We start from the raw sequence: 72089 nt of genomic DNA, 5'->3' as shown, positions 1-72089 counted from the left end.
CTGGGAAAGTCACTTAACCCCAATTGCCTCACTTAAAAAAAAAAAAACAGAATGGACAGCTAGGTGGCACAGTAGATAAAGCACTGGCCCTGGATTCAGAAGGACCTGAGTTCGAATCTGGCTTCAGGTACTTCACACCCACTAGCTATGTGACCCTGGGCAAATCACTTAACCTTCATTGCCCTACAAAAAAAAATACCAAAACAGAATGACTGAGAAAACATGAATTACTATTGATGTATATGATTAATCTCCCATCCATTCAACATCTTCATGAGAATCATCTATACACAAACCAAGACCATCCTCATTTCATGTATTAGAAGGGAACAAGCAGGTTTACACAAATAGTACCTAATATTTAACATACCATATTTTTACCATTTCATAATCAACTGAAATATATAGAGAATATAAGATCCCATTGAAATTATTGTGTACTGAGGACAGCTAGGTAGCATAGTGGATAAAGCACCGGCCCTGGATTCAGGAGGACCTGAGTTCAAATCTGGCCTCAGACACTTGACACCCACTAGCTATCTGATCCTGGGCAAGTCACTTAATCCTCATTGCCCCACCAAAAATATGTGTGTGTGTGTGTGTGTGTGTGTGTGTGTGTGTGTAGATGATTCTCATTGAATGGATAGGCGATTAGGCATATATATCAATGGTAACTCATGTTTTCTCAATCATTCTGTTTTGGTATATATGTGTGTGTGTGTGTGTGTGTGTGTGTGTGTGTGTGTGTGTGTGTATGTATGTATCCATATATTACTAATTATTGGGAAAAACTGTTTCCAAAATGATCTTTTGTAAAATGGTGTCTCCTAGCCATATATCAAAGGTATCCAATATGCTTTGGAAGATATTTTTTAAACCCTAATTAGTAACACTGATAATAAACTCCAGGCAAGGCATAAAACAGTAGTATGTATGCTCACCAAAGGTATTTGTCCCTGTTATGGGGCATCTCCAGCACAGATTCCAAGTTAGACTCCCTGTGAATGATGAAGTCCTCCAAATGCTGCTCTTTACAGATAATGTGGTGCATCAAGCCCTCCAAAAAGCTGCAGATCCTACTGGAAAGAAATTTGTGTGTGATTAAAGGAGTTTAGACTGTCTATCCGCAGTGGAAAGACCAAATGCATGAATAATGTCTATTGCCAATATTTCAATAAGCACTTGGTTGGACATGCTATAATTAATTGTCTTTCATTGTGTTCCTCTGGGACAGCAAGACTTGTTCTAAGTAGACAAAAATCAAGTTGAGTATCAGAGTTGAATAGGAGGAAAAGGGCAGATTGGATTGTCTTTAGCAAATGGCAAAGCTTTATATTGGACCCAAACTTTTCAGGACAGCAAAGAATTTTCTTTTCCATACTAGCATTCCTCTTGTGTGGCTATATGGAAGTGGGGCAGTTAGGTGGTTCAGTGGAGAGTGCCAGGTCTGGAGTCAGGAAGACTCATCTTCCTAAGTTCAAACGTGGCCTCAGACACTTGTTGGACAAGTTAACCCTGTTTTCCTCAATTTCCTTATCTATAAAATGAGCTGGAGAAGGTAATGGCAAACCACTCCAGTATCTTTGCCAAGAAAAACAGAAATAGGGTCACAAAGAGTCAGACAAACCGAAATGACTGAACAAAAACAACACAGAATAAGACTCTACTAAAAACTAAAAATAGCTACCACAGAGGGTGCAATGGCAAGGCAAAAAGTAGATGTGAGCTAGCTACAACATGTAACCAACACAGAAATCCAAAGAGCAGTAGAAAAGTATATCAAGGAATTGTGTGACAGGAAGAAATTTTTGACAGGTCACATGGAAGAGCAAGGGATGACAAAGTTAACTTCCAGAGAACTATACCATGCACAGTACTATGCTTAATGTCAAGAGAAAGCAAAAAAGGTCTTCAGCACATTAGGTAGATCCCCCTGGAGCAATCTTATGTGATAACATGACCATAATTCAGACATCATGGGAAGGAATGGATAAGTTTTAATCTATATCACTAGAAGGAAATCATGAAGGGATAAGATAGCAAATCCATTTTACACTGAGCAAGCATTTATTAATGGGGAAAAAATGATTTCATTTTCAAAATAAATTTTGCTAACTCTATTTTTTGTTGTTGTTGAGTCATTTAAGTTTCGTCTGATTCTCTGTGAGTCCATTTGGGGTTTTCTTGGCAAAGATACTGGAGTGGTTTGTCATTTCCAGCTCATTTTACAGATAAGGCTAGGTGTGCTAGGTGCCACAGATTCAAGATAAAATTGGAACAAAACCAGCCTAAGAAGAATTTACAATCTATCAGGAGAAACAACATTTATATGTCTAAATAGATGCAAAATATAAAGTGAATACCACATAAATACAAGGTAATTTCAATGGGAACAGAGTAAAGGGAGTCACTGTGAGCTGATTGAATCAGTAACGGCTTTATATATATGAGGGGGTAGCTAGAGAGGAGATTTTACTGATCCTGGGAATTCTAAAAGTTGGGTGAATACATTACAGGGATGGGGGACAGCATGTGAAAATATGGAGATGGGAAATATAGTAGAATTTGTGAGGAACAGAAAAAAGGCCAGTTTGGCTGGAATTCAGAGCACATGAAGGGGAGAGTAAGGGTAGTGTCTGAAAAGCAGTAGACTGGAGCCATATTTTAAAGGCTCTGAATGCCAAGAAGAGGAGTTTGTATTTTATCCTAGGGGCAATAGAGAGCTACTGGAATTTCATATAGATGACAGACATAATCAGACCTATGTTTTAGTAGTCCCACTTTGGCAGTTGTGTGAGGATGTATTGGAGAGGGGAGAGACTAGCTTCAAAGAGACCAATAAGGACTCTCATAATAGTACCAGGAAGAAGTATTAAGATATTGAAATGGTGGGATGGGATGGATGTCCACGAAAGCAGAGAGAAGAAAGTTGATACACTGGTTGGTCATGCTCAGACCCTCTTCAATTGAGCCCTTATTTTTTTTAAAAAAAAGGTTCTTGCATTCAAAAAAAGAGAACATTGTTCTCTTCTCTCTATTGTTAATAAATGCCTATTTCATATTGATAGATGCTTGTATTCTTTTAATGGAGTGATTCTGAGAGCATTAATAGATGAATGGATGGATGGATGAATGGGGGGGGAAAGTATATAAGATGGTAGTGGAGCCAAAACAAATTCTTAAGGGTAGATGGAATTTTGTGGTGTAATGATTTTAGAAAACTTTATAACAAAAATGAAATTAACCAGCATCCTAAGAAGTATTACATATACATGTGCATGGGCACCTTGTTAAGAGATAATTGTCTGGTACAGAAGAGTTCCAGGCAACTCATGATAGAAGAAGATCTCCAAATCCAAGTAAAAAAAGAACTGGAGCACAGATGCTGAATGAACCATACTATTTCTCTTGTTTTTGGTGCTGTTGTTTTTCCTATTTTGAGGTTTTTCATCATTGCTCTGATTCTTCTCTTATAACATGACTAATGCAGAAATAGGATTAATGTTATTATGTATATATATATATATATATATATATATATATATATATATATATATATATATATATATATATATGTAACCTATATCAGATTGCCTGCTGTCTGGGGGAGGGAGGAGGGAGAAATCTGAAATTGGAAAGCCTATATAAACAAAAGTTGAGAACTATCTTTACATGTACCGGGAGAAAAATAAAATACTTTATTAATTAAAAAAAAGAGAGATACTTGTCAACTTCTAATGAATCTCCCATGACTGAAGTCTTCACTGGTTTCCAATTACTGAGACTGTCACCAATAAGATAGTATAGCTAGGACTCAAGAGTCTGGATTTTGAGTTACTAGGCAATGGGATTCTAGAATATAGTCTTCTAACCAGAAAAGTAAGATTTCCTGGACAGCACCAGCCTTTGGGGTTGCCTTAGAGATAAATTCAAGTTAAGGTTCCCAAGTCTGGCCTTCTAGCAAGAGAGAAGAGGATTTCCAGAACAGTGTTCTTCTTGGGAAAAGAAGAGGATTGCCCACATAGACCCCATGAATGGAGAAGCAATAAAAAGACTTGTTCCTGAGGGAAACAAGATATTTGTCAGCGTCTGTTATTTCAGTGAGTCATTCAAAAAGCACAGGTCCAAAGGGAAGAAGGGTACCTGGGGGCAAAGTCATCCCAAAATGACCCTGATCTAGCTCACAGCTTCCTTAGATACATTAGCCCAGCTGGTATTGTAGGAGGAGTGTGGAAAGAGGGAGTATGAACTGACCTAGTTGCTCATAGGAATTATATCCACATAAACAGAACCATTAGCATTAACTTTACTTAGAGAATATGATCCTTTGATTTTGATTTTAGCTCTCTTAAAGTACATCTCTAGATGTTTCCCAATCATATCTCCTGGTGCCATGCATCTGTGTAGGCTATTTACCATGTCCAAACCTTTTCTCAGCCTGTTGAAATCTTTCTGTTCCTTTAAATCCCCGCTCAGTTGTCATCTTCATGAAGTCCTCCCTGATTCCCCTGCACTGAAAGCACTTTCTTGAGAAATCTCTTTCAGCCTTATCACATTCTACTGTGGATAATACTCATTTGTACGTGTCTCTCATTGCCTCTTTTCATTGTACTGGAGAGCAGAAACCATATGAATTTTTTAAAAATATTTTTCATCTTTAGATCTCCAGACAAGTACAGTGCCTTGCATGTAGTATGAGGCATTTAACAAACAACTGGATTGAATTAAATTGCTTTTTTATCAGACATAATGGACTTTTTAAGTCTCTACCAAGCTGCTTCTGTCAGGACAGCCGAAGGAGGTAATAGTAACAGCCAAGTCCTCACTACCAGATTCCCCAAGAGTTGAGACTCTGTTCCACAGTTCCCTATAGTTGCTTACATGACAGTAAGTACAGGAAGTTTTCTTCCAGGCCAATATATCTTCCTCTCTCAATCTTGTTCACATTGTGCCTTACCAGTGTCCCAATAATTAAAGAAACCTCAATACTTCTCACCCTAGGACACTTCATACTCTGACATGTTATTTGTTCGGGGTTTTTGTTTGTTTTGTCTGTCTGTTTGATGTGAACCTGTCATTTCAACACTGTGGGGAATTCTAGTTTAAGAAATATCTCCATTGATGTCAATTGGTATAACTCATCAGTACCATGGTGGAGCTGTTCTCTGATGAACAGGGAGATTAAAAAGGGCAAGTTGTCCCTTTCCTTTTCTTAGCTTGCCCTGCCCTCCATACTATCTGAGGTCTTTTCTCTCCTATCCTGTGCATTTTATGGGTTATTTCAGGGTCCTATTTTAGGAAAATTACATATTATCAGAAGTAATGTTTTGTTATAAGGAATTATATGCAGAAAAGTGTGTTTTCTGCAATCTCTAGCAAAAGATTACAGTTTGGGGTGGTCATGGGAAGAACTGGTGGGAGGGCACTCATCCTACCATCTCATTTACCTATAAACTAAGCCACATTTTCATTTTTTTCAGTGACCAAATCCCTGTTTCCCATGCCTTCAACATATCAACATATGTAGTTTCTACTTTTATGCTGTTTTCTAGGGATGTTACCCACACAAAAGTTGAGGACTGACTGTATCCAGATGAAAGATAAAAAGAAGCAGGATACCCACATGTATGGAGATAAGAAAATCAATAAGAGATATATCATGTAGAATGGTCAAAACTCTGCAACTGATTGCATGTAGGAGTTGAAAAAGAAGGAAGAAGGGCAGCTAGGTGACACAGTGGATAAAGCATAGGCCCTGGATTCAGGAGGACCTGAGTTCAAATCCGGCCTCAGACACTTGACACTTGCTAGCTGTGTGACCCAGGGCAAGTCACATAACCCTAATTGCCTCACCAAAAAAAAAAAAAAAAGAAGAAGGAAGAATCAAAGATGACCATGAAGTCATGAACCTGAGTCATTGTGAAAATTGTGATATCCTCAAAAGAAGAGGAAAAGGGAGTGTTTAGAGAAGGTTGGGGGGGGGGAGCGAGGTGGCACAGTGGATAAAGCACCAGCCCTAGATTCAGGAGGACCTCAGTTCAAATCTGGACTCAGACACTTGACACTTACTAGCTGTGTGACCCTGGTCAAGTCACTTAACCCTCATTGCCCCACAAAAAAAAAAGAAAGAAAGAAAGAATAAAGAGAAGGTTAGATTTAGGTGAGTGGATGAGCTCAGGTTGGAACTATTATGATATACATATGTATATATACACACACATGCATATAGATACATACATACACACACCAACATCTATATCTCATTGGTCTTTTATAAGCACAATGCATCAACAACGTCTATGTAGCAACACTGAATATATGTGGATTTAATTCAAAATCATCTCATTTGTTTTATTTTCTTAGAATTATATGTCTCATTTTGGTGAGACTATTGCCCACTTATTCCTTTAGCTGTTTTGAGAGTAACCTATTCTGTACAAGCAGTAATCCCTGACACCACTGTGCACAGTAGAAAGTGCACTAAACTCAAAGCCCTATATTTGGGGTAAAGGAGCCCAAGTTTGAGTGCTAGCTCCTCTTCCTGTGGACTATGTTACCTTGAGCATTATTTAACCTCCCTGGTCAGTTTTGTCCCCCTGTAAAAGGATGGGGAGGTGGGCTATCTGATCTCCAAGACCCCTTCCTATGATGTTCTTATGGAGGCTGCTGGTTTATTGGTCCTTGATACATAACTTCTTAGAGATCTTCACTGACACAGAATGATTGTCTCATACCTTTATATGGTTTTGAGTTAATTTTGCTGATTTACTAACTTCTTTATGGGGGGGAAATGATTTCACACCAGCAATAAAGGAAAATTTTCATAAAATGCTAATTGAGTTGAAGAAAACAAATGCAAGGGGGAGGTGACTCAGACCTATTTAATAATTATTGGCTAATGAAATCCTAATAATGGGTTTACTGGATTAAACTCAGCTGCCAGATGTCAGATCAACTCCAATCTAATTCAATGTGAGGTCACCTACCCTGTGAGTCTTTTGTATCATTTTGTTTGCTTTATCAGTATATAGAATCATTATATTACACATAAGAAAACAGAAGTAGGAAGAAAAAATCAATAACTGAATGAGAATTCCACATTATTCCCCCTTCCCTATACTCTACAATCCAGCTAAAGTATCCTTTTCTCTGTTGTTCACACCTGCTACTCCATCTCCCATCTCCATCCATACCTTTCCACTGGTTATATCCCATACCTGGAATATACTGCCTTCAGCCTTATAGAACCCCTCTCTTCTTCTGAGATGCATCTCATGAGCTACCTTCTACACAAAGCCTTTCTATTGTGTCCTTCATTCCTAACTCACTGGCATTTATCTATTTTGTATGTATTTATATTTATTCTCTTTATGCTTGTTATAATGTACATGTAAATATATACATATATGCAAATATGTATACACATACAAATATATTGTATATGTATGTGTGTACATACACATACATATTTATATACACTTATTATTTCTTCCATAAGAATTAAGCTCCTTGAAAAGAGGGATTATTCCATTCTATGTATTTATACCTTCTGTATAGTGCCTGGCAGACAGCAGGCACATAATAAATGCCTGTTTAATTGATGAAAATCAAATCATGGTCATGTAGCATTAATTAGATAAGGAGCTTGTAACTGATTTATTAGGTGAAACGAGCTCAATTTCTTGTATAAAGAGTAAGAGTTAATACTCACTTCAGCAGCATATATTGGAATGATGCAGAGATTAGCATAGTGCCTGCACAAGGAGCAAATGCAAATTTGTGAAATGTGTCCCTTTTTTAATGAGCAAAGCTTACTCTACTCTTTTACAATTCTAGAATGACTGCAAGATCACAAGCAGAAATTATAGTTGCTTTCTTTTAGCCCAAGAACTATTGTCATAGGCCTCACATATTATTATAATGTCTCATTGAAAAACCAATGTGTGTAGAGGACTGAGGGTTGGTTTCCCTTCCCAATTTCTCAGGAAAAATTTGCCTCCTGCTTCCTGTAGACTATCTCTTGTATATGTAGAAAAGCATCTTGTCTATATACATTTACCTTTCACAAAACTCATTGAGTTTAAAAACAGATTTGGGGAGGGGATGATGGAACAGAGGCTGAAGGCAGGAGCAAGCAGCAATATGGCATGGTGATTTTAAGTCAAAATTAAAATCCTACCTCTAGTATCTGTGTGACTTTCGATAAGTTACTTCACCTAAATGGGCTCCAATTTCCTCATCTGTAGAATGAGGAGATTTAACTAGACGTCCTCCCAAGTCCATTCCATTTCTAAATCTATGGTTATCTGAATGATGAATTAAAATGTGTCCTACCAGTGGTTTGCCAAAGACAGAATCTAGAACTTACCAAAAATACAGTATATGTTAAATAAATGTGCTGGCAAAAAAAAAGAATGTCACCAGAAAAATATGTGTTTGTGTATGTGTGGACATGTGTGTATATACACATATATGTTTGTGTTTGTGTAAACATACATATGTGTATACACACATACATATATGTGCTTGTGTGTGTTCAACCCCCTTATATGTACATTGAGTGATTCACCAAACTTCACACTTACTGAAGGCTTCCAACATTTGGCCAAAGCTATAAGTTCTTGGAACACCTGACCTAAATGAATATTGTCCTCTAGAATGATATCCTAAATTCAGAACCCATTGCCCTCCAGATGAAGCTGTGATGTCATTCTCTGAGGTAAACCTCCAGCCTCCAAAAGAAGATATAGAGTTCCTTCAGCTCAGTTCCTACATGAGCTCTTTTCTGATCCCTCCACCCTCACCCCTTCTAGTAGTTATTTGCATTCTTTGTCCTGTTTATAATTAACCTCTGTATGTATTGTGTCCCCCTAATAAAATGTAAGCTCCTGGAGAGCAGGCATTTTTTCCTTTGTAACTCCAATATCTAGAACAATGTCTTTCATGCAATAAGCATTTGATAACATTTAATAAATGTTTGAATTGAATGAAACCCAAAAAACCTTAAGGCTTCATCAATCCGTAAGATTATTTGGGTAAATGTAAGACAAAAACCTAAAGAGAACCCCTGGCTTAAAAATGCAAGATTGCCTATCAACTGCCTTGGATGATTACTCACTTTTGCATTTGCAGTCCAACTGCTGACAAACCAGGCTTTTTTCAATGGTTGTATGGGATATTTAGATTGTTCCCATAGTTCTATTTATAATGAGCCAGCTGGCTATTCAAGGCTTCCAAGCATTAAAAAAATGGGGATTGGCTGTCCATGCTTGCCAAACTGGCAAGGTAATTCCTTATTCCACTTAAATAAGCAGTATATTCTGGCTGAATTGAAGATTAGAAATCAAGATGGAGGGAGAAAAATAATATAAATGGAATGTAAATAAAACTTGGGGGAAAATAAGAATTTTTCCTGGTTCCTGAAGTTTATATTAAACCACCCTCCTATTTGTTCTTCTCCCTCCCCTCCCCCCCCATTGTTCATCCCTTTCTCATTAACAAAAATAATTTGATTCTTTCTAGTACCCATAAGATACATACATCATCCAGTACAAGAAATTCGTACCTTTCTCTCTTTCTCCCCACAACCTTCTTCATTTTCTCTTTGCTCTCACCCTCTTGACCATAGTAAATAAACAATGGGATAAAGTAGATGCAGACATAGGCAAGCTCTGCTATCACCATAGCTATAGTTATACATTCATCTTTACTCAGTGGTCATAGCTTCATTATTTGAAAATGAGACAGAGCACAGGTATGAAACATTCTAAATCAGAAACTAGACAACTATGACTCCAAATGCATAAAATTACCCCAAGGCCAATCAAACAGACAGATAGATATTAATGTTAGATAGAGATAGAGATAGATATATAGAGAGAAAGAGAGATATGACATGTGTGTATGTATATATACTTGCACACATACATATGTGTGTATATGTATGTATATAAATTTATGACCAAATACATTTTATATATGCATGTGCATGTGTATATGTACATATACACATATATATGACCCAAAACCATTCTCCAGTAGGCAAGTGGTCAAAAATATCAACAAATAGTTCTCAAAAGAACTGAAAATTGATTAAATGCCAACCATCCCGTCATTTGAGGCTCTTCATAATTCCATTTTGCCTATCCATTTTATTTTTCATTAACCCTCCAATGCTAACCTATTCTATTGTGTAATTTAAGATTCTAAATGTGGATTCTAATCTGTTCCCCCAGTTTTGGGGGAAACTGACTAAAATCACTGATAAAACGAGTTTAGGTTTTTAAGGGTTTATTGGAAAATAGAAAGAAAAAGATTGAGAACAGAATTCCAACAGCCTGGCATTCCTATCTTTCCTCAAATTTCCTGTGAAGTCCTCTGCCGCCACCACCACCACCATCAAGTCAGGAACCCAAAAGCGTGAGAGTTCTCCGCACAGGCTCCCTCTCCTCCTTCCTGTCTCCTCCCAGAAAATAGGAGGCTCCTCAAGTTGATTGGCTGGTAGCCTTGATAGACAGCACCCATGAGTAAACGTCATTTCCTGCCGCCAAGGAAAAGCCACAATGCCTCTGAGGCATTTTCCTCATGGCGGAGCTTTCCCACAGCAAGTCTCCAGTAGGTGGCATCATTCCAATCATTACACTATTCAGGCTACATGGAAGTTGTAAAAGGGCAGATTCCACCTCATTATATGGGAAATTTTCCTAACAAATATAACTTTCCAAAATTAGAATTTGCCACTTCAAGAGATAGTAGGTCACCTCTTCTGGGAGGTCTCTAAGCATATTCTGGATGAGTACTTGTCAGAACTGTTATCGTGGGGATTCTTTTGAGATATGAATTGGACTAGATGACCACTGAGATCTCTTCAAGCTCTAAAGTTCTATGATGAATATCCATACAATGCAATGCTGACTACTGATAGATGATTGCTATCTCCATGGTTTTGTTCATGCTGTTTTTATAGCTTCAAATACTCTCCCTTCCTGGTCAAAACAAATTCTATCCATTTCTAACTCTCTTCTCCTCCATGAAGCCTTCCATGATTCCTCCGTTTTATTTCCTCAGAACTCCTGTAGCACTTACAATCTGTATCACACAATTAAATACTTGATTACATAGTTTGGGGCACTGTCCATTAGTTGTTTCTTGTGAGAATACCCTTTCTTCTTAACAATTTTGTCAGCTTCTCAAGGGTAGAATTCATGATTTCTGTTTCCTTTGTATCCTTCACAGTTTTCTGTCCATAGTAAGTAGTTGATGCTATTAGGGTTGCAGTATCCCAGAGGACAATCAGCCAGCAAGGAATACAATACCACATGAATAATGAAAAAATTATTAAATAGTATTATGTGCCAGGGATTGTGCTAAGTGTTGGAGAAATAAAAACAAACAAGCAAACAAAGAACTTATATTGTAATGAGGGATAACAACATAAGGGGAAGCAAGATGAAGACTAGGAGGAGATGCATACTGTGCCATGATTTGGAAATAACCAAGAAGAGACTTGAAGCCCTAGTTTCTGGCAAGGTAAGGTAAAAACTAACCTACCTAAGAAAGCCCAGGTTCACAAAGGCAGAGTCCAGCTGCCAGTGGAAGATGGTATATGAACCTCTGATTTCATTACTATGTTCTCCCAGATGTGTATACTCCATCAGTGTAGGTCAGCACCTTTTCTGTAATACATTGCCTAGAACAGAGGTTATATCACACTCACAATAGATGGTAATTTGGGGGTTAAGGGACTAATAGTTGAAGGAGTTTGGAGAAGGTTCATATAGAAGTTGGCATTTGAGCTAAGTTTTGAAGCAAAGAAAAGATACTAAGAGCAAAGGTGAAGAAGGGAGAGAATCCCAGGTGTTGTGTGGGAGTGGGGTAGCCAATGCAAAAACATGGAGATATGAGATGGAGGGTATTGTGTAAGGACAAGCAAGAAGGTTCGTCTGGCTGGACTTTTTTTCCTGTATATTCCTAGTATCTAGTATACTACTTAGCATAGAGCAAATGCTATATACATGATTGTAGAGTTATAGTTGATTATGCTGGTAACATAAGGCTGAGTGCTGGGAATACAAAAAGAAGCAAACAAGATGATCTCTGTCCTAAAGAGCCTGCATTCTTACTTTACCCACTTACCACTGAATGTTAAAAAATAAATAAACAAATAAGCAATTATACTCAGAGCAGGAGGAAACAAAGCTCAAGAGAGTGACTATATTTATACATCAGAATGATAAGCCAGTTCGGGAGGGAACACTCATTTGAACTCAACATTTTGGCAGTCTTTGTTCACGGAATAGGCCATCTGTGGTCTGGCTGAAATGTTCTCTTTTCAACCTGTTCTGTAGGTCTCATCCAAACACAAGCCAAGAACTTTGGATATGTTTTCTCTTATACGTAGCCATGGTCCTGCACTTCTACTTTGACATAATAGAGTATTATATTTAAAAAAGATAAACAAATAAATAGATAAATGAATGAATAGATAGGGAGGGAGAAGGGAGGGAGGGAGGGAGATGGACAGACAATGTCCTGGGACTAAGAAGTGATGAAAGTGTAACTGACTAACTCTGGAAAGTTTGACTGTATTACTACTAAATCATTTGAATGTGGTTACTATGCTTGCACATTTATAAGTACACAAGGTCCCCTAGAACTGTTCTTTAGCATGCCTCATCATTTCCATCCCTGGGAACCTGAGGCCCTTTGTAATTGTTGCCACTGCTGCTACTACCTTTGAGACCCTTAAACTTCCATGAACAACAAAGAACTACTGTATTGTGTGACAATTTCTAAGAGAAGGATCACTTAACAATCCTCAGCTTTCAGAAACTCAGGGAAAATCCAGTAGTGGAACATCTTTCTGTCTCTACTTCCAAAAAAGATAACTTCATCAAGCTAGATTCCATTTCTAAACTACTCTGAGAAAGAACAGCCTTCCTCTTCTAAATCTTCATTATTTCATTCCTTCCTCATATGTCAGGAGAAATAAATAATGACAAGTTATGTAATCAGTTTCCATCACCAAACATAATAAACAAAAGATTGGTTTCTTTCCCAGCAGTTGTCAAATTCTCTTCCCCCTCCTTGTCTTAGGCACCAATGTTATGTATTATCGATAGAAAATTATTCAAAAGAAGAAAAGATTTTTTTAAAAAAAATATGAGTTCTAGCCAATTCCTGGTTTCAGTCTCCAGAGAGAAAATAAGCAAGAACAAGACCCACTACATACACCCAGTTAAACCAAAATAAAAGTCACAAGAGTGAACAACTTATTAGAAAGGGAAATATGGGGCCAAAGGAGTGTTTGTTTTGAGAGCAGCTGGAGAGAGTTGGAAAAAAATCAGAAGTAAGTTAATCAAGTGACCACAGGATCATAGAAGTCGATCTAAAAGGGATCATAGAGGCCTCTAGGACAATTCACTCATTTTAAAAATGGGGAAATTGAGACCTAGAGACATTCAAGGATTCTTCCAAGGTCACATGAGAAGAAGGAATTAAGACCAGGTCCCTTGAATATTCTAGTCAATATTCTTTCTATCGTACATGTTGGTGCTAAGAGTCTGATCTGATTTTATTTTTAAAGCAAGAGAAATATATGTGTTTACATGTGTACATGCATTTTTTAAACTAAAGCACAACTCCAATGCTTCTTTGTAGTGTGAAGATGACCTATCAAAGGTTATGCCAGACATTAATCAATATACTTTGGGAACAGAAATTCAACCACATCTGAATCTGGCCAACTGTTTTATCATCTAGTCCACATCTCTCCACGTTATCCAGTTAGATAGCTTGGATTGGACTTTCTCAAATGCTGTGCTGAAATCTAACTAAATTATATCCATAGCATTCTCCTGCTCTGCGCATTTAGTAACTGTCAAAAAAGGAAACAAGATTTTTCTGATATGACCTGTTCTTAATGAACCCATGGTATACTTTTCTAGATGTCCACTATTCAGCTCTTTGGTAATCAGGTCTAGGATTTTTGGCAGGAATAATGTTCAGATCACTGGTCTATAAATGCAAATTCCATTCTCTTCTCTTTTGTTGAAAATTGGGACATTTGCTTTTTTCCACTCATCATGTCATTTTTCTTGTTCTTGACAGTCTTTCAAAAACTTTTGGCCATGACTTGGCAATTACATCTGTCAGTTGGACCTTTTGGTATCTAGGAATATCACTCATATGTTTCAAGTTCACCTGGGTCAGGGGACCTGAACTCTCCTAAGCAACTCAATGCTTTCTTATTACCTTCTTACATATCTTGGCTATATCAACTTAACCACTTTTGTTCAGTCCTTTACAGTTCAATAATAGCTATCTTTACCAGAAGAAAACAAATGAAATAAGAATTTATCAATTCTGCATGTATTTTGTCCCATCCACCCTCAAAGTAGTGCCTTCCAACGATCCTTTCTTGACCAGCATAGTTTAATTTGTTTGTTTTCCTCTTCAGCCTCAGCTGACTTTGAGCTTTAGCATTCCTGATACTTTTTTTTTTAGTTTAGAAAGAATTTTGTTAGACCCTTTGGTAGAGAAGAAAAACCAGAAGAAGGCTCCTTCCCCAGCAATTATATGAGGTTTCAGAGAAGATGGATGGAAATTTAAAACTGTGCTCTTAGAGCACAGCATAATTGCAGTTAGCACAAAGGAAACATAAGATGAGCAAATCTAGACACATCTCCATCCCAAATATTCAAACAGACTATTTGTGCTCAGAAGAGTAGAGCCTTCTGAGCTTGTATTGGAAACTGATCAGCCAAGTCAAATGTACTCCACGTATCTTGACCCCAACATCATGATGACAGTAACTTGAGTAGGAAGGAAGAACAGCCAGTAGGCAAATCCCACTATGCCATTAAACTATTTTGTAGAGGGTAGTTTTTAGGAAAGGTGCATTGAGATGTATCTCGGTAAACATAAACATTCAAATTAAAGTTGATTGAGATGTAAGAATAAACACAAATCTAAGGAACTAAAAACACATTCATTGAGTGTACCCAAGAGTTGAGTGGGGTACATATACATATATTACGAATGCGGCAAAAATTTGGGGGGGTAAAGATTAATATTTCCATTTTTAGCTAACTCATGTGAGAAGGGCCACACCTGACCCACCCCAAGGTTACAAAGGCAGCTTTTTGAAGTACCTCCCCTTTTGGGGGAGGGGAGATTGAACACTCCTGGAAAGGAGGTGGGCTACTTCCCATACCAAGCTCGCTCTGGTTCTTTCTGCTGGGGCCCTTGACGTGGCACGTGCTGGTTCTTGGTCTGGGGGGCTGTTCAGGCTTGGGTGAGTTAATGATGGAAAACCCTAAATTCCTTTAAACTAGCTTAATTGGAAATCAGTCTGGGGTTGCATAGGTTAAGTTTAAAGTTAATAATATTCATCTGTATTTCCATTTTCCTATTTCCTTATCTTTGATTTTTATTAGTTTCACCTTTGTTGTTTAATTAATTCCCAAGTAATAAAATCTGATCCTTTTGTGAACTAAAGCTTAGAGGCTCCTTTCTTATTGGCCTGGAAGAAATATCTAAAAAAGGGCTGTTCAGAGGGGAGGGTTAAACCTTAAAGGTATCTCATATTTCTGGGACCGCAATATTAAGTCAAGTCACCCAAATAATGCTCAGTATATCAAATTTTGGCCCTCACACCATCCAGCTTCCCTAGGAACTCTAAGATTGGCCAATTTCATGATAGGTTCAAGCAACATTAAAAAATAAGGTTTTCCAAACAATATAATAAAATATTTGCTATAATACCCTATTTGGGGTATTCTCATAAGCAGAAAGCATAATTTTAGAAGCAGAAAGTTGGATTTATGGTTTCAAAGAAAGTTCACTAAAATAAATTTACTGAATGGTGTCTTCGTCGCTACCTATCTATCTCCCTTAGAGCTTAATAGGATTCCTTTAAGGAGTCAGGGACCAGATTGGTGACAAACTTTTCCCAATGTCTTCTCCCAAAGGTATCAATTTGAGTAAATCTCAAGGGCAGTAAATCAGGTGATTGTAACGATTGGAATGACACTACCTGCTGGAGACTTACTGTAGAAGAGTTAAGGGAAGGTCTTTCAGGGCAAGACCAGGAGTCTTTTCTTTGGCATCAGGAAGTGATGTTGGCTAGTGGGAGGAAGAAGGAAGAGACTAGCGCTCTGTCTCGCTCTCTTTCCTGAAGACTCCGGCGGAGAAGGGAGCTAGAAATGCGCTCTCCCTTTAATAGATAGGAATGTAGGCCTTTTCTTCTCTCTTTACCAAATTCTTATTCTCCTTAATAAATGCTTAAAAGTCTAACTCTTGCTAAAGCTTATAATTTATTGGCAACCACTCAGATATTTTAGACAGACTAGCTAGAATTTTAGCCCTTAACAGGATTAAACTTAAAACAGGAAAAAAAGTGTATGGTGGCCATGTCTATCACAAAAATCATAATCCCATGCTTCCCTTAACATAATATAATTTGAACAAAGTTAAGCAAAGGAGACAAATCTCCTTAAACAGACTCTACAGGTGAACTAAATCAGGTTACAGATTAAACCACAGTTAGAGGGTTTACAAAGCATTGATTTAGGGGAGATTAACATATCACCAAGGTAATCCAGGAAATCCCTTGTCAAAGAAGAAATTCCTTGTCAAGGAAGAAATTCCTTATGCAGTTAACTATCTAGCCAAATTAGCTAAAGGAGTTGACAAATAATTAAATCATTTTAGGAAGCTCAAATTTCCCTTTGGCTTTTACCTGAGGAATGTCCTGACACTTTTCTCATAGGGGTTGTACCACACTTGTGTATTTATGTTTTTCTGCTCTTGATTCCATTTCTTTTCTCTTGACACCCCTTCAGTGATCTCGTCCATCCCTTTAGGTTTAATTATCATGAACTATTCAGGTAACTTCCAAAACTCTATATGCAGCCTTATTCTTTCTACAGAGCCCTTAATCACTAAATTCAAATGAGCTAGGCATGATGGACAGATAGTCAAACCCTCCAAAAAAATTGATCTATTATGTCAGGATTCTAATCAATCAACAAGCATTTATTAAATACTAATTATGTGCTAGGGGCAGGTAGGTGATACTGTGGATAGAGTGCTGAACTTGAAGTCCTGAGTTCAAATCTGGTTTCAGACACTTACTTGTTGTGTTACTCTCGGCAAATCACTTAACCTTGTTTGCCTCAGTTTCCTCATCTGGAAAATGAGCTGGAGAAGGATGTGGCAAACTACTCCAGTATCTTTGCCAAGAAAACCCCAAAAGGGGTCAAAAAGAGTCAGTCATGCCTGAAAAATGACTAAGCAACATTATGTGCAAGGCACTGTGCTAGATTTTGAGCATATAAATATAAAGAATGAAATAATCTCTACATTCAAGGAGCTTATGTTCTCATGGAGGCAACACTATGTGTATATGGATATGGATATGGATATGGATATGGAGACAAATATATGCACACATATATGTGTATACATACATTTATATAAACATATATACCTCTATCCATGATCTATGTGTCTATGTATATGTATATACATACATGTATACACAAAGATAATTTAAAATAAACATGAAATAGTAAAATGCATGATCCTAAGATAGATACTAGCAATTGAGAGGATCAGAAAAGCTTCATGCAGTATATGGTACTTGAGCTGCATCTTAAAGGAAAAGAACTCTATGAAGAGGTAACAAGGAGGTCATATATTCCAGGAATGGAAGGTGACCAACACAAAAGTACAGAGACCAAAGATGGAGTGTCATGCATGAGATAAAGAGAGAAGGACAATTCAACTGGATTACAGAATAAAGGAGAACGAATAATCCCCAATGGAACCGGAAAGATTGGTTGGAGCCATGTTGTGAAGGGTTTTTAAAGCTAAACAGAGGAGTTTGTATTTGATCATGGGGCAATAAAGAGGCAATGAAGTTGAAAGAATAGGGACCATTCCTGTACTTTAAGTAAAATCAGAAGGACTTGGCCTATTTACCATGGTCCCTTGCACTTGATTAAATTAATGAACCTACTAATTGGAAATTTCAGGCTTAATGGGTATTTTAAAAGTCAATGAACTCCTGAAAGAACCCCTCAGGAACATCCAATAGGTAGTTATTTTGTGTGATTTAGGTTAGTGGCCCAGAAGGCAACATACCCTATTAGGCAAAACACAACAAAGGAATTCCTGAAAGTTTGAATTACTTGAACAATTTGCATTGGGCAGTTAATCTTTGTAGGTGCTCTTTGCCTGATGAAAGAGTATGAAAGACTCAGAGTGCTACTGTTAGGCAGAACAATTGACTTCAACAGCTACCAGAGACAGGAATTTACTTCCTAAAAAGTTACAATTGCCCCCTAAGAAGATAGTTGTTTCCTTTGAGAGTGAAAAATTAGAAGAGACAGGGGAAGCTAGGTGGTGCAGTGGATAAGACACTGGCCCTGGATTCAAGAGGACCTGAGTTCAAATGTGGCTTCAGACACTTGACACTTACTAGCTGTGTGACCCTGGGTCACTTAACCCTCATTGCCCCACCCTAAAAAAATTAGAAGAGATAGAGATCCAACAAAAGGAGGCAAATTTAATCTCATAGGAATCCCTGGGGGCAGCTAGGTAGCACAGTGACTAGAATGCCAGGCTTAGAGTCAGGAAGACTCATCTTCCTGAGTTCAAATTTGGTCTCAGACAGTTGCTAGCTGTGTGACTATGGGCAACTCACAATCCTGGTTGCCTCTGTTTCCTCATCTGTAAAATGAGCTGGAGAAGGAAATGACAAACCACTCCAAAATCTTTGCCAAGAAAACCCCAAATGGGGACATGAAGAGTCAGACACAACTGAAATGACTACAAAACAACAAGGAATCACTGATAGTATGAGTATCATCTCTGGAAAGTGACTGTGGAATCATACACCTTACTGAAAACAAAGATAAATGTATTTTATTGGAGATGATGGTGATAGAGAAGTGTTGTTATTTAAATACACAGATTATATACATATGTGTTCACACATATCTATGTATATATGTCAATGTGAGGAAATCCAAGAATTAGAGAGGAAATGAACAGTAAAGAACATTTGGGAAAAGATAAAGGAAAAATTTTAAAAAGAAATAAAGAAAGAAATTATATTGTCATTGGATTAGAGGACAGATCACCTGGACAGAAACAGTGAGGTGGCACAATGTATGAAGTGTTGACCTTGGATTCATAAAGGCCAGACTTAAAGTTTGAGCTCAGCCACTTACTAGCTATATGACCATGGAAAAGTCACTTAACCTGTTATGCCTAAGTTTCCTCATGGGTAAAATGGGAATAATTATAGCAACTCCCTCCTAGGGTTAATGTAAGAATAAAATGAGACAACATTTAAAATTTATCATTTGCAAACATTTAAGTTTTACATGAATCTATGCTACCATTATATTGAGGAAGAGGGGAAAGAGGAGTTTGGGAAACTAACTTGTTACAATAGCTATAGTAGTGATGAGGGACTTCAATTAGCCAGATATCAAAAGCATTTTCTCCTCCAAACATAAAAGCAAATACTGTAGAATCACCATCCCTGAAAGCCTTCAAGCAAAGGTTAGACAGTCATTTGTCAAGTACATTGTAGAGATGATTCTCATTCAGAACCACTCATTGGTTAGATGAGATGACAATCCCATCTCCCTTGCATTCAAAACTTCCCTAGAAGTTAATATTACTGGTGCTATGTGGGTCCTGCTGTCTTGCCCACTCAGCCTGGACTTAGCCATTCTCAGTTGGGCTCTACCTCAGTCACAGACCAGAGCCTGGCTCAGTTCACTTCTCAATTCACACAATCATAATCTTTTAGAGTTTCAAGGGATTTTATAATCCATCTAGTCCAACCCCCTCACTCTACAGGTGAGGAATGTGAGGTTCATGATGAGGAAAGAATTTGCCCACAGTAATCAAAGTAGAGGAGTCAAGACAAGAACCCAGTTCTCCCATCTCTAAATTCAGGCTCTTTCTTCTACTGTTTGGAGGCACCATACTGGTGACAGTCCAAGGAAAAATGGCTAGGATGGTTATGGGCTTTGAGATTATACAATATAAAGATGAACTGAAGTTATTAGGATGTTAAAACTGGGGAGGAAAAAATATTTCAGAAGGGGAGCAGCATAATAGCTCTCTCTTCAAGCATTTGAGTGACTAATGATATGGAAAAGTATTAGATGCTCTGTTTAGCCCCAGAGGGTAGAACCAGAAACCATGAGAAGTTGTAGGAATTTAGGTTTTGGCTCAACTTAAGGAAAGATTCCTGACAATTAGAACTATACATAAGTAGAATGGACTTCCTTGGCAGACAGCTCCCCCTCACAAGAAATCTTCAAAAAGAAGCTGAATAACAATTTGTTGGAGCAGGGAGGGGGAGTTATTGCTGAAGGCATTCGTAGTCAGTCATGTATTTGTGTTAGGTGGTTTCTTAGATCCCTTCCAACTCTGAGATTCTCTGATTCTGTGAATGGTGATGCCACACTTAGAAACTCAGGCATTGGAAGGAGGAACAGACTTAGAAGAAAATACAATAAACTTGGTTTTCAACATGTTGAGTTTGAGGCAGTGATAGGAAAGTAAGATATAAATGTTCAAAAAGCACTTGCAGCTATAGAGCTGGACAGAGCTCATAAGACAAGTCAATATTGAAAATTCACATTTGGAACTCATTTACATATAAGTAGTAATTGATGTTAAAATTGAAATGATGAATGAGATTGACAAGAGAGAGATAGAAAGGGAAGAGAAGAAGCCAAGTTCCCTTCGCCATGTTCTAGTGTTCCTTTCTGCAACAGGCTCACTGCAATCCCAAACTAGACTTCCCCTCTCAACTACAACTATTGCCTGCCTTTGTTAATTATGTTGGGCCAGGAAAAATGCATCATCCAAAGTCTTCTGGACTCATGAAGAAAAAGGGATGCATCCAATATCTCATGGACTTACACAGATATGAGCCTGAGGAGAGGACATGAGAGCTGGCTTTCAAAATGCACACCTCCAAACAGGTAAAGGCTTCCACCAATATTATCTGACCAAAAGAAGGTTTCAAGATCTGAGGGAACACTCTAGAAGTAAACAGAGTATTTATACCCAAAGTCTCATTAATGTGTCTGAATCATGAGGGTACATAGCACACTCAATCTATGACAATAACAATTCATCAGGGCAGAATGAGAGTGGAGAAAATTCTATCACTGCTCTAAAAGTCTAAAACTATGGGGAGGCCATTTATTTATATCAGGTAATAAATTATCTTGCTGACTCTCTTGGTAGCATGCCTCCTTATTCTTGGCATATCTCTCTTGATTGAAAGCTTTCTTTTGGACCCTGGTTTCCTGGTTCATTCTCATCCTCTTCAATTTCAGCTTTCTAGGGAAAAAACCTGGTTCCTAATCTGGTCTGGCTTTTAGTCTACCCTTACATGGATGCTGACATACTTTTCATCTTTCTCCAGGAAAGAAAGTATTTCCCTCAACTCCTCAATCCCACTGTGGGAGATTCAACCTATTATACTCCACCCCACCCCCCAAAAAAGACACACAGAGAGGATGATGTAACAGGCAGAGACCAAACTTGGAGCCAGAGAATATATGCTAAACTTGTATCCCTTATACATGCTTACTGTGTGGTAATGAGCAAGTAAATATCGGAGTGATATTTTCAATACATATCTTACAGAATTATTGTGAGAAAAGTGTTTCACAAACTTTAATGCCACATATAAGTGTGAGTTATTAATAACAAATCAAATTAATTTTTTTGTGGGGCAATGAGGGCCAAGTGACTTGCCCAGAGTCACATAGCTAGTAAGTGTCAAGTGTCTGAACCTAGATTTGAACTCAGGTCCTTCTGAATCCAGGGCCAGTGCTTTATCCACTGTACCACCTAGCTGCCTCCAAAGCAAATTTATTTTAAGGAAGGAAAAAAAATGAAAGAAGGAGAGGAGGGAGGAAAGAAGGAAGGAAGGAAAGAAGGAAGGAAGGAAGGAAGGAAGGAAGGAAGGAAGGAAGGAAGGAAGGAAGGAAGGAAGGAAGGAAGGAAGGAAGGAAGGAAGGAAGGAAGGAAGGAAGGAAGGAAGGAAGGAAGGATTATGGGAATGGAAGAAGACCCCTTAAATGTAGGCTGACACTGCCTTAAATGTGTATGTATGAGGATCACAAATTCCATCACCCCTTCCTGGTTTTACCATCTTCACCTTGGCCCTTATTGGGGTGTGATGTCAAGAAAAAAGCGAGCTCAGTGAAAAATTCCTAGCTTATGGGATCTTAGTTCACTGCATAAACCAGAAGAAATAACCTGTAGCTATCTCACAGTTGTTGATCTTTTTACTGCTACTCCTAAAATCTTTCATAGTAGAATAGTTTAAAATTGGGAATTATTTGTAATGTGTAAAAGTTGCAAAGAAAAAAAAAATATATATATATATATATAAGTCTAACCATTGAACTGTGCAGAATTAAGCTTTGATCTAATCATTTAACTCTGTTAAAGCAGGCTATGGTCTATCTTGCAATAAGGTTAGCTGGCCCCCACTGAAGAAAAGGCGATGGAAAAAAAGCAGCTACTCTTTAACTCCTCCTTATCTGATAAATTTTTGAGGTATGGGCAGAAAGTTTTTGTGTGGAGTAAAACACATTTGACTGAATTGGAAACACCTGATTGATAACTGATTGGTTTTGTTTCAAGTCTTGATAATTCCTCATATTGTTTTAAAGTATTATGTTTCTAAATTTTCTTATAATGTATAAATTGGTGAACAATTATATCAACTATAGAGGAAAAGCAATTTCTCTTACATCTGGATGATAGTGAAATGCAGATATAGACATTCTAATATAAGAATCTGGCTTTGTCATCTGTCTGCTATTAGTTATGCATTTTAAAACTCAATCAGAAATACCTCAAGTACAACTTATTTGACACGTACTCTTGTCACCTTAAGTCCTTTTTGATTTTTGTTCCCCCTGGTCTCTTAAATTATTGTTAAAGTCTGTTCCATCTAGGCTCAAGGCTTCAACCTCATGGCAGCTACAGCCGGTGCCTATACATCTCATCCCACCCACTGGACCTCACATCTCCTTGAACTCTCCTGACCAGGCCTTCCCCACTTTCCCCCTCCCCCTTGATTTCTTCAACCACACTCAGAATGAAGCAGATAGAAGAATCTTCACCCCTTTTCCTTATATAGAGAGAAATATGGAATGTTCTGAACATAGCATACCCCAGAAGTTTTCTGAGGTAAATCAAAAGAACCTTCTCCTTGAGAAACTAAACCAAAGGACAGACACACCTAACCAGTCTCCCCCACCCCTCATAGAGATGGGATTGGGTGTGGCTGCTGTCTTTCTGGCATGAGGGGGAGAGAGATGGCTTAAGAGATCCAGAGCCACCCCTCACCCAACTTCCCCCAGCCACCACAAGTGGGGGATGGTCCTCCACCAATAAGGGAACTTTCCACAGTCAGATGATCACCCCCATCAGTTCTCTATAAAAGGATTTCTCTGTGTTCTGCTGGAAAAGATAGGTATCTCAAATGGCCTCTGTGCTATGCCTTCTCCCCATGAAAAGTCCAAAGATTTCTCTCTTGGTTTCCTTTCTCAAGAACCCCAATAAACTATTATTTTATTCTAATTGGATTTGTGCACAAAAAGGTATAATTCTTTAAAGAGAAATTCCTAAGAACCCCTACCCCCAAACCCCCATCTATTTCCCTATAACATAAAGAAGGAAGGAAGGAAGGAAGGAAGGAAGGAAGGAAGGAAGGAAGGAAGGAAGGAAGGAAGGAAGGAAGGAAGGAAGGAAAGAAATTAAAGAAGAAAAAAAGAAATGGAGGGAGGAAAGGAGGAAGGGTGAAATGCAATAAAAGACTAAAGGAGGGAGGGAGGAAGGAAAGGAGGTAAAAATTCATTTATACAGTGCCAGGGTTGTGCTAAGGATTAGGGGATACCAAAAGAGCAAGCAAGATAGTCCCTTGCCTTCAAGGAGTTTACATTCTAATAAGAAAAGATTTTAAGCACAGAAAGGGGAGCTAGAGGTGAAAAGGAGGGAGAGGGATGAACACAGCAGCATGACTTGGGAGTGGCTAGGAAGTACATAATGGGTCACAGAACAAGCTAGATATGGAGAAGGTTTACCAAACAGAGTCCAAAATCCTGTAGTCTGAGATCTGAGTTCCAACTGGAGGAGAAAACCAAAGTGCAGGCAGCACAGTTTATAGAGAGCTGGAAATGTGTGTTTAGATAGCATGGAATTTTGTTTCTACTCTGGATTTGATCTTGGGCTAGTTGTAGATTTTCAGCCATGAAAGCTGACATATAGCATGATAGGCCGCAATGAATACTGAACTCAGACATAGTAGAGACTTGGGTTTTAACACTAACTCTGACACATGTTAATTGTGTGATCTTGGAAAAGTCCCTTAGCTTCTTGGAGTTCGCATTTCCTGATCTACAAAATGGTAGGATTTTTGTTCTACCAATTGTATTCAGTTGTTGTAAGGAAAAGAGTTTGTAAAAAACCTTTAAGAGCAATAGAAATGTGAGTTATTTATATAAAAATACTAGTTATTATTTCCTTAAATTTAAAAACTTGGATAGCTTACTGAGCAATTTAAAGAGTTTGTAATCACACTTATACTTGCTAGGAAGTAATACCTCAGTTTCACAACATGGGAGCAATAGAATTGTTGATGTTCATTACTCTTTGTGTTTCCAAGGGCCTGCTGGATCCCTATGACCCCCATTTTTTCCACCAGCAAACCCCAAAACTTGGCTCCCTGGTACCCCCTACTAGGGTTGCCAGCTGGCTGGTATTTGACTGGCCTGGCCAATATTTTATCACGAAGCTGCACTGGAATCCTCTTACTAATATGTCATGTTATGGCCAATTGTAGTTTCTTTTTGGTTTTGACTCTGGTAACTCTACCCCCTACTGGTTTCCTTCTTTCTCCACCTTTCTCTCCTCTTGGCCTGGGTTATTCACCACCCAGCTTTGCATGAAAGAGAGGACAAAGCTTTTTCCTTCTCTGCTAATGTACTCCCCCAAAACAATTCACCCTCTTTTTTAGAATCAGTTAGAAATTACTACCAAACACTACAGAGGGGGGAAAGGGTATGAGGGGCCCAAATCAACAAAGAAAATCATTTTATCCTCATGTACAAACATGTGAGAAGTTAGCCTTAATCTTTCTTATTTCCATTCCTTTGTGATGAATCCTTTTCTTCCAGATCTTGTCTCCAGATGAAAGAGCACTGAATTTGGCATCAGAGGATTTAGGGTCTAATCCCAATTTTACTACCTGTATAATTTTAGGCAAGTCACTCTGCACCTCAGTTTTCTTATCTGTAAAATGAGGGAGATGTCCCATTTGATCAATAAAGGACCTTTCTAGTTATAAATCTATGATTTCATACAATTCTGCTCAACATTTATACCTCCTGATCTTTACAGATTTATTGCACATTGATCCCCATATACCACTCTGCAATCCTGCCAAATTGTCCTACTTTCTGGTCCTCATGTGAGATAGTCTATCTCCTATCTACATGACTTAGAAAAGGCTGGCCCCCACTCACCTCCACCTCCTAGAATCACTAGCTTCTTCTGAAGCCACCTCCAACAGGAAGCCCTTCCTGATCCCCACCTCCTTCTAGTACCTACTTCCCACCATTCAGTTACCTTGTATTTTCTTTGGGTGGCTTTGTCTTTTCTTAAATGTATACTTGGTTTTTCCTCCAATAGGACAGAAGCATCTGGAGAATAAGAAATTTTTCTTTTTTGTCTCTGGATCTCCAGGGCTGAGGGACAAGCCTAGTACATAAGAGGCACACTATCAAATGTCTAATTGGATGAATATCTCTGTGTCCTCCTTCCATTCAGGCCTTACAGAAGGAAGAAGACTTTGCATCCTTCTCCAAGCCTCAGCCCCTCAAGTAACCAGCAAACTGAGTTCATGTAGTGCATATAAAGTAAGGGGTAGAGTTAGGATCTCTCTATACCCACAGAGTTTATTTATATCTCATTTTCAAATTGCCGGCTCCATGTTCATCTTTCCTTGAATTGTAAAGGAAGGTTATCTTGGGTCTTTCATCATAGAGAGATTTCCTCTTCCACTTAAAAAAAAAATCTGTTTTCAGATCATAACACTGTGATGTTACTTGCAATGGGCTACAGGTCAACATAATATCAGTTTATAATGTAAAATCATTGTTGGCATTGGCATACCACAAACAATTTATGCCTTTTGAGCTGGCATTCATTCATTAATATACATTTGTATATGTTTTCCACATTGGAACTGAATGTTTTTTAATGTTTTGTTTTTTTTTCACTATGAGATTAATCTCTCTCCATAGGAGAAACAATAGCTCAGTGGGAACCACAGTGGCCTGACTCCAAGGAGACTGTGATAAACCAATCAAAAGATGAGAAGATAGATTTTTTTTAACCATCCTCTTCACTACATAAAAGCATCTAGGTGGTACAGTGGAGTCAGAAGATCTGAGTTCAAATCTATCCTCAGAAACTTACTAGCTTTGTAACCCTGGGCAAGTTTCTTAACCCTGTTTGCCTAAGTTAATTCCTCTGTACAATGAGTCAGAGAAGGAAATGGCAAGTCACTCTAGTATCTTTGCCAAGAAAACACCAAATGGGGTCAACTAGGTGGCACAGTGGATAAAGCACTGGCCCTGGATTCAGGAGGACCTGAGTTCAAATCCAGCCTCAGACACTTGACACTTACTAGCTGTGTGACCCTGGCCAAGTCACTTAACCCTCATTGTCCTGCAAAAAAACAAACAAACAAAAGAAAATACCAAATGGAGAGCCATAGAGAGTTGGACAGTACTTAAATAAATGAACAAGAACAAACTCTACCTAGGCATTGGCAGCTTTGTGAGCAAAATTCCCTGCCCCTGTTCTCACTGTTCTCACACCTGGTTCTCCAGGTTACCCTATGTTTGACAGCTGTCGAAGGCTGCCCCATCCTGTAGACTCTGCTCTTCAGGATAGTGCCCATAGAGTAATATTCCACATACACTTGGAATTTATTTTTTTGCCTGAGAGAGTGAGTAGGCATGAGTGGGCTGCATTACAGATCTCATCATATTATCTTTCCTCAAAAACTTTTTCCTTTTCTGAACTTCCCTATTTTTGTCAAGGATATGTAACTATTGGAGTGACGCCACCTGCTGGAGAGTTACTGCAGGAAAGCTCCACCATGAGAAGGCGTCTGAGGGCAAGCCATGTGGTCAGGTCCTTGGCATCAGGAAGTGACATTTGCTCATGGGTACTGTCTATCAAAGCTACCAACCAATTAGCTTGGAGTTGTGTGTGTGAGTGGATGGGATGTTCCCAGTTTCACAGGAAGTTTGTGGGATGAAGGTGTGGTTTGCTCTCTTTTGTCTGGACTCTTGTGGAGAGTGGAGCTAAAATGCACTCTCCCTTTGATAGATAGATGAATCTAGGCCTCTTTCTCTCTCTCTTCACCAAATTCTTATTCTCCTTAATAAATGCTTAAAAGTCTAAACTCTTACTAAAGCTTCTAATTTATTGGCAACCACTCATTAGATATTTTAGACAGACTAGCTAGAATTTTAGCCCCTTACAGATACCACCATCTACCTCCTCCTTACCCTTGATGTCTCAATCAACTGAAATGGCTCTTTTCAAAGTGACTAGTAGTCTGTCAATTACCAAATCAGTCATTCAGTCAGTGACTTGCCCAGATCTACAAATAGTAAGAAGTAGGATATGAATCCAGGTCCTCCGACTCAAGAGTAGGTACTCTTCACACTATACCGTACTGGCCCAGGACTCAATTAACTCACCTAGAAAATGAGATTAATGGATTGGATAAATGCTGGGCTTTCTTCTAGCTCTATGATCAATGAATGAGTGTTAATATCCCTTTCCTTCTACATGCCTTCTCCCTTTGCCTCTGACAGGTCACCTTCTTACCCATAATACTCCCTCTACCTCCTTGTTGAACAAAAGAAGTTCAGGTCAAAATGCCGAATGCAGCTTTGAAACACAAGTCATGTAAAAACAGAATTAGGCAACCATGGTGTCTGAGGAGAGGTTGTGCCTAGGTTAAATAAACTAGCAAAATGCTTAACTCTCTTACCCTTGAGATGTTTAAGCAACAAAAATGTGTGTGTCAAGATAACGTCCACATTTAATATGGATATTAACTAACATTTGTCTAATCTCATGCTTCAATTCTTCCTTTAATGGAAATAGTAATGTTTTGATATTGGTTTTCAGGCGTGTGATATTATGATTTCATGTGGGGGGTTTTTTTGTTCATTTGTTGGAATAAAGAGAGGAAAATATTATTCCTTGGAATTAAATGCTTTCTGTTGGAAGAGCTTTTTTGTCTTATTCAAATCATTTGGTGGTTTATAGGCTTTAAAGGCAATAAAAAAAGCACACCTGCACTTTTGTGGAGGCAAGAACATAAGTGGAATTGAGTGAAGTCCTCGGGGGCCAAACAGAAAGAGCACACCACCCATTTGTGCCATGAGGCCTGCATCCTGCAGTTAAACCATTGAGGCTGTGTCTATGTGAAGCCAAAACATCCTGATGAAATGTGAAAAATTCAATCAATCACCTGATATTTTGTCCACATGATTCCAAACATCTGGATATTTATAAGTATCTAGATAACTGACTGGATTTTTTTTTTTACTTTTGATCCAAATATTTTGATGTAACACAGAGCCAAAATATAGGTACTTTTAAATATATGTACATAATATCTATACATATACACAAGTTTGTGTATATATGTATATAATATATACATATGCATATACACATATATACATGTGTGTATAAAATCACCCTGAGATATATTTCCAGAGTCTCTGTGGAAAACATTCAATTCTTTAAACATAGAAAGAGGAATGATGAAAGTGCAGTGCTTTTCATTTTTTTACCTGTAGTAGATACTTCTAATAACAAAATCAAAGGCCCTTAATTTAGTCAATTTCAAATGATTTAATACCTTTTGTAAAGTACAGTGTTGGTGGAAAGATAGTGTTGTCCTTGATAGAAACAGATATGTTACAAAGACAGCGGGAACAATTTGGGGTAGAAGGGAGATAATTATTTCTATATGAGTCTGAGATGCCTCTGGAAATATATAACTAACCCTTCCCCCTCTCACAATTACCTTCTTTTATCTTTTATTTGTTTCTTTTCCTGGGCTTCTACCTTCAGATATACTTGGGGGTCTCTATAAAAAAAAAAAGGCTCCACATGACCTGCTACCCTTTCATCTTCTTACAAATATTTGATATCCTTCAGCCATTCATTATTTTTCTTAAACCCTAGCAACCTGGCTTCTGCTTCTTCACCACCATCATTCTACTGAAACTGTGCTCTCAAAAGGTGCTAATTAACTCTTTTTAAATCCAGTGTTTTTTTCTTGACCATTAACCAATTCAACAGTTGCTCAATATTTGAGACTGCTGATGCTGACCATCTTCTTGAAACTCACTTCTCCTTTTTCTTCTTTGCATTATTTTTCCTGATTCCCCTTTTATATCCTTAAGTAAATTATCCCCTTTTGTAATATCCTTCAGTAATAATGATAATAATAATAGCCAACATTTTTATAGTGCTTGCTGTGTGCCAGGCACTGCACTAAATGCTTCATAATTAACTCATTTCATACAACTATCCTGGAAGTAGGTGCTATTATTATCCCCATTTTACCAATGAGGAAACTAGGTCAAACCCAAGCTACCCAAAGTTGAACAGCTAGTAGGTGTCTGAAGCCAGATTGAACTCAGGTCTTCCTGACACCAAATCAAGAGCTCTACTTATTATATTTCTATCTTATTTTATATCCTCATATTTCTTCTCTGACTCTATATTCAACTCCCTAGTCCTTTCTGCTTACACCTACCTAATTATTTATCTAATTCCTTCCCTTAATACCTCTAGAGAGATAACTCTGAAGCCTATATCTCAGACACTGACCTGTGTTCAAACTATTTTCAACTATATAGATACCTCAAACTCAACTTGGCATAAAGTAAATTTGCCAAACTGGCTTTTCTTCCAAAGCAACCCCCAACAAAAATTTAGTAATCAAATTAAAGGAAAGCTATGTAGTCCTACTACCATTGGAATGCCTTAACACCAGTGACCAGATCAAAAAGGACCTGTGCTATTCACCATAATGAATTAATCTCATTGTGCCACATTTTGCATCTTTGGAAATACTGTTTCTACCATATCCCAACTGTTTCTGATACTTCACATAAGTTGAAAGGTTGCTTATATCCTGGACATTTCATACCCTCTGACATTCACTAGACTAATATTCTGATGTTTTAAACCAATTTAGTCTTGTGGTAAAAATTATTTGTGGTAAAGATATATATATCAGAAGTTTTAGCTGAAGCATTTGGGAGATTGCACATGCTACTGAAGTGGCTTTTTAAGGACCTCCTTTTTGGGGGAGGAGAACTCGAGGAAGTTATGCAGCATAGCACACATTTTTACCATCATACTGCCTTTGGTGAAATTAATATGAGATTTAGGAAGTATGGAAACTTATCATTTCAGAGACTAACTTACTGTGAAATTTTAATGCAGGCCCTGGAGAGAATATATGTGCAACAAAAGGAGAGACAGGTATACGTAAGTCCACGGTTTGCTTATGATGGCGACTATGTAGCCATCATGTGTGTCTAGCACAATTGCTAGACACAGTCCAGTTTCATCCTCTCTCCCTCCTAATATAACCTAATTTAACTGAACTTGTTTTCTTTTTGTCTCACTCAGTCTAATCACCTGTAGCCTAGCACAATCACTGGCTGTCTCGAAACCATGAGATATGGTATGATAATCTTTCCATAACATTTTTCAGGTGTCATGAACATATACTAAATTTGGCTTTGATCCAGACACATGGTGGTAAGAAGTGTTATAGATTGCATAACTACCTCAACCCTCTATTATATAAAGGGGGGAATGTAATTGAATGTATTAATTTAATCACTGACAACGCTATGCTAAGGTTTAGTAAAAATCCAGCAATTCAAACAGTTAAAGAAGAGAATCCAGCTTTCCAGACCAGAGTCCAGAATCCAGTTTTCCAGATCAGAGTCCAGAGTCCAGGCCCAGTTTTCCAGACCAGAATCCAACTTCCTCCTGATGATATCTTACCACTTCAAGAAGATAAGAGAACTCAGAGATTTTATATGAACAGTTTTTGTTTTGTTAGATTTTGTTATCTCCTTCTGTTATCATATACCATCTGTAACATGTACTCTCTGCAGAGGCCCTCCCTCTACAAGACCAATGTCAAAGTGTCACGTTCATGAGGGACTGCCCCTCTGGACAAAACTTTTCTCTCTCCCTTTTCTATATTGATATTAACATATTATTAGTTAGCACAGGATATTATTTTTGGCTGTTTCATTGAGCAAACTCATTCATTTTTCAAATGAAACAAAGGGGGTTAAATGTGGTAAAAATTATCTGTGGTAAAGATATATATATCGGAAGTTTTAGCTGAATCATTTGAGAGATTGCGCATGCTACTGAAGCGGCTTTTGAAGGACCGCCTTTTTTGGGGAGGATAACTCGAGGAACTTCCAGTACGCGGACTTAAAAGTGAGGGCAGGGGGCAGCTAGGTGGCGCAGTGGATAGAGCACCGGCCCTGGAGTCAGGAGGACCTGAGTTCAAATCCGGCCTCAGACACTTAACACTTACTAGCTGTGTGACCCTGGACAAGTCACTTAACCCCAATTGCCTCACTAAAAAAAAAGTGAGGGCAGGAATGGAAGTTCTCTCTCTCTGGTGGTAAACAGTGACGGAGCAGGATTGAAAGGAGTGCACGTGGTTTGGTGTTCGGTCTTTTCAGAGATTTGCGGTCTGGTGGGCAGTTTGGGATTCAGTGAGTTTTATCAAGGAATAGACTAAGCTTAGATCTAAGATTATTCATTTGTATTTCTCCTTCCTTATTTACCTAATTGGTTTCAACTCTTGTTGTCTAATTAATTCCCAAGCAATAAATTAAAAAACTGATCCATCATAGATTAAAGCTCAGAGGCTCCCTTTTCTTAAGGAAAGTTAAAGAGGGAGATTAATGCTCCATATATCCAATTTTGAATCTCACAGTCTCCATTGTCAATGTTTCTATAGTGTCATTGATGGGTGTGATCCATGGGCTGTATTATAAATAATATTATACAATAACTATCCAAGAAAATCAGTGTACTTCACAAGTAATATTACTTCTGCATCACAAAAATGGAAAAGTTCTATGGTTAATCATGTGCTAGGAGCAAAGGTCCTAGGGACACAAAGAACTTTAATTTAGGAAAAAGAATTAGGGGCCTGGGATAAGTGGAAACAATATAAAGTCTGTGTGAATGTTGCATTGTTCCCTTAAGATTCCAAAGAACTCTCCACATTCTAAGTTCCCAACTGAAGAATATACTAGGCTAGACACCAGCAAACTCTTTCTAGAATAATTAACAATTATACCTCAACACCATGAACAATAAAGTGAGGACTGAAGCAATTCAAATATGTGATATTATTTATCCAAGAGTGCCTAAGGTCTTCACAGATAATCTGGTGGTAATCTCAGCTATGTGTGGAAAAAGAAAAGTCGAGATATTGATAGCTCAAGAGAGTTGTCTGTGGTCACACAAGTAACAGTGTGCCATAGCTAAAAGACTATCTAAAAATCAAACACAACATATAATTGTGGTCATTCTCTAAACATTTTTTTCAACTGCCAAGTATCCAAAAATTTGCCCAAATTCTACTTTTGGAAAAGGGAAAAAAATCAAGATATCCATAAAAATCTGAAAATGTTCTTTGTAAAAATAACCATTTCAGATCATAGCATATTTTTGCTGGTGTTCCTGCCAGTTGGAATATTATAATCATTGCTTTGATTGTTGCATCTCTTTAAATCAGTGGTCAGTCTAGCTGAATGAATTGGTTAACATCATTACTGTGTCTGAATTACTTTGTTAGCTAATTATTCCCCACCTCCCATATCAACACTCCCATAATAAAGAATGGAATTTAAGAAGTCACTTGGAATCATCAAAAATCCTATATGGATAAATATTCACAATTAAATGGAATCTGGCCCTTGACTTAATGAATATATAGGTGTCATTTAGATGCCCCCAGTGTCTAAATAAAAATACCCATTTCAAGAATTCTTGAGGAAAACAATGACACCAATACCCTTGAGAGTCACAATACAAAGCAATCAACCTATTGGTCACAGACCAGAAACAAGGTATTTGTTCATATTATGAAGATAGATTGTATAATCATCTAAAGTTACTCTGAAATGACCCACCAAGCACAGTGTGCTTCCCATGCTCTGTCACTCATTTAGAAAGTACTCCCTCAGTTCCCTCAGAAACTTGCCAGTTGATAAAAATTGTAAGGAAAGCAGTCCTAGAGCCAGAAGTGGGTCTTGAACCTAATTTTAAAACATAAAAAAGAATTACAGCATGAACCTCTAGCACTGGATTTCCAAATCCCACTGTTGGTAGTTGAACACAGAAGCAGCAGTGGCAGCCATATGGCATGGGCCAGCCACACTTGTCCAAGAAAGAAAGTTATTAAATCCCCTGCACTTGGCTAAGAGATACCATAATTATTTTTAAATGGAAAAAAGCCACAGATTTCCTTTCCCTCCTTCCATGGACCCATTCTCTTCCCAAACTACATATTTTCAACTTCATCACACATCAGAATGTCAGGTCAAACCCCCATCCTAAGCATATTAAAATTCTTTCCTACTCCCAAAATTTATGGTGCAAGTGGGAGGGATAGTTTGGTAACAAGAATTAATTTTTAATTGACTTGCAATTTTCTTATCAGTGGTTTTTCTCTGTAGTTATGAACAAGTTGAAAGAGTAAGCTTATATTGGTAATTATTTTCTTCAAAAAGGCTGTGTAATCATGTTTATGTGCCCAGCATTTTACATGTATTTTAGTGTTATTCACAAAGATGTTCAACACTGCTCTCCACAGAATGCCTCCTGAGAATTTCTATGCATGGGCTTCCTGAGAAGGTGGCGGCTTTTCTCATACTTGAGCCTTTAAACAAAGGTTAAATGATCACTCATTATATGACTGTATGTATGTATGAGTCTTTCAAATACTTGAAAAGAGCTAACAAGTCCCCTGTAAACCTCCTCTTTTCTAGATTAAATGTACCCACTCCTTCGATCAATTTTAATATGAAAAAACTAAAGTTCTTCTCATCCTGGTCATCATTTTTTGCATGTGCTACAGTATCCATCCTAAAATGTAGCATGCAGTTTATTGCTGTACTTTAATGGCTTTTAGTCATATCTGACTCTTCATGACCCCATTTGGGGTCATCATTTGGCAAAGATGCTAGAGTTATTTCCCATTTCCTTCTCCAGCCCATTTTACTGAAGAGGAAACTGAGGAAAACAGGTTAAGTGACTTACCCAAAGGTCACACAAATAAGTGTTTGAGGTCAAATTTGAACTCATGTCTTCCTAATTCCAGGGCTAGCATGCTATCTATTATATCACCTAGCTACCCCATAGCACCTAGAAGTGAAGAAAGTATTCTTTATCTTGTTGGATGAAGGTAATGTACTCTTTTGGGACACTTTGTCTCTCTTAATTTAGCCCAAAATGCATTATTTGAGGGCCACCTTGACACACTGATGGCATAGACAAAGCTTACATGCCACTAAATTCACATAATCATTGGATAAACTGTCTTTTAACAAAACTTTACTTATTATATGCTTTTGAATTTGTTGTGGCTGTTGTTTTTAACCTCAGGTTAATATTCTAGTTTCTTTAGAATGTTCTGCATCCTTGATCTTAAGTATAATGGGTTGGTAATCCTTCCTAGTTTTATGTCATCTAAAAAAATTGATAAAAGAAGGCCAAATGTATTCATTAGACAACTAGGTGGCACAATGATAGAATGCTGAGTCTAGAGTCAGGAAGATTCATCTTTCTGAGTTCAAATCTGACTTACTAGTTGTGTGACCCTGGGCTAGTCACTTAACCATGTGTGCCTCAGATTCCTCATCTGTAAAATGAACCGAAAAAGGAAATAGTAAACCACTCTAGTATCTTTGCCAAGAAAACCCCAAAAGGTGTCACAAAGAGTTGGACACAACTAAAAACATGTATTCATCTAAGTCACCGATTAAGAGTGTTGAACAACCTGAACTGAATGGAAAATTTGACTTTCAAATACAAAACCCCACAGAACCATAAAAAATTAGAGTTGGGGGACATACCTGGGGTCATGCAGTGGGTAACTGTCTTGTCTCTGAGGCCAGGTTTTGGCTGGGGTCCCCCTGGGTCCAGGGTGGATGCTTTGTCCACTCTTTCACCTAGCTGCCCCATGATGACATCTTTAGAGTTAAATCGAAGGGTGAGGGGAATGCACTGGGGGAGGGGGAAAGGAAGAGGTAGCATGGGGTAAAATCCCACATGAAAGAAACAGGAAAGGGTTTATGGAGTTGGGGAAGAGATGGGGGAGGAGCAGGGCAGTAAATTAACTTTACACTCATCAGAATAGGCTCAAACACCTTAATCTCATCAGAGATGGCTCAAGGAGGGATTAACACACACACACACACACACACACACACACACACACACACACCTAATTGGGTAGAGTAATCTATTTAAACTGGGCAGTAAATGAGCCTAACATTCATCAGAATTGGCTCCAAAGACTTTAATCTCATCAGAATTGGCTCAAGAAGGGAATAACATACACACTCAATTGGGCAGAGTAATCTAGCTAACCCTGCAGGAAAATAGGAGGGAAAAGGGATAAAGAGGGAGGGGCAAAAGAAGGGAGGGCAGATTGGGGGAGGGGACAGTCAAAACAAACCCCTTTTGAAGAGGGATAGAGTGAAAGAAGATTAAATAATAGAGTAAATATCATAGGGAAGGGAATAGGATGGAGGGAAACAGTTAACAGTAGTAATTGTGAAAAAGAGAAAAGGGGGGAAATTATACAAAAAATATTTATGGCAACTCTTTGTGGTGGCTAAGAATTGGAAATCATAGGAATGTCCATCAATTAGGGAATGACTGAAGAAGCTGTGGTATGATTGCAATGGAGTTTTATTGTGCTGTGAGAAGTGAGGGGCAGGATGATTTCAGAGAATCTTAGAGAGACTCATATGAACTGATGTATAGTGGAGTGAGCAGAACTGGGAGGACACTGTACAGTGACAGCAGTATTATTAAATGAGCAACTGTGAATAACTTGACTACTCTCAGCAATGCAATGATCCAGGACAATCCCGAGGGTCTAATAATGAAGCATGCTATCCACTCCCAGAGAAAGAACTGATATTGATTGAACCCAGAATAAGAAAAAAAGAGCACTTATAGATTGTATATATATAACCTATGTCAGATTGGTTGCTATCTTGTGACGGGGGAAGGAAAGGGAGGGAGGGAGAAAAATTTGGAACTCTAAATCTTATGAAAATGACTGTTAAAAACTACTTTTACATGTAACTGGAAAAAAAATAAAGTAAATGGAAAGGAAAAAAGAGTGTTGAACAAAATGGGACCAGAAACATCCTCAGAATCCTACTCTAGAATCTTCCTCGCAAGTTTCCATTAATCCATTAATAATTGCTCTTTAGGTCCAGTCATCCAACTACTTTTAAACCTATCTACCTGCACTACAAACTAAGTTAAAACTGTCCTTCTAGTCCACAAGGATATCATTTGAGTCTTTATAAAATAGTTTGCTCATATGCAAGGTATATAGCTTGCTTGCTTTTTTTTCTTGTGAGGCAATTGGGGTTAAGTGACTTTGCCCAGGGTCACACAGCTAGTAAGTGTTAAGTGTCTGAGGCCAGATTTGAACTCAGGTCCTCCTGAATCCAGGGCCAGTGCTCTAACCACTGTGCCACCTAGCTTCCCCTATAGCTTTCTTTTTTATCCATCAACCTTATAATCCTGGAGAAAGGAAATGTATAGTTATAAATGAGTATGATGGATGAAGTCTCTTAGTGAATCAAAAGATCAATCAACAAATATTCATTAAGTAACTGTAAAGTTGCTCTCTGTCTAAAATATCTAATGAGTGGTCGCCAATAAATTAGAAGCTTTAGCAAGAGTTTAGACTTTTAAGAATTTATTAAAGAGCATTAGGATCTAATAATCAGAGATAAAGGTAAAAATCTATTTCTAAGAGACACCATCATCCGACCTGCCATGGCGAGATCAGGACCAATGCTTCCTTCTTCCTCCCAGAAGCCTCTCTTTGAAAACTGAAACAGCCCATCTTCCCACACACACACACACACACACACAGCTCCAAGCTAATTGGCTGGTAGCTTTGATAGACAGTACCCATGAGCAAATGTCACTTCCTGATGCCAAGGAACTGACCACATGGCTTACCCTCAGATGCCTTCTCCTCATGGTGGAGCTTTCCTACAGTAACTCTCCAGCAGGTGGCGTCACTCCAATTGTTACATAACTACCATTTGTCAGACATACACCATGCACTGTGAATACAGAAACAAAAATGAAATGGTCCTTGGCCTGTTTATATATTATATTGGGGGGGACAAATACACATACACACACATACATACATGCATACATATGTACATATGGTGGCTAGGTGTGTACACACACACACAAATTCAAGGTAAACTTTTTGAGAAGAGAAGTACTAACAACTGGGGGTGGCAGGGAGAATCAGAAAAGATTTCATTTAGAAGGTGGCACTTAATCTGAATTTTGGTGGAAACAAGGAACTCTAAGAGAGGCAATGAAGCAGAGCACTCCAGGTATGAGAATGGCCAGTTCAAAGGAACATATATAGGATATGGAATGTACTATGTGAGGAATACCAAAAAGACCATTTTGACTGAATCTCTGAGTGCATGCAGAGAAGGGAGATATAATAAACCCAGAAAGGTAGATTGGAACCAGGTTGTAAAAGGTTCTAAAATGTCAAACAGAGGAATTTATAGGCTGATCCTAGAGATAGGAGCAAGTCACTGGAGTTTATTGGGTAGAGGTGTGATATAGTCAAACCTATGTTTTGAGAAAATCATTTTGGCACTGCTATGTAAAATGGTTTAGAAAAGAAAGCTATCTGAAGCAGCACAATTCATTAGGATGACATTATAGTAGTCCAGATGATAAGGGCCTGACCTAAAATGCTAGTTATATGAGTAAAGAAAATGGGTAAAATGAAAGATATTTTGGCTAATATTCACAAACTCCCTAAGTACTCACAAACTATCTTTTTTAAATTAGAGATTCCAATTTGTTCAAAGAACCCAGTTCTTAGTACTGCGCCTATTATATAGTAGGTATTTAATAAATGCTTGTATACTTGTTGACTGAAGAATCTCTTCTCTCTCTGTCTCTCTCTGTCTCTCTCTGTCTCTCTGTCTCTCCGTCTCTCTGTCTCTCTCTCTCTCTCTCTCTCTCTCTCTCTCTCTCTCTCTCTCTCTCTCTCTCTTTTAAATCAGGCCAACATTTCTCCACATGGTTGCCAACTTTGGTTCAATGTTCACATCCTGGCTATTTCAGGAAGCAATGGTCTTTAAACATCAGGGATCTTCAGACAAAGGTTAGATGATTACTTCTTGGGGATGTTATAGATGGAATTCATGATTTAGGTAAGGTTGGACCAGAAAACTTCTGATGCCCCTTCTAATTCTATCTATCATTTTGTGATGGAAGGACAAACCAGTTGAATGACTTAATGAGCTTCCTTAGTCAGTAGTCAAAATCTAGTTACTTAGCCCAATCTTTTGTTTGTTGTCTCTGAATTTTACAGTGTTTCTATATCCATGTAATATAACATTAACCTTAAGTAGCAAGGCAATCCAAAAATAGATTTTTAAAAACCCTGTTTAACTGATTACTAAGGACAGTAAGCTAATTTCCCTTATATAATAAAACTCCATTCTAACACATACTACAAAGCAGAATTCTGTATAAATTTTTCATTTAAACCTTTTTTTAAAAGGAATTTAGTTGTCAAAGTACCATAAGTATTCTCTTAAAATAAGTCAACATGCTGTACCCCCCAAGTAATGAATGATTATTAAATCCCAATTATAATAAAATTTCCTTGGAATCTGTTATTCAGTCATTTGTAGTAGCTTTTCCGAAGGAATTGAGGTGCCTATCTAGAAATCTTTACCTCTTTCATGTAGATAGTGTTACATTACTAAGAATATTTAATATTAATATTTAATATCCCTTGGCAATGTTATTATATTTATATCCTGAGGAAAAAATGGCACTAAAATTTAGAGCATACTTTGAATAACAGGATATTGATGGAATCATTTCCTTCTCCAGTCCTCCTAACTCTTCCCCTCTTATATCCTTTAAGCTCATCAAGGTAAGCATCCCTCTCTTGGTTTGTTCTTGGTCATATCTTCTAGTCTTCAAAAAATCAAGACTGGTGACTCTAGATTCGATATTCACTCTAATATTTGCATATATCTAAATCTACAGTCTGACTTGCTTAGCCACAAAATATTTGGCATACCCTAGCATACACTTTTCAAAGCAGCTGCTGCCCCAATATTTTCACTTGGAGCATCAAGGTCATGTGTAAGCCATTCTGGGAAAGAATGATCTCTAATGGGAAGGCTGGAAAATGGGTGACATTTATGAATGAACTTATGGAAATCTCTTTAAAGCTTAGTCCATTCATCAAATTGTCCTCTGTAGGATAGCTGTAGCATTATACATACTGTAGTTCTATGATTATATATCACTGAAAACTCTACTTTCTGAAAAGTTGAAAATCAATATCACCCAGAAGACAATGCAGTGGTATGGGATGAAGAGGCTGTAACATTTAAAAAATACGGAACTCTGGGGGTCAGCTTGGTGGTGCAGTAGATAAAGCACCAGCCCTGGAGTCAGGAGTACCTGAGTTCAAATCCCACCTCAGACACTTGACACTTACTAGCTGTGTGAACCTGGACAAGTCACTTAACCCTCATTGCCCCACCAAAAAAAATAAAATAAAATAAGGGACTCTGAAAAATTATAATATAGCATGTCATTAATGAATGCATGATCAAAAAGAAGAGGGGCTTTTCCTATAGTAAGGGTAAGGACAAAACTATGGCCAGTCCAACTACTTCTTTGAGATCCTCACTACATCAAGAAAAATTGAAGAAGGCCCCTCACATGTTAAGTGGATGTTGCTATAGCAAACCTCGGAGAGGACTTGAAGAAGGATTGTACAGAAGATAAACATTATGATCAGCATCTTCAGAACCATCCACATTGATGAGAACACAGATATAGTATTTTCAGAGTGAACAAATCCACCCAGTTTACAGATCTGAGCACAGTTCAGTCTCTGTCACTTTACTATCTGTGCCCCAACCTCTCTAAGAATGTTTTCTGACCTGTCAAATAGGTACAATAATGTCTCACTGCGTAGTTCTTAATCTCATGAGTTTGAACTATAATAGTGTAAGTGAAAACTTTGTAACCATAAAAACTATTTGTGGATATAAGCTACAATTAATATTATTAATTGTATTTAAATCTGACTTTATTTGTATAAAAAGTGTTTTATAATTATGTTCATGTATTTCCTGGACTTGTCTTGTCTGGTATACCCCCAGGTATTTTACACAGTCTACAGTTGTTTTATTTTGTAATATAGTATTTTTTCCCAATTACACGTAGAGACAATTTTTAACATTCATTTGTTTAAAACTTTGAGTTTCAAATGTTCTCCCTTCTCTCCCTAAGACAATAAGCAATTTGATATGTTATAAATGTGCAATCATATAAAACTGATAAAATATATTTCCATATTAATCATATTGTAAAAGAAGAAACAGATCAAAAGAAAAAACACAAATTTTAAGTGCCATCATTATTATTAACCAAATACAAAGTTATTGTGCCTTCTTTTTCCACTTTGATCCCAGACCCCAAATCACCTGATAGTCAAATTAAACTTTTCATTTACTTAAATTTAATTTCCTCTTTTTCCCTGGAACAGTTAAGAAAGCAATATTATAGTATACATATACACATTTCCAGAATGCTCTTCTGTGCCGTCCATATTTTATCTTTTTCCCTTTTAAAAAGATCAAAACACTTCTGAAAGTGTTCATCTTTTGACCTAACCTGCACTCATCTCATTACTTTAGGGTCAAGGGCATTGGCTAAGCTTTGGTTCTCTGCCCAAGACCTGAGGGCTGAAATCAGTTTAGTATTTGATCTGTCCTCTGTTTCATTGTATCCTGGCCTGGCTCAAGAATGGATTTAGTAATGTAATCCTGTGGGTCTTTTCCATCTCTAATGCCTGTGATCTAAAATTAGCTTTATTTTGGCCTTAAAGTCTCACATCTTGGCTGTTTCTCCCTAGTCTGGCCCCTCTATGCTCAAGCCTGAACTGAAGGAAGGACTATATAAGCCAAATCCTGAATTATGTACACCTCAGAACAGTCAACTTCCATTTCTGTTCCCCACCTCCTACCCCCATCACATTTCCCCTTCATCTTCTCTCAGGTAAACATATTTGGACAATAACTGGATTTATTTCACAAGTGTGTAGCCTGCCTAGCCTTTTGCCCTTGTTAGCCCTTATAGAAATATTCAACTGCAGGCTCAAATGCCAGCAGCATTTCAGGATCACAATGGAATCAGCTGATTAGCTGGATTTCTCATTCATATATGGTACATAACAGATGAACTGATTTCATGATTTGGCAAGAGAAAGGAATTTCCCCCTGGGTAATTGGACCACTTTGTCTTTTCCCTTATTCTTCAGATGAGTAGATAATTAGAGGTCATCAACTATGGCCAAACTATTCCCTTTTCGATAATGTTCCTAAAATTAACTTCCTTGCATTGCTGTGAGGTGGTACTATTCTTCAAAGTAGGAGAGTGGCTCATATTTGCAACTATAGAATTTTAGATCTCCAAGGGTTGGGATCACTTAACCCTACTCTTTATTTTAAAGATTAGACAATGGAGACCTAGTGAAGGTAAAGAACTTAGCTATACGGTAGCAGTGTTAGCTAGTAGCAAAATAAAACAAAACAAAAACAAAAACCCAGCACCTAGATCTCATGACTCCAAAGTCAAGAATTGGTCTTTCTACTTTTATCCACTCTCATGACCTCTACCAGTCCCCAAAGTTTTTTACCCCCTAACTTTTCTAAGCCAGTTCTTATTCTTAAATTCACTTAAATTTAAATAGTAAAGATAGAATTCATTTCCTGGTACAATAAGTTGCTCCAAATTCAGACTTTTCCTTTTAATATTCAGCTTCTTCCATGAAGAAAACAACTTGATACTATTTTTAGTTAGCTTGGTATTTTGTAGCAATATCCAGAGAAGTTGTCTTCTTTCCTCCAAGATTTATCCTGGTAAGTTTTTTCAAACCACCTATTTATTCTGACATTTTCACTTAATGCCCTTGCTAGAAGCACAATTTCATTCCAAGTACTAATAACCTATGGTCCTTCACCTACTTCAGTCATCTATTTCCAGTTTTATGGTTAATAAGAGCCAGAAGTCATTGAGTTGATGCTTTCTGGGACATTGAACTCTCTTCTGCTAAAGCCACAGATTAATATAGATATCTGGTCACTAGAAATTATGGAAAGACCACCTCATTGTCTTAGATTTTGATCAGAAAACATAAATAATTTCAAAAGGTATTGCTCTTCTCTTAATTTAGAGTATTAATCCAGAGTCACACTGGGGGCAGGAGAGAGGAACCTTACAATACAGATTCACCACACGGTAACATCAATAATACAGCATCTACTAATACCAAAGGGAATCTTATCTTTACATAGTTGACTGGGCCCAGAAGACAGAACCAGAAATAATTGGTGGAAATTATAATGAAGCATTGAAGAAAAGAGAATATGAGGTGAGAAAAATCATCCTCCTGATGAGAACTATACTAAAACTAAGTGGGCTGATTCTGGAGGTGGTAGCAACTTTCAGGAAGTAGATTTTCACTGAACATCTTCAAACAGAGACTAAATGACTCATGGAGACATTGCAAAGGATTTTCTTGTTCATGTACAGACTTGACTAATTGCCTTCTGAGGTCCTTTCCAGGACTGCGGTTCTGTCATTCTGTAACCAAAGCAGTAATCCCTAGGAAGGAAAAATAAAATACTCCCCATGGAAGCTATCTTAGTTGATGAGAGATGCTAATATAAAGGGTATGCACTTCCCATGTGGGTTTTGTGTTCACATGAGTTGGGCTAAATGAGGCTCTGAGGGACGTATGAATAAATATCTCTACAACAAGCCTGGAGAGGAACAGATGAGGGATGTGAGGCTAACCCACTGTGTTCTCCTCAAGGAGGAGATACCTGACTAGAATTATATCTATCTACTAGTCTGGGGAAAATTATTCTAGGTCCATGTCATTCTATTGGCTGTTCTCCCTTAAAGGGAAGGAATATCCATAGTTTTATCTAAAGATTCGATTCTCTTCCCACTACATGCTAGTTTTTTTTTAAAAGACACAAATATTGCACAATGAATAAACCCATTTATGGAAACTGAAAGAAAACAGAAATAAAACAGAAATCAGAAAAATTATACAGATTGCAATATACCAAATAATATAGAGAGTGAATGAGCTTTCTCACTAGGGCAGAGAGAAAGAGAGTCCCCTGTCTTAGCCAAGGGGAAGTTCTCTGAAGTCTCTAGTGTGGTAAGCTAGAAATAGGGGCATGCTTCAGATCCTGATTCCTTTATAAGTTGACTTTTCCCCCAAAGGCTTTCTCTCCCTCCAGGGTCTTCTCCCTAATGAGAGTCTGGAGCCCTTTGTGTCCACTCTCAAAGCTGGAAACCAAGAATAATTCTCTCTTTAGCTCTGCCAGCTCCACCTGAGAATGGAGCATTGAATTCTCTCCACCAATGAAGAGAGTCTCGTGCAAACGCCCCACTTGAACCCCCAAGTTATCCTAGCACTTGGAATCAATTTATTACCCCATTTTGATCAAGTAATCATTCAACAAGCATCTATTAAAGAACTACAATATCATAGTCACTGTTCTAGAGACTTTCAAAGATAAAAAATGAAACAATCAGAACCTTCCATTTTATTGGGTGAGATAATATGTATATACACAAATATGTATATATAATATCAATAAATGTCAAACAAATACAACTTAGAGAAAGAGAGTACCAACACTTAGGGGAATTTGGGAAATAGTTCATTAATATAAGCTAAATACTCCCCTAGCAGTCCTTGCTTTGATGAAAGGTGCGGTACCCTTTCAGAAACCATGCCTTGGAGGATGCAAAGTTAGCCTCAGAGCAGTTTAATGAACTTTTATGCAACTTCAGGGCACTGTTTATTGAATTTTTATTCAGATTCAGAAGTATTTTCATGCCAGATGTCTGAAGGCTTCATCATACAGACTACTTCATTTCCACCAAAGATCCTCCCTGGTCCATTCCTCTCTTGAGATACTTTGTTATCTTAATAACTAGACACTTCATGGTCTCTGGCTCATATTCCAGCACACATCATAAGCAGTTTAGTGTTTCTCCATTACAAACACCAGAACCTCAATCCTTCTTTAGAAGCCAAAAAGTGTATCACAATAGATGATGAATAGGATTGCAACTTTTTTCCTTTTGTTTTGTTATTTCTATCCTTATCTTGTTGCCCTGAGAAATTCTGATGAGTGTTTTTCCATACTATTTACATATTAAAGCATAAAAGAAGAAATTATTTTTATTAATGGCTTCAGAATCTAGTAGTAGAATCCCCTGCTTAAAGTAGCACTTCTATCCTCCTATATCAAGCTATGTTAGCCCCTGAGTATTCAAGGACTGAATGAAAAGATGGAAGGTTTTCTTCCAATTGATATAGTCATGGGTGGTCTACCATTTTCTTGAGAAGCTTTGGATAGAACAGAGGAATTTTACTAAATCTAAGGAATAATATCTTCTCTCCTAACGGAACAACCTTACTCAATGTGACTGATTGTAATGTACCAATAAACCAGCTTTTTATTATTCTGATTTTTCCTTGGTTTTCTCCAAACTTGGATGCTATCAGTCCTAGAATCCTCTACCTTACATTTGTTATTAATGGATAGCATAAAGATATAGATATAGATATATAGATATATGTTGTTGTTCAATCGTTTCAGTTATGTCTGACCCTTTGCGACCCCATTTGGGTTGGGTTTTGTTGTTTTGGTTTGGTTTGGGGTTTTTTGCAAATACAATAGAGTGATTTGCCATTTCCTTCTCCAACTCATTTTACAGATGAGGAAACTGAGGCAAATAAGGTTAAATGACTTGCCCATGGTCACATAATTAGTGTCTGAGGCCAAATTTCAACTCAGGTCTTCCTGACTCCAGATCTGGTGGTCTATCCACTGTGCCACCTAGCTGTTCCTATTCCATGTATATACATATGTATATGTTTAGACATGTATCTATTTTTTTTCTTCAGACTATATTTACCATTACTCTAATAAAATGAAAAATCAACAGTTTTGAACTAACAATCATCACTTATACAATATTGAATTAAACACAAAGCTAAATTAAACTTCATGTGTTCAATTCGCATCACATTGTTACATCAATAACCTCAAATTTGCTACTAATTTGAGCTTGCTGAGGGATGTCAGAAATTGGCAGAGGAGGACACAGGAAACAGATCACATAGGAGGTAAATGCATATATTAACTTGTTGACAAATGCATTCCTCCTTGCTTAAGTGAGTTAGCCTGAAAATAAAAACATACAATGAACTAGCAATTATTTGCTTTTTAACAAGTTCATCAGTACCAATTGTTTGCTACTATGTATATGACAAAATCACAGAATCTGAAAGTTGAAAGATAAGATTGCCAAAAGGAAGTTGAAAATTGAATAATGGAAAGATCATGAGTCAGAAATGATGACAGGACACACACCTATAATCTCTCCTACCAAGGAAGCTGAGACTGTAGGATTCCTTGAACTCCTAAGCTTGGGAGTTCTGAACCACTAGGAGTTAAATCAATGGGGTGACCTTGCACTTCCAGCCTGAATGAAATATAGAGATCTAGTCTCCATCTCCCCACCAAAAAAAAATCATGAAGGCCCTGAAGAATAAATAACAAAATAAAACCCCTTCCTCATAACAGAAAGGGGAGCGACTACAAGAGTCGAATATTGTATTTAGTAAGACAATGTTTCTGTTTTAGATATTTTTCTTGTTTTTCTCCCTCACAAAGGAGAGTTTAGACTGGGGGTTGATTGGAAATGGACTGATGTGATGACAAAAGGCATCACTAAAATGTATTAATATAAAATACAAATAAATTCAATAAACAATTATTCACACCAAAAAAAAAACAATTATTCAAATGCCTACTGTTCAATCTATAGATTTAGAGGATCATAAATTTGGAGATTTTAGGGACCTTAAAGATCAATCAGTCCAACATCCTTATTTTCAAATAAGGAAACAGATCCAGAAAGGTCAAAGGATTTGTCCAAAATCAGAGGAGGTAATAGGATTTTAACCTGTCAGAATGCTATCATCTACTTGGGGTCTATGCACATAAACAAATGGATATCCTAATCAGGATGACTATTTGGGTCTGGGCTGAGCTAGTTGGGCTGTAAGGTTCCAGAGGAATATAAGTAACAGGATTCTACTGTTAGTCTAAGACAGAGTATAGAGATCAATCTTAAATGGGTTAACCAACCAGTATCTAAGTTTCAGTATACTTGTGTTTTGCAGTATATACAAAGAGAAAAAAATGGTAAATAGTCCAAGGACTGCTATTGGAGGTGAAAGGGAGAAGTAGGAAGGGTATTTTGGTTTAGTTGCTGTTCTTTTTTCCGGACATTAAATTAGCAATGCATATTAAATAAAATGACATGAATTTACTAGCCCAAGGCCTGAAAGGAATTAGAATGGGTCTATGAAAATTCTGTTTGTAACCTCAACTAATCTAATTACAGAAGGCTTAGATTTTTCTATTGAATCAATAAAAAGTGTAAACTAGATGTAAACAAATCCTAGACACTTCTATTCAATCAATTAGGTATGAACAGATCTTTAATCTGGGAGGAATAAAATACTTTAATACTTTAACAATTGGTTGAAATCAAATTACCTCACTTAGGAAATACATTGGAATTTATTCCAAAAAATCAGACCAACCTCCAAAGCCTAAGTATATTATAATAAACTAATTTGTAATCAAGTATTCCAGCAGGAACATTCCAGAAACATTCCAGATTGAGGGAATTACCCGGGATGAGGAGAGGAGGGAATTAATATTCTCCCTCCCCCAACATGGACCAGATAATAATCTTGTAAACTTTTAAGATAAGAAGATTTGGCCTTCCATCAACAGTTTCCCTTAGTAACATTGGACTCTGTGAGACAAACCAGATGCACTGAGGAAAAGTAACTGAGCTTTACAAGAATATCAACCCTCAGAGCCCAGCAGAAAGCTATCCTTAAGAAAAACTTCATAGGAACTCCATAAAGGGAGAAAATTCCTTCCAGTAATTAGCATGAGTTTATTCGGCTGTTTGGCCCCATATGCTCTCTAAGCTTGAGTCTACTATTATTATGACTCTAATTTTGGGAACATATGTCCCAAACTTTGGGGAAGATTTTTTTGTGCCTATTGTCCCTGCTATATCTGCACAGTCAATAACCCCTTTTCTAAGGACTACTTAAGTCTGACTGATAATCAGTGGAGAGAATACCATGTGAAGGCTCATAGTAGTATAAGAAACCTTTTGACTCCTCAAGGTTAGGTCCCTGAAAGGAGAAATGGTCATGCCACCCTCTGGAGACTCAGTCTGTCAGTGCCAATGGGAGTCAGGAAATGGCCCCAAGAAGGGCACTACCTAAGAAATAATTTTAAGAAAATGAACAATTCAACTACAATATTTGTATATTCTTTCTCCAAAACATCACTAGCACCATTAGTGTCACACTGCTGTATCAGCTATGGAATGGGCTGATGATGCTAGCAAAATGAGTGCTACTTCCATCAGCTACTGGGATTATGTGCACTGGCCAAAACCAAAAATGGAAATCACTCCACTCCTTTCTTATGTCAAAAGGATGTTGATTTGTAAGGAAGTCTGAATGAGAAACAGTAGTTATTCCCTTAAGTGATTAGAGATATAGAAATACTCCATTCACAGAAAACACATTATCTCAATCTCTGAGGAGCTGCAGAGATAAATTGTCATCTGAGTGGGGGAATCTGTTGCAGCCTTGCCAAAGGCAGAGAGGAGGCTGAGGGGAGTGGGATGATGCAAATATGACTGAGTAACCTCCTTGGGTCCCTTTCAACTTTCCAATTCTATTATCCACAAGAACTCGATATTCAGAGCCCCTAAACCTTGCTTATTTCCCAGTCTATTTAAATCAAGGGGAAAATCTATTAAGGAAAGAAAAAGAAAGAAAATGTGTCTTGTCTTTAAGTAGAATTTTGCCAAAATATCTCAGTTCTCTGGAAAATCCTGGCACCCCAGCATCATACTTCTCAGTGTTGGTATTCTCTGGCTAATAAGAGAAAAATCAACTTGGTAACTAAATCAAAAGGGGAAAAACTGAGCTTTATTTCATGATTCTACAAATATTTGTTTGCCACAAGAACCCTATGAGGTAGGTACTCTCCATTTGCAAGGATCTGGATTCTAACCCTAACTCTACCATTTATTATCTGTGTGACCTTGCATAGGTCACTTAAGCTCCATTTCCTCACCTGCAAAATGAAGGATTGGGCTTAAATAACCTTTAATATCTCTTCCTGTTCAAAAGCTATTATCTCATTTAATAGATGGGGAAACTGAGATGCAGGAAGATTTAAGTGACATGTTCATGATCACACAGCTAAGTGTCACAAGTGGGATTTGAATTCAGTTCTCTCCTCATTCCAGAGCCAACATATTTTCCACCATACCAGCCTATTTAAGCAAAAATCTCACTACAAAACCAGAAAGAATAGTTATGTGCACTTAAGATAAATCATTCACTTTTTCTGAACACACCCTGAGCACTTTTTCTGAACACACCCTGAGCACTGTCAAATGATGAGTTTCATTTTTTTCCAAACTGTAAAGTATTATGTAAGTGTCAAAAATGGTTTTTTTTTTATTTTTTTGGTTGGCCTAATTTGGATACTCACAAATATATCTGAAACTTAGTTCTGACCCCAAGCTTCTTGAGGATAGGGATTGTGCTTTATCTAAATTATGATTTCCACTGCCCCTCAAATCTCTAGCATACTACTCCACACACTATAGGGACTTAATCAATCCTTATTAAACAGCATTTGAAAATTTCATCTCATTTTAAATTCACTATGTTTATTCTTTTATTTTTAAGCTCTCTGATGCAAATTCATTATGGCAAACAGTTCCATTTCACTCATGCTTTTTTTTTCCCTTGCATTTTGGCTATCTTTTTGTCCCATTAGGGAGAACTGGAAATCATACAGATATTTAATTGAAATGGATGTGATCAAAACTCAGGTCTGAAATTATTTAGCTGTATAATCATCTTCTAATTATTCTGTTTAATTCCTGCCCTGTTAAGTGACCACAGCTGTTTCTCTTGGCTCACCAATTATTACTTCTGGACTTAAAATCTTCCAGAATTCAGAGGGAGTTCAACCACCCCTGCTTTCATTTATCAGTTGTCCACTGACCTTCAAGGAAATCTATGGTCCATGTGTAGCATATATCCAGGGGTCTTCTAGAATGATACATTTTTTTTCTCAACATTTGACCTGAAGAGTGCATTCTATCTTGGAACATGAATGTATGGGATATGGGAATGGGAGAGAGAATCACCCAATTTTATTAAAAAATCATCATTAATGGTGTGGGGTCATATAAAGGTCAATGAAATGTTTCTCCAATATAGAACTAAAGAACTGAATAATGCCACTCACTCCTTCTCTGGGCCTAAATGTTGTTATTTGTAGAATGAAGAACTTGACCCAGTTAACTTCTTTTTTTTTTTTTTTTAGTGAGGCAACTGGGGTTAAGTGACTTGCCCAGGGTCACACAGCTAGTAAGTGTTAAGTGTCTGAGGTCGGATTTGAACTCAGGTACTCCTGACTCCAGAGCTCTATCCACTGCACCACCTAGCTGCCCCACCTAGTTAACTTCTAAAAGTACCTTCCAACTCTAAGTAAGGGCGATTTCCAAATATTCTATGATTTCATGATGTGTAGATAGAAATCTAGTGCTGTATCAGATTCTATTCTAATATAATTCTATCCCATCTGACAATCATTTATTATTCACCTACTATATACTATGCTAGGCACTGGAGAAACAAAGAAAAGTAAGAGAACCACGTCCTCAGGAAGATTTCAATGTACTGGGGAAATAAAATAGATGAACAAATCAGAAAACAGGAAGGGAAAAAGCATTTATTGATTACCTACTATGTTACAAGCACTGTGCTAAAGCACTTTAAAAATATCTCATTTCATCCTCAAAACAACTCTGGAAGGTAGATGCTATTATTATCCCCATTCTGTTTGTGATTGAGGAAACTAAGGCAAACAGAGCTTAAGTGACTAGCCAAGGACCTCTCATTAGATTGTAAACAACTTGAGAGCAAGGAGTGTTTTTTTGCCTCTTTTTATAATCCCAGCACTAAGTCTGGAACACAGCAGAGGTTAATAAGTCTTTATTGATTAATTGATACTAAGTGTCTAAGATGAGTTTTGAAAGTCAGGTCCAGAAGTGGGTTGACATCTATTCCATCACCTACTGCCTGATACAAAATAATTTGAGAAGGAAGGAGAGCACTAACTAGAAGGATCAGGAAAGACTTCCTAACACTGTTATCTTATTTTTAAATTTTATATGTTTTGTTCAACAAAAAATCTACCTTAACACCCTCCTCTATACCCCAAATGAGACCTAAAGAAAAACAAAACTCATTACAAATATGTATAATCAAGCAAAACAAATTTCCATTCTGGCAATGTCCAAAAAAGACTATTTTTCTCATTTTGCATTGTGAACCCACCACTCTATCAGCAGTTGTGTAGCAGTTTTCATTATTAGTACTCTGGAATCATGGTTGGTCACTATGCTGATAAATTCCCAATTCATTCAAAGTTGATTGCCTTTAGCATATTGTAGTCATATAAATTGTTCTTCTGGTTCTGCTCACTTCATTCTAAATCCATTCATATAAGTCTTCACAAGCTTCTCTGAAACCATCTCCTTCATCATTTCTTACAGAACAATAGTATTCCATCACATTTGTATATCATAATTTGTCCATCTAATGCCCAATTTATATTCACTCCTTCACTCATCTTCATTCTTTGACACTTCAAAAAGAATTATAAACAGTTTCTACATATTTAGAATAGTTTGCTTAAAACTAATCTCTGCCCTAATCTTTCCTCCTTCTGTCTCCCCCCCTACTTTATCTTTTTCTCTCCTGTGTCCGTTCTGAGTGAAATTTATTTCTATACCTAACAGTGTCTGTCTGTGTGTATATGTGTGTGTGTGTGTGTGTGTGTGTGTGTGTGTGTGTGTGTGTCCTTCCTTCTTTTGACCAGTTCAGATGAGAGGGAGATTCAAGTATCTGCCATTTCCTTCAACCCTCTCCTCCTTATTTGTATAGGTGTCTACTTGTGCACCTTTATTATGAAATAATTTTCCCTAACTTTCCTTTCCTTTCACGAAACCCATTATTTCTCTTCCCCACTCTTTTTATTTGTCTATTAAGATCAAGACATAACAGAGCCACTCCCAGGCTTTGTCTAATTAGACTTTTTCTATGACACCTGATAATAATAGGGTTAAGAAAAGACACAGGTATCATCTCTCATATTTGAATGTAAGTCATTTACCCTTGTTTATCATTGTTCATCAATGTCAACCTTTTTTATATTTCTCCTCACTCCTAGGTTTAAACTAAAAAATTTCTCTGCAACTGTGGTCTTTTCATCAGGAATCCTTGGAAGTCCTCTATTTCATTAAAATCCATTTTTTCCCTTATACTATTAAACACACTTGGTTTTGCTGAATAACTTATTCTTGGCTATAAGCCTATATCCTTTGCTTTCCAGAATATTGTATTCTAAATTCTCCACTCTAGTTACTAAATATTCTGTGATCCTCACTATGGCTCCTCAGTACTTGAATTTTTTCTAACTACTTGTAGGGTTTTTTTATTAAAAACCCTGAATTTTTGTATGATGCTTCTGGGAGTTTCATTTAAGGATTTCTTTCAGGAGGTAAATGGTGGGTTTTTTTCAATTTCCATTTTGCCCTTTGGTTTTAAGAGATCTATGGAAAAAATTTTCATTTAAGGAATTTTTTTGGTCATGTCATTCATGTGATTCCTAATTTACTAATACTATTTTACATTTATTAATACTGTTTATTTTGAGGAACAGAGAATATAACTTGTAGATTTTAATCATGAGTAAATATTGCTAGTATTTATTATAAAAATTTTAATCCTGTCTGTAGTTTGAAATATTTTTGTAAAGCAAGGATACCCATTATATGGCTAGAAATGCCAGCTATAGGAAAATAAATCATGAGAATAAATATAGGTGAAGAGGAGATAAAACTATCATTTTTGCATGTGATATAATCATTTATCTAGAGAACCCAAAAGAGTCAACTATAAAATTAATCAAAACAATAAATACAGCAAAGTTGAAATAACATAGAATCAATCCACATAAATACTCAACATGTCTGTATATCATCAACAAAATCCAACAGGAAGAAATATACAGAAAAATTCCATTCAGAACAACTACAAAATGTATAAAATACTTGAGAATCTATCTACCAAGACACATTTGGAACCTATATGAATGCAACTATACAATACTCTTTACAGAAATATGGAACTAAATGACTGAAGAAATATTAATTGATCATAGGCAGGTGAAGCAAGTATCAAAAATTACAGTAGTATCTAAAAGAACTTACTTCTTCACTCCTATATTAATCATACTTTCAAAGTATTACTTTAATAACCTACATCTTATTGCTTACCACCTCAGAGAGGGGAAAAGGAAGGGAATGAGGGTAGGAGGGATAAAATTTGTAACTCAAAACTTTAAATAAAGGAGTATTTACTGAGAAAAACATTTTAAAAACCAAAGTATTACTTTATAGAGCTAGAAAAAATAAAATTCATCTGAAGAAAAAGAAAAGGTTAAGAATTTGAAGAGAAATAATTTTTAAAAGTTGGAAGGAAGGGGGCAGCTAGGTGGCGCAGTGGATAAAGCACCGGCCCTGGAGTCAGGAGTACCTGAGTTCAAATCCGGCCTCAGACACTTAACACTTACTAGCTATGTGACCCTGGGCAAGTCACTTAACCCCAACTGCCTCACTAAAAAAAAAAAAAAAAAAAAAAAAAAAAAGTTGGAAGGAAGGATAGGCCCAACAATATCAGATATCAAACTATATTACAAAGCAGCAATTATTAAACATTTCCATGCTGGCTAAAAAATAGAGAGGTGAATCAGTGGGAAAGATTAAGTGCACAGAGTACAAAAGTAAACAATCATAGTAGTCTAGCATTTGAATAAACCCAAAGACCTAAGGAAAAGACTGACTATTTGCCAAAAAATTCAAGGAAAACTAAAAATCAGTCTGGCAGAATTTAAGCATAGAACAACATCTCATTCCATATACCAAGATAATTTATAAATGGATATAAAATTTAGGTATAAAGGTGACATCATAAACAAATTAGAGAAATTAAAAAGAAATCACCTTTCAGGAATGTAGATAGAAGAAAAGTTCATGACACAAGAGCTAGAAAGGGAGAAAATGGACTATTTTGATTATGCAAAATTTAAAAGTTGTTATGCAAACAAAACCAATGCAGTTAAAATTCAAAAGAAAACAGGTAACCAAAAAGAAAAACAACTTTTCTGATATAGATCTCATATCCAAAATATATAAATAAATGATTCAAATTTAGAGGGACTATGATTCCCTAACAGATAAATGATCAAAGGTTATAAGCAGGATGGCAGCTAGGTGGTGCAGTGGATAGAGCACTGGCCCTGGATTCAGGAGTACCTGAGTTCAGATCTTGCCTCAGACACTTTACACTTACTAACTGTGTGACCCTGCGCAAGTTACTTAACCCCTATGGCCCCGCAAAAAAAAAACAAAACAAAAAACATTATAAGCAGGTAGTTTTCAAAAGAAGAGATCTAGGCAATCTACCAACAGTATAAAATGCTCCGAATTACTCATAATTGGAGACATTCAAATCAATCAACTCTGAGATTCTACTTCATAACCATCAGATTGGCAAAGGTAACCAAAAAGGAAAAAGAGAATTATGGAACCATCTGCAAGGAAATAAGCATGCTAATGGACCATTAGTAAAGTTGTCAAAGGGTCCAGTCATTCTGGAAAACAATTTGGAATTATGTCCCAAAAGTCACATAACTGTACATGTTCATTGACCCAGCTATACCATTACTGAGTTGCAGAGGCAGCTGACTTGGCTCTGGAAGAGAAAACCGGAGCAAACTCACTATACACTTCAATAAACATTAATTAGGAACCTTCTTCATGCAAGGTACTATGTTACAACAGTGGATGCAAAGATTAAAATGAAAAATTCCCTGCCCTCAAGGAGTTTACATTGTATTGGGGTAGAAGAGGAGAAGGAGGAGGAGGAGAAGGAGGAGGAGGAAGAGGGGAGGGAGGGAGGCAGGGAAGGAGCCAGGAAGGAAGGAAGGAAAGAAGGAATGAAGGAGAGAGGGAAGGAGGGAGGAAAGGAAGGGAGGGAGGAAAGAAGGGAGGGAGGGAGGGAAGGAGGAGGAAGGGAAGGAGAAACAAAGGAAGGGAGGGAAGGAGGGAGGGAGGAAAGTAGAGACTTAAATTGAAGAAAGTAGGGAAATGAGACCTTATAAACTTCCTTTATGAAGTAATAAATAGACTTAAGGCATTAGATCTGGAAGATAGAATACCTGAAGAACTATGGACAGAGGTTTGCACTATTGTACACAGGTAGCAAGGCTTTTTCCTCTATCTTGGAGTCTTGGAGGCCTCCTGGAAACAGGACTTCTAGAACAGCAAAATATCTGGAAGACTGTGGTCCAAGGCCATTTTTGCTGGCTACAAGCGAGGCCTGCGAAACCAGAGGAAACATACAGCTCTTTTGAAAATTGAAGGAGTCTGTGCTCTGGATGAAACTGAATTCTATTTGGGCAAGAGATTTGCTTATATATACAAGGCAAAAAACAACACAATGACTCCTGGTGGGAAACCCAACAGAACAAAAGTGATCTGGGGGAAAGTTACTTGGGCTCATGGTAATAGTGGAATGGTTTGAGCCAAGTTCAGAAGCAATCTTCCTGCCAAGGCCATTGGACACAAGATCCAAGTGATGCTGTATCCCTCAAGGATCTAGAATATGAAAACCGATTGAATAAAATTACACATTTTTTGTAAATGTATATGTTGTTCTGAATGCCTTTTCCCTATTCAAGATCTATTTGTTGGTGGTTTTTAAAAATAAATTTTACTTCTCTCTTGAAAAAAAAATCCCAAAGAAAAATAATAAGAAAGCAAAATGACTGTCTGATGACGCTAAACAAATAGCTGGAGAAAGTAAGGAAAAGGTAAAAGAGAAAGGAAAAGAAGTATTCAACTGAATGCAGAATTCCAGAGAATAGCAAGGAGAGATAACAAGGTTTCCTTAAATAAGCAATGCAAAGAAATAGAAGAAAATAATAAAATGGGAAAGACAAGAGATCTCTTCAAGAAAATTAAAGCTCTCAAGGAAATGTTATGCAAAAAATGGGCAAGATAAAAGACATAAATGGTAGGGATTTAGCAAAAGTAGAAGAGACTAAGAAGAGGTGGCAAGAATACATAATGAACCATATAAGAAAGATATTAATATCATCAATAATCACAATGGTGTAGTTACTTATCTAGAGCCAAAGATCCTAGAAAATGAAGTCAAGTGGGCCTTAGGAAGGTTTGCTAGCAAGAAAGCTAGTGGGTGTGATGGAATTCCAGATAAGCTATTTAAAATTCCAAAAGATGATGTTCTTAAAAATGTTTCATTCAATATGCCAGCAAATTTGGAAAATTCAACAACAGCCACTGGATTGGAAAAGATCAATTTACCTCTTAATCTTAAAGAAGAACAATGCCAAAGAACGTTCAAATTACCAAACAGTTGAACTCATTTCACATGGCAGCAAGGTTATGATTATGATTCTGCAAACTAGCCTTCAGTAATATGTGAACTAAGAATTACCAGAATGTATGCTGGTTTTCAAAGAGGCAGAGGAACTAGAGGCCAAAATGCCAACATTGGCTGGATTATGGAGAAAGCAAGGGAGTTCCAGAAAAACATCTACTTTTGTTTCTGCCTCTGACTGTGTGAAACACAACAAAATGTAGCAAGTCCTCAAAGAGCTAGGAGTACCATATCATCTTACTTGTCTCCTGAGGAACCTATATGCAGGTCACAACAGTTAGAACTGAACATGGAATAAGTAATTGGTTTAAGATTGGAAAAGGAGTATAACAAGGCTGTACATTGGCACCTTATTTATTTAACTTAGATGCACAGCTATTAAGTGTTTGAAGCTGTAATGGAACTCAGGACTTCCTGACACCAGCCCCAAAGATATAGCCATTGAATCCCTTAGTTAATTAAACTCATAAAAGCTGAAGTTAATTAAGAGAGAGTGAAAAGAGAAGTTCAAGAAAGCCTTGAAGTACACCTTCATTAAAAGCATGGAATATGAAGAAGATTTGAACAGAGGTGATTAAAAAGTGGTTGAATATTTAGGAGGAAAACCAATACAGAAGACACTCAAAATCCCCCAAAGGGGAAAATATCCAAGAAGAAAGGGGAGACAAAAATGTCAAATACTAAGAGAGATCAGGAAGGATGGAGATTTAGAAAAGGCCACCAGATTTGACAACTGAGATCTATGTTAACTTTAGATGGAAGAGTTCAAGCTGATAAGGACAGAATATCAGGGGGGTTAGAAGCCAGTTAGAGGAGACATATCTATTTTTGTTTGTTTTTTTATTTTTTATTTTTGTGGGGCAATTGGGGTTAAGTAACTTGCCAAGGGACACACAGCTAGTAAGTGTTAAGTGTCTAAGACCAGATTTGAACTCAGGTCCTCCTGAATCCAGGGCCGGTGCTCTATCCACTGCACCACCTAGCTGCCCCGAGATATATCTATTTAAAAAAACAAAGTTAACATACTTATCTTGTGATAGTACATTGAAACAAGTCTTTGAACCTAAAAATTTTATTATATTTTTGGCTTAAAATGAATAATTTTTGTTTTATCAAATCAAGGATTATTCATTTCATTGCTGTTTATAATGTCTGTATAAAATTGAGTTTTCTTCTGCAGCTTTTATGAATACAAAATATTGATCTTAATTAGCAGTTTAAAAGAATTATAAGTAGAACTATCATCAATAACATTGCATTTTGAAAAACTGTATACTGGAAAATAAGCCCACCCATCACATTAATGATGTGATTATGGGATGATTTGGGTGTGGCTTTTTGGAGCAGATATGTTATTTCATATGTGTAGAGGACTCTACAAGTTAACATCTGCTTTGCAACTTAAAGTATAAGATGGTCACCTGTGGCACTAAATTTTTTTTTTGTATTTTTTTTTCTGGGGCAATGGGGGTTAAGTGACTTTCCCAGGGTCACACATCTAGTGTCAAGTGTCTAAGGCTGGACTTGAACTCAGGTCCTCCTGAATCCAGAATCACTGCACCACCTAGCTGCCCCCGGCACTAAATTATTAAGTGATTTTCCCAGTGATTTTGCAACTAGTATATTTCAGAGGTTGGGCTTGAACCCAGGTCTTTCTGATTTCATTTCCTATGTATTATGCTAAGGCTACCACTCTTATTATTAGTTATTATTTTTATAAACTATAAATATGAAAATTATGAATGATTTAATCAATGATTTGATCAATGAATCTATGCATCCAACTGTGATGCTCCAGACTTCACCACCACACCATAGCTACCTTCTCACCCTGGGTGACTCCTGTACCCTTTTGATCCCTTCCTTCCATTTGGCCCAAACCAGCCATCCTTTACTTCTCTTCTCCTGACTTAGCCACCATGCCCCCCCCCATTCAGGTAACTTCTCCACCCTTCCTACTATCATCATCCCTACTTTTAACCTCCTTTTTATGTGTAGTCCTACTCTACTAGAATATAAGCACTTGGAGAGTAGGGATTTTTTTCTTTTTGCTTATATTTTTATTCCTAGTGCTTAGAAGTGCAGTGCCTAGCACATAGCAAGCACTTAATATATGTTTATATTGTTTAATATTTTAATATTTACTTGTTTAATATTTGTGTACTATTATAAAAGCTATAACAAATTATTAATTGCAATGGAAAAGTACGAACTATGAAAATTAATTTGCATAAATTGTTTCATGAAAAGTGTCAGATATACATTTTTTTTGTAAAAGAGGAAAACACTACATCAAGTTTGGAAACTAATTCCTTCAGGATAGGATACCTTAAGGAAAGAATGTCTTTGATTCTCCCCCAGCACTAAGCCTGGTATGTGGTAGGCTCTTAAGAAATTTTAACTGAAAAAATGAAAAAATACAAAGGGTGCCAGGAAGTCCCCCTGCCCTTCATTATTACAGGCTATACTCCTAAAATTCCTGCTTTAGGTTAGTAATTACTGATCGAGAGAGGTATGTCTCAGAAACACCTTACAATTTATCAAATTACTTTCCACTATGTACAAATCAACCTGGGAGAACATGAGCATCCTGCACACCTAGAGAAGTATGTGGGTCAAGAAGAGGCAACACTGAAAGGAAATCCCACCTTTTAGAGGTAGCTTTTCTCAGTTCCTCTTAGTTCTAACACCTTCCCTCTCTTGATTATTTCCTATTTTTCTTATATGTAGCATGTTTGTAGATATTTGTCTGCACATTGTTTTCTCCATTACATTGTGAACTCCCTGAGGGCAAAGACTGTCTTTTGGCTTCTTTGTTTCCCCAACACTTAGCACAGGGCCTGGCACAAAGTAGGCACTTAATAAATGTTTATCAATTGACTAAAAGGGTATTATTCCAAAAGGATAGATAGAGATGACAAAAGATGTTTTATCTGCTTCACAATTTTACCTGAAGCCTACTCTTAGTCAAACCCTGACTTTGCTACTTGCTACCCATGGGAGCTCACACAATTTCTTTAACCACTCAGGTTCCTTATCTATAAAATGAAGGAACTGGATTACATGGCCTCTAAGGCCCTTCCAGTTCTAAGTCTATGCTTCTATTATGAATGTATGAATATGTATATGAATATTAAGTGACTGGTTAGTTGTAACATTTTTCAAAATAGCTTTTGTGTTGCTAAAAATTTTGGTGTGCTACTGATTTTCTTAAAAAACTATTTACAAGCCTACTCTAATTAATATACAAACTTGAAAGTTATTCTATTCTGTGCTAGCAACCAACTGTTTGAACAAGAAACATTGAGATGAAAACATTTCAAAGATAATGCCAATGTTGTTTCATTTAATGAGTCCCCATTTCATTAATCTCTCCAAATTACTTCAGTAAAACAGCGCATGGCAATAAAATTTCAAATTGTTCTTTTCACTTTGTCTTTTTATTTTATGTTCTAAGAGTTCAGAGGTTAGGACCAAAGTGTGGAGCCAAAACTGCATAAGCAAATTTGCAAGCGGGTAAATCCATATGTTCCTAATCATTGGTCGAGACCTTGATGGTACATCACTATCGTCCAACCCTCAACATCCCTGAGCCTATGAAACTATAATATTGAGTGTTCATAAAACTGTCACTTAAGTCAATGCTTAAATAAACAAATGAAGAAGAGACAAAAATCTTTGTTGTATCCAGAAGGAAGGACATTCCAAATCTGTTAGCTCACTGCTGCAAGCACCCTGAGTTCAAATCCCAGGCCTTTCAGGAAAAAAAAAAAACAATAACAAATCGTTTGATCTCAACTCAGATCATTAGAGCTAGAAGATTCCTTAAACATCATCTAGTCTAACTAACAATTGTGGTAAATGAGGAAATGGAGGCCCAGAGTTAAATAACTTGCCCAAGGTCATATAGAAAAATAGCAGCAGGGCTCAGACTAGAACTCAGGTTGCTGATTCTCATAGCTTACATTTGTGTTGATGTAGTTTTTCATTTGTCTCTGACTCTTCATGATCCCATTTGGGGTTTTCTTGTTAGAGCTGCTGGAGTGGTTTGTCATTACCTTCTCCAGCTCATTTTATAAATGAGGAAATTAAGGCAAACAAGTGACTTGCCCAGGGTCACACAGGTAATAAGTGTCTGAGGCCAGATTTGAACTCAGGAAAATTACTTTTCCTGACTTCAGGCTGCCTGACTCTATCCACTGCACCACCTAGCAGCTCTATACATTGTATAAAACTTTACAAATATAACTTTTTGATACTAAGTCCTATGGCAAATATATGGTAAGAATTGTGTTATTCTCATTTTATAAAAAGAAAAACTGCTTTTCACAAAGTTTTAATAGAGTCCTGGGCCTGCAGTCAGGAAGACCTGAGTTCAAATCTGGCCTCAGACACTTACTAGCTGTGTGACCCTGGACAAGTCACTTAACTTCTGTTTGTTTTAATCCACTGGAGAAGAAAATGTCAAACCACTCCAGCATCTTTGCCAAGAAAATGCCATGAATAGCATTGGTGTGCTATAGACTATGGGATAATGAAAAGTAGGACACAACTGAATACCAACAGGGAGAGACAACTATGGGCTACAGGGTCCAGGAAGGCTTTCTTGGGGAGGTGAAGCCATTGAGTGTGGTCTTTATCTTTGGTGGAGGGCAAAAGGGAGGCAGTGGGAAGGAGTCTAGATACAGGTAGTGCAACAAGTCTTAGGAAGACATGTAGAGTTCTACAGAAAAGAATATACTAGAAATAAGAGTAATTTGTCCCAGTAGCAAATGCCCTTTTAAGAGTGACTTTAAGTTGAAAGATATCATAAATACTACATTAGTTTAAGTAGAGAAGAGAAAAGGATTTTCCCAGGTAGTGAGCAATTAGAACCATGAGACAAGTAGTTAGTAGCTTCACAAGTTAAGGGTGTTCCTAAACAGAGTAATGACATCTATCTAAGATATAAGTTGAGAGTAATAAGATACCTTAAGCACATTGGTTTGCTTCCTTCATGTACTTCCATGCTAGGTTCCTACAAATCTATTCCCATTCTTCCCCATAGTTATTATATTCACTCATAAAAATTCAATCCACCTTTATATGTGGATTGTGGTGTATTTTACAATTTATGCATTTGCTTTACTGGATGAGCACTTATGATAATTAAATTTATTTCTTTTGCCCTCTTGCTAAGTAAATGGTTATGTTTAGTATCTAAGTACCATTATTATGAGTGGCTTTTTGTATGAATAGTATACCATTGATGGAGTTTCAACAGCTAAAGTAGTGACTAGGGAGAGTATATTTCACTTTGAAAGGATTGCCTTCTAGAACCTTGAAAGTAATTGAAAATACCCACATGGAGGTGAATCTTCTGTGAGAACCCTACACCAACCAATATGAGAGTAGATTGGAGTGAGCAAGACAGGATAAAGAATGAATAGATATCCATACATCCATGCAGGAAGTATAACTCTACAAACTGGGTTACCACATGCTCCCTACCAACTAAACATTATAGAAGCATCTTTTGTAGAAATCTTTTGTTTGTTTGGGTTTTTGGTGAGGCAATTGGGGTTAAGTCACTTCCCCAGGGTCACACAGCTAGTAAGCGTTAAGTGTCTGAGGCCAGATTTGAACTCAGGTACTCCTGAATCCAGGGCCAGTGCTTTATCCACTGTGCCACCTACCTGCCCCTGAAGTATCTTTTAATATGCCCAAAGGTGAATAGAAGAAAGTTTGGAGGAAGACACAGGTAAGAATAATTAATTTGTTGAATTATTATATACTTGATTTTTTATAATTTAATATTTTATTTTCCTGTTTACATGTAAAAATAATTTAACATTCATTTTTAAAATTCATACTTTCAAAATACAGGCTATACATCATAAAGATTAGGAGATTTGTGCACATTCTTTTCTGTTCTTTATATATTGACATGCTCATTTTGGGGGTGTCAAGTTCAGAATAACATAAATTACTATTTTTTAGAAGAAAATGTATGGAGATATGTGATAGATAATACTACATTTAGGTGGATTTAGAACTGGTTGAAGGTCTAGACCAAAAGGATAATCACTAATAGTTTGACTTCATCTTGGAAGCAAGTCTACAGTTAAGTATTACAGAAAGTGCCAATTGACCTTGACAATGGTTTAACACTTTTATCAGTGGCTTAGATAAAAGCACAGATGTGCTTATAAAATTTTCAGATGAAACTCAACATATGCAAAACAAATCTCACCATATTTCTCCCCCAGCTCATCCTTTCTCCAAACTTCTTAATTTCTGTTGATAGCATCATGATCCTTTCAGTCATGCAGTGTTACAACTTTGGATGAACATGAAAGATTTTGTCTCCTCAATCTCATATATCTAATAAGTCTCCCTCCAAGGGTGTTTTGCCTGAAAAAAAAAAAAGTTTAGCTGGAGGCGAGGTACAGAGTGCACTGCAAGATAAGTCTGAGTGAACAGCATGTCATGGCAGCCAAGAAAGCTGATAAGACTTTAGACTAAATTACAAAAGGGATAAGATGCAGAAATAGAGTCATCATCCTGCCATATTCTGCCCTTGTCAGACAGCATCTGGGGAATTGTGAGCAAGTTTTTGTCCACCATTTTAGCAAGGACATTGAGAAGCTACAGAGTATACAGCATAAAGGGGCGGCTAGGTGGCGCAGTGGATAAAGCACTGGCCCTGGATTCCGGAGTACCTGAGTTCAAATCTGGCCTCAGACGCTTGACACATACTAGTTGTATGACCCTAGACAAGTCACTTAACCCTCATTGCCCCACAAAACAAAAACAAAACAGAGTATACAGCATAAGGCAACCAGGATGACAAAGATGAGCAACTTCATAATATATGAGCATGAGTTAAAGGAACTGAACATTTTTAACCTAGAGAATAGAAGACTTATAGGAAACATGATAGCTGCCTTCAAATATCTAAAGTCTGTCATGTGAAAAAGGGATTGAATTTACTCTGGAAAAACTGAAGAATCAATGAGTGGACATTTCAGAGACAAATTGTTGTTTGATATCACAAAAAACATCCTAACAATCTATTCAGAAGTAAAATAGGCTTCCTGGGGATGGAGTGGGTTCCCCCTCACTTGAGAGTTTGACAGAGGGGGAACAGTTGAAAGTATTTCTCCCTATCTTGCTCAAGGTAGAAGTGGAGTAGCTCCTCATGCCCAAAAATTAACCAGCAGGGAAGTTTTAACGTGTTGTTTTCTGACCCACACCAGATTCCATCACCCCCACTATAGTCACTTCAAGGGTTCACCATTTCCATCAGCTTTAGCTGACTAGCTCAGTACTAACCAATTTAATCAATCCACCAGCCTCAGCCTCTGCCTCCCCCAGCAGTAGGTATTCCAGGCATGGGCCACTATGCCCAGCTACACTTCAGGTTGTTAATCAAAGGTTAGATGACTACTTGTCGGTAATGCTATAGTGGATTCTTTTTCAGCTAGGGGTTTGATTTGTTGCCCACAGAGATTCTGTGATTCTGATCATAGAACTGTTAGGTAAGATCATGTGAGACTAATCACCTCATTTTATAGCAGAGGAATATAAGACCCAGAGAAGTTAAATGACTTGCCCAAAGTCACATAAGCAGATAATAGCAAAATTAGGACTTAGACCAGTTCTTCTGACCCCAAATCCATCACTAAACAGATTTAATTCAGCAAATATTCAGGATCTACTGAATATCACAGAGCACTTACTATTCCAGGCACTGGGGAAAATTCAACATTTGGATAATACACCAAAATGCTTCCCATTTTTATATAGTAAATGTGATGAAGCTGAATGTAAGTAACAAAAATTAAAATCTTTTTTTAACCAAGTGCCTGAATATTCATAAATAATATGCCATGAAGTCATAATAATGAACAAGAATCTTCAAAGCATATCTTCTTTGATTAGCATCCCCCAGCTACATAATAGCAATTCACTTCCATTCAAGCAAATATAACCAACATTTATTCAGTGCCTACTACTTGTAAGGCACTGTATAGAGCTTTGAAAATAGTCCCTGCCCTCATGAAATCTACAAGCTAGTACAGGATACATAAGCAAAGAGTTATAAGACAAACTAGAACATGATAAGTGTGTGATAAAATTGCAAAGTAATAAATAAGGTTTACAGAAAGAAGAAGCCTGAAATAATGCCATAGGAAAATGCCTGGAGCAGCAAAACTCACAGAAGAATGTGCTGAAATCATCTTCTAACCAAGAACAGCTTGGAAGGTCAGAAGGAGGCAGCTGCTGTGCTGATACAGGAGTCAGGCCCAACCCCACAGTCACCCTGACACAGATCCAGTCTCAGGAAGTCCTCACCAGAGAAGGAGACCCCCAGAGCCTCTGAATCAGCTGAAGCACCAGTGTTGTCTGGAACTAAGCTCACAGTCTGGTGAGTGGGCTGAGCCCTGGGCAGGGGAGAGACTACAGGGGTCTATGCTGGTGCTAAGGCAGAACTTGGATTTTACACCCCTACTGAGAACCAGGTGGTAGGCGCCAGTAGAAGTGACCCAGGTGGGGGAGGGGCACAGGTTCATTGGAGCTAACAACCACAACACAAAAAGTTGGTTGATTAGCAAGTTGGTCTGGGGTCATCTAGGACCAGGAAACAGGCCAGGTGAGTGAAGAACCTGATTCTCCTTAAATCATACCACCTGGGACTTACTTCTTAAGCTTGGGATACTGCAGCCTAGAAACAGTGCCCCACTTTAAGGAGCTAAAAGTCTAGTAAAAGAAAGGCAAGATGAGCCATCAGAGAAAGGTGAGGACTATAGAAAGTTTCTTCAGTAACAAGGAAGACCAAGGGGCACCCTCAGAGGAAGATATCAACATCAGGGCCCCTATATCTAAAGCTTCCAAGAAAAATATGAATTGGTCTCAGGCCACAGAGGTGCTCAAAAAGGACTTTGAAGATAAAATTAGAGAGGTAGAGGAAAAAATGGAAAGAGAAATGAGGGTGATGCAGGAAAGACATGGAAAAAAAAGTCAACAGCTTGAAAAGTCAAATTGGCCAAATGGAAAAGGAGGGACAAAAGCTCTCTGATGAAGATAATTGCCTAAGAATTAGGATTGAACAAATGGAAGCCAATGACGTTATGAGAAACCAAGACACAATAAAGCAAATCCAAATGAATAAAAAAAATAGAGGGCAATGTGAAATATCTTCTGGGGAAAACTACTGACCTGGAAAATAGGTCCGGGAGAGATAATTTGAAAATTATTGGTCTACCTGAAAACCATGGTCAAGGAAAGAGCTTAGACACCATCTTCCAAGATATTCTCAGGGAAAATTGACCTGAAATTCTAGAAGAAGAAGCTAAAACAGAAGGAAGAAGTCTTGTTCCCAAAAAGGGGGAGGGAGCAGGGTACCTTGAGACCCTCTCTCATATGTTACCAGGCTAATTTAAAGATAATAAGACCATTGCCATTTTTAAAAAGAAATGTACATTTTTCTAAGTTTCTGGGGTTTAAGTTATTGACTATAATTACAAAGTATTAAATTATTATTTCAAAGCATGTCAGCATTATTTTCATAGCTAGAAAATATTAATGACTTCAAAAGATTTCTTTTTCCAAGCATTTTTTTCATTGACAAGATAAGGTTGATTTTAAGATATGATTATCTAATGAAGGCTTGCATTTTCATAATACCTTAAGGTTCACAAAGACCATTCTTTATCTAACAGACCTACTGGCCCAGGGGATTTGACAACCCTCTACCACTAAAGAATCCAAGCACTGAGTTCATGTGGACTGGGGTTCCATGGCTCCAAAGAGAGAAAAAAACAGGCTCCTCTTGCACTCTCCTGCTCATCACTCTTCCACCCCAAAGTAGGACTCTGGGACAGAACAAAACCATCTTCTCTACTTCATTAGTTTATATTATGCTATCTTGTGACCCTGGCCAAGTCACATCCACTCCTTGGCAATAGCAAGTGTTGGCTAGAGCCTAGCTTCTTTTTTTTTTTTTTTTTTTTGGTGAGGCAATTGGGGTTAAGTGACTTGCCCAGGGTCAAACAGCTAGTAAGTGTCAAGTGTCTGAGGCCATATTTGAACTCAGGTCCTCCTGAATCCAGGGCCTTTGCTTTATCCACTGCGCCATCTAGCTGCCCCAGCCTACCTTCTTAAACCATGGGTTGCGTGATTCCATATGGAGTCACATGACTGAATATGTTGGGGGGGGCGGGGTCGCGATTGGCAACAGTAAAAGGTTATGTATACTGATTTTATGTACTTATATACCCAGGGTCACATAAAAATTTATCAGGTGAAAAATGGGTCATGAGTGGAAAATGTTTAAGAAGCTCTGCTCTAGAGGGTGGGTCTAATTGGAAAATTTAAAGCATAATAGGCTCAAGGGGAAAGGAGCAGTGGCCATAGAGGTCTGCAATGTTCCTTCTACAGGGGGCATGAAGATAGCATGCAATTCAATTCTAAATGTATTAAATAACTACTGTGTACAGAGCACAGTACAACCTAGTCCTTGCTTTCATATAGTCTATGGTCTAATGGATAGTAAAAGATAAACACAAAAATTGAAACTTGTTCTCTTCTAAACTTGATATTTCAGCTTTTGCCTCAAATACACTCCATCCTCACCTCATTTGATTTCCTCATTTATAAAAGGATGTGGTTGGACCTAATGATCTCTAAATTTCCTTCTAGCTCTAAAAATTATGATTCTCTATAATTCCAACATTTTATATAGTTTGCAGTAATGAAAACCAGCAGCTCAAATCACTGGGACTTTACATTGAATTATTTATAATCTTATGATAGGACCAGAAAAATGAATGCTACTCAATTCCAGAGAAAAATTTCCTCCTGAGATGTCACATTGTACTTTATTTTGACCTTCTTGAATTCACTTATTATGGGATGTTACTGGGGAAGTGATAGATGCCAGGAGAGGCCTGTCTTTAAATCTTGCCTTTGGTACTTACTAGTTGTGTGATAATAAGCAAGTCACTTCACCTCTTAAAGCATCAGTTTCCTCATTTGTAAAACGGGAATAATAATACTTGCACTATGTATCTTAATAAATGCTCTTTGGGAGGCAATGTAATACCATGGAAAGAGCCCCATCTCTATAGACAGAGGACCAGAGTTCAAATCCTACTTCTGATCTTTATTACCTATGTTACCTTAGGTAAGTCACTTAACCTCACTGGGTCCCAGTTTACTTGAGGTCTCTTCCAGCTGTAGGTCTTTGATCCTACGAATTGAATGAAAGTCACTTAGTTGCCCTGTGCCTCAATTTCCCTCTGTGAATAGCAGAAAATAATAATAGTACCTACCACACAGGTTGGTTATGGTAATCAAGTGAAGAAATACATGTAAAATGCTAATATAAATGTCATGTATCATTCAAATCAACAAACATTTTATGAACATGTATAAGGCATTATGCTGGATGCTAAGAATACAAAAATGAAATTTAAAAGCAACCCACACACTCAAAAAGCTAACATTCTACTTGAGCGAAACAATTTTACAGAGATTAAGTTTATACAACATGTTGGAGAATCCAAGAACTAACAAGGGGTCTTGGAAATTGTTTCCCTTATGAAGCAGCCCCTTATCTGAACCTTGATTAAAGCCAAGGATTTAAAAAGACAGTAGAGGTGAGGATGGTGTGTGTGAGGAGCTGAAATGTCAAGTGCAAAAAAGAACAAGTAAGGGTATCATTTTTTTTTGTTTTTATCTTTTTCTATCCATTATAGACTATATAAAAGCAAAGGCTGATTTGTACTTTGCTTTGTACACAGTAGGTATTTAATAAATGTTTGAGTTGAATTGCATACTATCTCCATGTCCTCCATAGAAAGAAAACTCCAGACCTCTCTAGCCACTGCTCCTTTTTCTCTTTGAGCCTATTATCCTTTAACCTTTCCAACAAGATCCACCCTCTAGTTAACCATTGCTAGGACAATCAGAAGCAAAAAAAAAAAAAAAAAAAAGCTTCTCTCTGGAAAGAATCATTAGCTCTTTCCATTTGAGTTTTCCTGTACTGCTGATATTTGGAGTATTAATTATCTCATACAAGTAACCAGGAAGAAATTTGACTAACCTCTCAATTTTATGTAATGTTAGAAGTCCTGAACTCCATTGTACCTACCCTTGATTGAGTTTGTATTTTCAGCTATTAAATAGGTCAGATGAGGGGAACATATTTGTAAAGTGGTGTCCGGTCTGGTTTTCATCAACAGCTTCAAATAATTTCCCTCTGGAATCAACACAATAGGATGTCTTTTTTAAAGGAATATTTCCAAATACTTGTCCTCTTTTTGTCATCCTAGGGATGATTTGAACACATTAATATTCATGTGCTAATTTCTGACACCAGCTGGAATCATTTTCTTCCATAGGTAGAAAGAGAAAGGGTTTCTTTCAAGCACAAGACATTTGCTGGTTTCTAAAGATTACAAGAAATGTTTACCTTGATGCCTAACAAACCGAGTAAACAGACAGAACCATGTACTAGAAGATTTATGAGTTTTATGGGAAAGAAGGTTGCACTCAAAAATTTACCAAAATTTTCTGTTCAAAACCTGATTGGAGTGACAAGTCAATCCAATATTTATATGCATATGAAGACTCATAGCCCTTGATTTAGAGATAATTGGCTTTGTTGAATTTTCCTAGGGACACAAAGTCCTTTAGGCATGTGTGATGTAACCTACTTTTATTGTTATTATGATTTAAAATTCATCTGTATTCCAAGAGTTTTTACTATCACACAAATGGTTTTCTGATTTGGGTTCATTGTCTCAATCAGATGGAGCAAGAGGTATAATACAATTCAACCCTTTTTCCCATTATAAATATGAGAATGTAGATGACATTGAAGAGTGTGATGCCATAAACACTTGCTCTTGTGTTTTTCTAGGAGTTTTTAAGTCCAAAGAGAGATCTCTAGCTCTTTCTGGGAAGGATAAATTTCAGTCTTTAGTAATAATTCATTCATTCAACAAGCATTTGTTGTAGTCACTCTATTTAAAGAAGGTACTAGATGTTGGAGATACAAAGACCTTGCCTCAAGAAGCTTACATTTTACTTTGGGACACAATTTGTGCACAAAAAAGCAACTGTTGTTCATGTTATCTGAATTTCCTATTAGTGTTCACATTTCCATTATTTCAAGTTTCTCCTCAGATTATAATCATGCCTGATTACTTTGCTGCTGTTGTTTAGTCATTTCAGTTGTGTCATGACTTCATTTGTGGTTTTCTTGGCAAAGATACTTGAGTGTTTTGCCATTTCCTTCTCCAGCTCATTTTCCAGATGAGGAACTGAGGCAAACAGCTTAAGTGAATTGCCCAAGGTAACACAGATAGAGTCTGAGGCCAGATTTGAACTCAGGAAGATGAGTCTTCCTGACTCCAAGTATACCACAATTTAATACCAGCTAATTACCCTGTTTGTTACTTTACTCCTCTACCATGAGCTTCATGAAGGCATGTACTTCATGAAGAAAGATATAATTCATGAAAATACATCTAACCTTGGGGGCGGCTAGGTGGCGCAGTGGATAAAGCACCGGCCCTGGATTCAGGAGTACCTGAGTTCAAATCCAGCCTTAGACATTTGATACTTACTAGCTGTGTGACCCTGGGCAAGTCACTTAACCCTCATTGCCCCTCCAAAAAAAAAAAAAAATACATCTAACCTAAACTTGTAGCACATAATGCAGTGCTCTCTACCATGGGGTACTTGATAATTATTGGTTGGTTGTTGTACATTTGTAGCTCTTTCTACACCCATTCACTTTTCCAAACACAGTGGGTGATTAATAAACATTGACTGGTAGTGCCACAATGGAATGGAAATTTTTTTAGGCATCAATCTCCCTAACATCCACTGTTTGTGTACTTATTTACAAGTAATATTTGGCTCAAACCATTTTATGTCAGTAACTAGAGTATAATGCCAAGGCCAGTCATTTCCCCCCAACACTTAAAATTGCCATAGCATTTTATTGTAAGAAAAATTTCAACCTGCTCAGCAGCTGCAGAGTGAATCTTGCTATTTTGAAAAGAATGGTAGGGAAAGGTTCGGTGCATGATAGAAATGGCAGATATTTTTTTCAATTCTATTTCACTCAAACTGGGAGACTGCAAATATAATCTTTAGTAAGTTACATGCTTATTTGGTTAAGGTCTCAGTTACTTAGCACCAATAATGCATTGAAGACTCAGGTACTGATGTATGACGAAGACCCTGTATCATTTCTCTTAACCAGTCTCTCAAGGCCCAGAAAAAGTCCTTTCTTATAAGTACATATTGTTCCCTCTCCTTCCTGACCACCCAGATCCTCTCTGTCTCATACTTACTGGCACTTGGTTACATTCAGTTAAACATTTTAACACATACCATTATATGTTCCATTGTTCTCTAATTCGTTCATATTTTTTAAAAGCTCCCATTTCTCCCTCTTTTATTCCTGCAATATGGTATCCTGACTGCCTAGGCAAAAAAAAAAATTTCTCTTCCTACCACTCCCTTCCATATAATATCCCATCCTTATGTAAAGAATTAATTGTTATTTGAGGTTTTCATGACCCCCATCTTTTGGAAAGAATTTAAAAAAAAAAAACTTGGCACATGCACTGGTCTCTGGGGCTCCACAAATGGCACAGTGCTCCACCCACTGGTTCTAGCTGTCAACATGGTGCTGGCACCTCATGTTATCACCACTCACCGATGCCTACATGGGCCTGGCAAAATTATAATGATTGGAAGCCCAATGAGAGCAGTCATATGACTGTCAGAGCAACCAGCCAATTGGCTGAGGGCTGTGTGTGGTCAGCCTGGGGTCTGCTGGGAAGAAGGGAGGTTTTTTCTCCATTCTAGCAGGAAGCTGGAAATCGACAGGATGCTGCTGTGTGTTCTCAGCTGATTCCTAGGCGGTGGTGTTGTTCAGGTTGTATAATTTCCCTTTCCCCATTTTATTTCCTTTCCCTTGATCCTACTGCTGTTTGTGTTTTTTTAAGTTTGTTCTTGTTAAATAAATCCTGCTCTGTTTTGAGGGAGGCTGCCAGTCTCCTTCCTTGCCCCAATATTGTGGTGAGCTGCTTAGCTAACCCTCCCCAATTAAAAATTGGTCCCCACACTTATAAGTCCTCCCAAATCTCTACTGACTCTGCCTTCATCTTCAATACTAGCCCCCCATCCCTATTTTATTCTTAACTATTAACTAATTTCTCTTTCTCCAGAATCTCCATTCTATTCTTAACTAACATCCCTTCCTCATAGACCTTTCTCTTCCTACTTCTTTCTTCTTGCACTCATGGAAAGAGATCCTCCCAGAAAACAAAGAATTCTTTGATCACTTTCTCCAATACTTGATCAGTCTTGTCTCCTTACTTTTGAGAGACTGGACTAGGAGAATCAGACATACTCTTTGTTTCTCACCGTCACTCCCAGATTCTCTCTCTGCAAACTGTCAGACTGTGAGGTTTATTCCATCTAAATATCCAGATCTTAAAGGCATACCAGACTCCAAGTCATTCTCCAAGATTTTGAGCTTGACTAATGGCTTGGAAAATAATGGTGATTTAACATAAATAAGTAAATAAGGTAAACACTCCATTTTATCATTTCTATTTAGGTGATGAGTAACATGCCTAGATTGGATGCTTCATACTTATTGATTGATTCAAGTGAAGATGTCCCATTAGCCAGTAAATACAAAACTGTATTTTAGAAGAAAGGCCATAAAACTAACTTTGATTATTTATTCTCACTATAATGATATGATACATTTTGAGATATGAAAATGATCACTTCTAAGATAACCACCTGTGGAAGCTCTCAA

At 37.4% G+C, this 72089-nt stretch overlaps 1 non-coding gene and 1 pseudogene across 1 annotated transcript; both read left to right on the top strand.

Annotated features, from left to right (window-relative positions):
• The first annotated feature begins 7697 nt into the window (after positions 1–7697).
• LOC122737734 lies at positions 7698–7799 on the top strand. Its single transcript, XR_006354524.1, has one exon. It is a non-coding gene; the product is annotated as a U6 spliceosomal RNA (small nuclear RNA).
• A 16880-nt stretch (positions 7800–24679) lies between these two features.
• On the top strand, positions 24680–55453 carry LOC122748514 (annotated as a pseudogene).
• The last annotated feature ends 16636 nt before the right edge of the window (positions 55454–72089 follow it).

This window comes from Dromiciops gliroides, chromosome 1 (assembly GCF_019393635.1).
Source record: "Dromiciops gliroides isolate mDroGli1 chromosome 1, mDroGli1.pri, whole genome shotgun sequence".
Classification (NCBI taxonomy): domain Eukaryota; kingdom Metazoa; phylum Chordata; class Mammalia; order Microbiotheria; family Microbiotheriidae; genus Dromiciops; species Dromiciops gliroides.
Note: the sequence above shows the minus strand (reverse complement) of the source record. Positions and strands in the feature narration are given on the sequence as shown.